Source organism: Chanos chanos, chromosome 4 (assembly GCF_902362185.1).
Source record: "Chanos chanos chromosome 4, fChaCha1.1, whole genome shotgun sequence".
Classification (NCBI taxonomy): Eukaryota; Metazoa; Chordata; class Actinopteri; order Gonorynchiformes; family Chanidae; genus Chanos; species Chanos chanos.
Genome location: NC_044498.1, coordinates 23,934,105 through 24,005,022, shown reverse-complemented (window position 1 = coordinate 24,005,022; position 70,918 = coordinate 23,934,105). Strand labels below are relative to the sequence as shown.

Genomic DNA, 70,918 nt, shown 5'->3' with positions numbered 1-70,918 from the left:
ATCAGATGACACCTGCCAACACTCTACTTCCTGCACACAACCTTCTCCCCCAAGCAAACCTTTCACAATGCCTCTCTATTCTCTTCTTCTGCTCTGGCTCCATTTCACTCGCCTTGCTCTTCCTTCTTAGCTTGCCAGACTCATCTCTTGCTGGCTAATGTGATTTGAATGAACGGACAGCTCTTGGGTCAGAGGAGATACAGTCAGTTACAAGACTTAGAGCCCTGGAGTTTTTTCCTCTGCTTCAAGGAAAGAGATCGCAGGGAGGAAGGCTTGTGCAGCAGACTCCCTGACAAGGTGTAGTTCAGTCAGTCCAAGTCTTTGAAGACTGGAACACAGGCACCAGATATATTACAGGTTTCAGTGACTTATTTGTGAAGTGACTGGTTTTGGAGATGAAAAAGTCTGAATGGCTGTCACAAATCCAGTTTGCCATCTGAGATAAAGCTTCTTAACACTGTAATTGCAGAGATTAAGCTTCCTCTGCGGGTCAAAAAAAAAATTCCATAACCATTACATGTAACATCATATTATATAAATGTACTGCAACTGGTCACGCCCTGTGTATGAATAAGCAGTAAAACTTTTTGTTGGGTTGTGTCTGGGTTCCTGCTTGTTCGACCTGAAGCGATCAGAACAAGTTGACGTAACGGCTTTTGAGATTTTTCTGTTCATCTTAATTCTGAGAGTGTCTCATACAGACTGACGTCCACTGGCTTTAATTAACTGTCTTTACAATTAGATGGATAGACAGAAAGAGAGAGAGCTTAAGAAGGGCGGGGTCATTCTATAATCCAGAGTTGTAGATATTAGGAGTATGAACTGATATGAATTTTGAGTGCAAAGCTGAAGCGTCTAAAGATCCGTCTGCACAAAAAGAATTTCCAAGCAGTGGGGTCACGGAAAGCAATATTCTGGAGATGCAAAACAATAATTTTTTCATACAAGATTCAGCCACCTAGGATGATTCAAAGAGAGCTGTGACAAAATGTACTGAGGTGATTAAGAAAATGAAGGTGTACATTTTTATGTGAATCCAATTTAGTTGCTGTCTCTGGCAGTCCACTCAGACATACCTGAGTTTGCTCACAGTAGGTTTTTTGTGCAATCTGACCGGTTGTTCATAAAGTTTTATTCTCATCCTGTTGTCATAAAAGAGGACGTTCTAGCAGAGTAAGGTCGTGTCCAGATGTCCTGTCCTGACCTCTCTGCCTGCAGTCAAATGGGAGGCCCATCTGAGCTCTCCAGACGCCCTAGTGTGAAATATTCTCTCTCCACCAGCTCTCAGCGGCATGGGCACAAGGTTTTCTCTCACATGGAAGTGATGGTCTTTCACTCTTCTTTTTTCATTGCCCCAGTTTCTCATAACTTCTCTTCCACCCACTCTCTTTCTCTCTCTCTTTCTCTCTCCCTCACCCCCATCTTCTTGTTTACGATTTTTTTTAAACCTCTTATTTAGAAATATGCTTTATTTTGATGTGTTTATTGTTATCACAGCTAAGTTTCTCTCTACGTTGTTATATTATCTGACTTTTTGCAGGCCTTCAGCCTACAGATTCTGTGGGTGTATTTGCATTCTGGACATTTAAATCACGTTGTATTTTAGAGGATTAAACCACCCTGTGTATCCATAGCGACTCTACACAAATACGTCAAAATATGAAGTTTTTTTTTTTTCCTGTGATCTTTCAGAGCTATTGTTCTGAATTGGAATGGAGGTGAATGGGTTTACTGAGTGATCGGTGCTATTTTTTGTAATGCAGTCCTGTGTGTCTATGTGAATTTAAGGAATATAGCAAAATGCGGGGGCAGTTCATAGTCTATGCGGGGATCTTAAACCATTCACTACAGAGGGAATTTAAAGCCCATCTCACAAAAAGCAGTCAGAATCTGTTTACACTTGGCATGCTCTGTTCTGAGCTTTTAATTATTTATTTATTTGGGGGGTTTTGTGAGTGTGTTTGCTATCTAGATTTCAGTTTGAGCATGTGTGACTGTGTTCCCTTAACCTTTCATTTCTTTATTTCTTAACCTGTTACAGTATCACCCTCCATGTCACTGCTACCAAATTCACATTTGCTCATATTGTTTAATTTTTTCAGTGCTACAATTTGTGATGTGTTCATTTTAGGGCTGTTAAACCAAGAACAACTTCACAATACATTATCCAGTTAAGGTATTGACAATAATTATTGAAAATGATTTGGCAGCTCTGTGCATTTACTAATGTTTTAGACACAGCAGAGAGGACCTCTATAGTGTATTTGGGCTCTGACTCTGTGCTTCATCATCAGGTCATTCCACACAGGATCAGCATTGTCTGTTATATTCTCTGATAGTACAGGGCTACAGGTGAAATGTAGTGGTTTAAATAGTCTGACATGTTGGTTCTGTATCTGACCTCCTGTTTCACGGCTCTACCTTGAGTGGACTTGTTTGTCTTCTTGGAAAACACAGGGCTGCCTAAAGTGAGACAAAATCATGAATTGATGCAATATTTGAGAAGATTACACTTGTACTTGGTCAGAGGTCAGAGTTCAGTCTGGTCAACTGAGCTATTGGTGACTGTAACGTCAGAGAACCAAACATTACCTTGAACTGAGTGAATGATTAGACTGACAACTGGAAGGAAAGAGGGAAACAGTTAAAAAAAACCTGACAACATCATGATGACTCTGCTAGTTAAAAAAAAAAAAGAAGAAAAAGTATGTTGATTCAGAACAAAAGTACAGTGCGGGGCAAATATTTTGAAATTAAATTTATTTTGGCTGAGGTTAAAGAATAAATTTTTGAGGTTTTTGGCCTGGTCAGTTGCTGCTCCAGCTGTAGAGCTGAGACAATGCTTAAATGGCTGATGGTACTTTACGTATTTAAAATAGATGAAAACTAAAAGTGTGCCAATAAGAAAAACAATAGCAGATAGCAAGCTTTCATGTGAGCCGAATGTTTGTATAATTGCCATGGTGACCAGAACCCAACAGAAAGACTAGGGGCATTGACAGACAGGAATTTCACTGTTCAAAATCACATTTGCCTAGAAGAAAAAGTACTCCGTTATGTAAGACAGACACAGACAAACACAGGGCCTCTGCATGCCCAGTCTCTCAGCATAAGGGTCTTTCAAGGTCACTAAAGGGTTCTTTTTCTGAACATCTTGTGAAATTCTTCACAAAAACCCCTCATTTTTTGGGTCACGTTGTTGTATTGGTTCTCCTGCTTGAAGGTCAGGAAGGTAGAGACGCAAGTGCGGAGACAAATTCCTCAGGAGTGCTGTGGTATTTCCACAGGTCAGAGGTTCCAGGTGTTTGCACTGGAAGGTAAACCGACTTAACTGGGAGCCACTCAAAGCCATGGACCATGGGTGATGGTCGTAGTCATCTTGTGCATTGTTGATTGTTAGTCTTTGTTTAGGCCGCAGACATAAACTTCAATGGCTTGTAACATAACATAATAACGATGTCGTTTAGAGCAACAAAAAAAAATTCTCTCTTTCTTTTTGAGTTTGTAGAGCACGTTCAAGTGCTTCCACTCTTACTTCAGAGCTTGGCACTGTGACTATGAGGTCTATTTTACATTCACATGTTTGTATGAATATCTTTGTTAGGCTACCATGCAGTGCCAATGCTCTGAAACTGGCACGATTCCTTTTCTTCCTTTACAGTCTTCTTTAATGAAAGAGATTCTCACTGGTGTATTAAGGTTGTCAGACACACTCCTACAGCAACTACTAACTGTCTGCTCTCTGTCTGTCCTGTCCTGGAACTGGAGAGACTGTGTGGGATAAGCACAGAGGAAAATCTGTTTGGATAATGATCTTGGCAAAGTCTTCTCTCTCTCTCTCTCTCTCTCTATCTCTCTCTCTTTTTTATTTATGGATGTGTGTGTGTGTGTGTGTGTCTGCGTGTGTGTATGTGTGCGTGTGCGTAGCTGGTATAGAGTTCCACACCACTAAACCATAAAGACATGGTTTAGTGTTGAGAGAGTCCAGTTGCTGAATTTTGACTGATTTTTGGACGCATTGAGGGACCAGTGGTCATTGTTAGTTTATGAGTCGAGCCGTCAGGGCTTTACAGCATATAATGTATATTTAATAATATGTGTTCCTCCAATAAGTGGAGTAAGGTACTTGGACCACAAGCATTTATGCAGTCTGACAGGGGGGAGAAGTGAAAGGCAGTCTGCTTCAGACTCCAACTCAGACTCCTCTCCTCTCCTCTCCTCTCCTCTCCTCTCCTCTCCTCTCCTCTCCTCTCCTCTCCTCTCCTCTCCTCTCCTCTCCTCTCCTCTCCTCTCCCCTCCCCTCCCTCTGTGAGAGTATTTTCTTGAGCTCTTACTGAAGCAGCTCTGAGAGTTCAGAGGTGGGTTAATCCGTCTTCTCTAGGTGTTGTGTTTCTCCTGTAAGAGGTGCGTGATGCAGTTTGGATGGAGGAAATGAAGAAGCATCATAAGTGTGAAGGCGCCAGGCTCATTTGCATACTGGAGCTTTAAGATGCACCTCATTAGCATTTTCATTTCGGTCTCCACACCGGCACCGCGGCTATGTCGCCGCTGTAACACTGGCATAAAAATCCCACCGTAAGCTGCCTGCATGTGATAAAAGTCATGAGAAGAGAGTGTGTTTAAAAAAATAAAGGAAAAAAAAATGAAGTTACGAAAGGCTCATTGCTGTCTGTGTATGTCAGCCAGAGATACAGAGACAAGGCTGTAGATAAGGTGGAGTGGGGGAGGGGCAGAAAAACTATAAATGTAGCATTTCCACATGCAGTTTGAGTTCAGTTACAACTTCAAAGGTAAGTTCCAGAGCAAACAGGATAAACACGCCATATCATTATAATGCGTAGATACATTTTAATGAGCTTTTCATTCAACACTTTAAAGCATAGCAAAGGCAATGGTAATTGTCTGTAGACACTTATTGTTAAATTTAAAAAGAACTATGGGCCTGTGACATCATAATGTTGTGATGTTTCATTACAAAACCATCACCATGGAAACTGATCAGACATAGTTGTTATTTAGTATCTCTTTGTGGGCATGCAGGCCTGATTTTTACGGGTGGCGTTGAAAGCCAAGGGTCATTTTTAAAACACCTTTTTGTCAGTGTGTACATATACAATGTAAGAGTGTGTACATGCACTGGGAAACTCTCCGTGTTCATTGTAACTCCAGTAGAGGAGAGCAGTGAGTGAGTGGGTTTTTCTTTTTTTTTTATCCCTGACATCATATGCTTTCCATCTGGCCTTTGTGAAAGTGTTTGCAAGTGTCTGATAATGAGTGAAAGACAAGACTACAGTCGTTTGAGGCTTGGCTCATGGTGTAACCTGATTCTGGGTCTCAGATCAACCAAAGGTTACAGCTGACTGGTCCCATGTGGTGGCCATACTCACGCTGACACACAGGGCAGATCTGGCCAGGCATGTGAGAGTAAAAACCTGGGTTTAGTCAGAGCCAATACCGACTGCTATCAGCTCATAAAAGCTTTGATCTCCTGATAAACATTAGACTTGGATTTTTCAGGTTTAATGCATTATTGCTTTGGTATAAACATGCACAGCCGCATCATAATATTTCACCATGAAAACCTCCATCCTGGCTGATGCAATTACTTTAGCATGTCTGTAAAAATGAAATAATGCCTGTTTGATAAGAGTCTCAGGCCTGTGTGGATGTGTCATATTTTCTTCTTCTAAAGAGGCTTTTGAAGTTTTATGAGGGCCTTGTGAAGAATAGTGCATTGGCCAGGAGTGTTACACATCAGTTTCAACACACTGCAGATCTATCCCAGACAAAAAAGAATCAGCCAGCACCAAAATGTAGGCAATTTATGCCTTCATGTTTTTATTACTGAATGACCCTAGACTCTTCTATTGTGGTACAATCACTCAGGTCCTGTAGGATCAGCTTAACACAGCACCAGATTAATTTTTTTCCTCTTGGTGAAGCTGTGACAAACAATGTACGTCAAACAAGTGTTGATGTTAAGTAACGTAATGAGTAGAACATGAAGTAGCTTGGTGTGTAAACAGGAACTCCTTGGTTCATTAGCCCAACCTTTAGCATTCCTGCCGACACCTCTCATCGGAGCGCTCCAGGTATGACTGCTGGAACGGCAATTCTCAACAGGCTTGGCGTAACACAACCATGTTTAACCATGTGTCTGTTTCACACTTTACATTTCAGTAGCTGACATAGTTGTCTCACATAACAGACATAGGATGAAGTGAACAGGAAAGGTGTCACATAAGCAGCTGACAAAGACACACACACACACACACACACACACACACACACATACATTGTCCCCATATCTAATGCAGAATGCAGGGTAGGCATGGAGTCCATGATTATGGTCTAAACAGGGTAACAGAGCAGAACTGTTGACAGAGCTGACTGAGTGAATTCTTGTGCCTCAGCAGTGATTATGAACTGCAATCCGCAGACATTGCTGTAGTAACTCTTCCACTCATTATACTGGCTAAAGTTACCTTACTGCATACTATGCAAGTAAATATCATACTTGTGTTTGTTGGCATGTTAGTGTGTGTGTGTTTGTGTGTGTCTGTGTGTGTGCATGTGTGTGTGTGTGTGTGTGTGTGTGTGTGATCTGAGAGACAGAAAGAGAGAGAGAGAGAGCAGTGAGCTATAATGTAAATATTTCATGGAAACCGGTCTGTGTGTGAGCACTTGGGAAAGTATAACTAAAATACAGGAACATTCTCTCCTGTCTCTGTATCTACCAAAAATCTTATTCAAATACTGTACCATAACTGTACTCTCTAAAGGTGTTCTCTCTCTCTCTCTCTCTCTCTGTCTCTCTCTCTCTCTGACTGTCTGACTCTCAGTAATCTTCAGTTTCAACATAGCATATCATCATTCTGTGTCTGTTGTGTCAGAGAGTAACACCTCAAATCCCTATGCTGAGGAGGAGAATAGCAGAGACCATACACCCTGTGTAGAGAACAACACAGTCTTCATATGGACTGTGTGGAGAACAACACAGTCTTCATACGCCCTGTGTGGAGAGAACAACACAGTCTTCATACGCCCTGTGTGGAGAGAGCCAGTCCTTTGGCCAACTGCCAGAGCTATCACTCACTGCCTTGACTCTGAGTCTTGCTCTAGTTAGCATGGCTCTCTGGGCGTGTTTGCCAAAGGTCAAGCCCAGGGGGTAAGTTTAAGATGGCTGGAGGAGGTTACAGGCCTCTTAGAAAGAGCCTCCACTTTCCTCTTTTTCTCCAACGCTTCTAGGATGCTTTTAAATGAAAAGAAGCAGAATGGAAGAGAGAAATGTGGAGGAAAATAAGAGATAATGAAGGAAATAAGAAATACTGAAACAGACCGACGACCTGTAATTGGTTTGGAAAAATAAATTGTTGATACATCACATTTTAAAAGAGCTCAACAAAAGAGTGAGCAAAAAAAGGAGAAAAAAAACATTGTATCATAACGGCCTGATAAATAAAAATAATTGTGTAATTCCATTCAAGATACTGAATGTCTATAGAAACCAACTTAAACTTCTCATTTCACCCCTGCATAAATAAAACATCTGTAGGACTGAATGAACGGAAGACAAATCCATCTCACATCCATCCGTCTCACTTCTGGGGGGATTAGACCATTATTACCTTCGAGAGAAACAACAATGTCTCTCTCAATTCTCAGGAAATTAGACAGTCTGTGAGCAGGAGAGTGAATGACTTTGTTCTTTTGCTTCCTTGTCCAGGCAAAAGTAGGAGAGCAGACACATTTAGAACACCACACAGGGACACAGGAGCATGGCTACCACGTCCTCTTCTCGTGACTCATGCGTTTTCAAAATCATTTACCCCAAACAAGATTTATTTCAAATAATAATAAATAATAAACCCTGTGTAAAGCAGAAGAACTCAGAGATGACAAAGGTTCTGACCAGCAAATTACATAACAGAAAAGTATGATATTGACAAAATACGTCCGAGACCAGACACAAAATGATTAGCATCTTGGAGTCATTTGCGAGGCTTGGATTTAACTGTTTAGAGGAAAAACGGTGTTCAAGCGATGGAGGAGGGACATAGCATCGGCACTTTTGGCCGTTTGGATTTGATTTGTGGGCAGTTTATGGATTTAGTCATAATATCTGACTCGGACGTGAAGTAACACAGTGCAAGGAGAGGACAAAGTGTGCTTTTAAGATGTGTGTCTGTTCAGACAGATATTTGCTCCTCTCCCGCACAGTAGGCCTGGATATGGCATTTAGACTGGGCTCTACACTTAATGGTTGTTTTCACTTACAAAATCAGCATCATGTGTTTTATTCCTTAGACATTTTATGAATAATCTTTCATCAGCCTATTAATACCACAGTTATAACCTTTTAAAATTTTTTCGATGCTGGTCCTCTAAAAAAACATGTCTCAGTGGAGGATATTACTTTCTGAACTGATGATCATAGGTCTGCAGGTCCTATTTGGTTATGACTGGCAACGCGTTGTATCTGCACACATACTAATATCACACTACAGTAAAAATATGTTTAAAATATGCAAGTAAATAATTGTCCCAACCCTCTCAGAGAAACTCTTTTTGACTCCTAATGTAGTGGCCAGTTACACACAAACAGAACTGGGTGTGTTAGGCTAATGCAAAACAAGTATCACATGAATATTTCACAGTCACTTCTTCTCAGTGTCAGTTATCCAGCCAACTAAAGTAAGTGGCTGAGAGAGCAATGTAGCAGAGCATCGAGAACTGTTGGAACGGAGCCAGTCTCAGAAATGCAACACATCCATATGAGTGTGGTGTACGAAAAAAAAAGCCAGAAAAAAGTTTGTATTGAACTGTAATCCTGAAGTCTAGGTGGAGACAGAGAGCAGAAGCAAGGGGTGGTATAGTGTACATTACAGATCTCTCGCTGGCATCAATCTTTTAATAAAGCTAACACTCAGATAACACACAGACAGGCAGAGCAGCAGAGGAGTGGGAGGAGTGGGTGTATGTGGGAAAGACAAGGGAAAGAGAAAGAAAGAGTGAGTATTCAGAATGAGTACTAAAACTAATGATTCCTTTTCTAAGTCCGACTGTCTCACTGTTAACGTTTCACCCTCTCGTTCAAGCTCCAACCATTCCACGCCAATGGATTCCAACAATCTCTTTGGCAAATGGTGGTTTCACAGTTGTGCATGTTAATGAAAGTTGTCTTTTCCAGAACTCTTATGCTCGCCGTTGCATTTTGAAACAAATCATTAAAAGTTCAAATCATTTGTTTTCCTGTTTCTCGGAGTGAAAAATGAGCCCGCTGCCTCTAGGAATCCACACAGACACTTTCCACTTCTTTACCGTGATAGATTAAATCACTCAGAAAAAAAGATAAATCCTTCCACAGAGACGAGTGTAGCTGTGTCAGTTACCACTGCGTGGGAGGTGTTGTGTTTGTTCTTCCCTCTCTCTCTCTCTCTCTCTCTCTCTCTCTCTCTCCCCCCTTTTCTAATCTATTTTTCCTAGCATAGCCTTAAAAGAAGTTCTTTGGTGTAGAGTATGAAGCTCCCTATTTTGGGTGACAGATTTGTCAGGACTGCTAAAAAGTTTTGCACAGTGTTCTTTGAGCAGACATAAAGACACATTGCCTTAATGTGACATAACAAGCTGCAAACTCTGCCTGGCTCTTTTTGACGATGGGGTTAAGCACACACACGATGGAACAAAGACTTCAGTGTTGCGAGAATTCTAAAGCTAAGTTAACCAATTGTTTGGTACTTTGGAAACATTACAAAGATCCAATCATTGCTGGTTCAGCTAATTAGGCTCAGTTCAAAGAACCAATCAGAACTGACAGGAGTCCTCATAATCACAACTGATCATCAGAACCAATTCAAATCCAAATCTAACTCATTTTTTTCCTTTTCATAAAGAGAATACTTCAGGGTTTGAACTTCGTAAGACATTAAAGTCTGAAGACTGACAAATCTTGACCAGAAAGAATCAAAATATCTTATATTGAATGATTAGCTTTAATCATTCTGATTATACTCCTCAGTCATCAAGTTCATTTTTGTTTGTTTGTTTCATCTCTGTTCTTCTTGTTGTTTACAAACAGATACTTTGAACAGAGTTAAGACAGTTATCATTATGGATACATATAGAGAGAACAGACCACAGAGTCTTCTCTCTGACTTGGTCCATTATAAATGAATTGTGGCTAATTGGTTTTACAGAGGTTCAGCTGGCAGGCTGCTCCAGGTCCTATCAAGTTAGAATTCTGCCCAGTCTGTGACTTTGTGTTCCTCTAAGAGACGAGGTTGGCACAAGAGAAAAATGGATGACTCAGGCGCAAGAGCCCTATGACTGAATTTCATCTCCACTGATTAATGGCATTCTCTTTCTCTCTCTCTGTGTGTGTGTGTGTGTGTTTTGACCTCTCTTAGTCCTAGAAATAGCACGGTATGTACTCTGTACACATGGTAACACCAGAGATGACATTGCATACTCTGAGGCAAGCTTTGGAAATGTCCAATCATATCTGGTTGAAACTGCTAACCACATCCTGGAGTTATGGTCAACCACAACCTCAGGAGATGGTATGCCATCAGCTGATGCTCTGTTCACTCGTATGTGTTTGTGTTTTGTATTTTGTGTTTTATGTTTGTGTGTTTGTGTGTGTGTGTGTGTGTGTGAATGAGAAAGGGAAAGAGACACAAAGAGAGAAATGATAGTGAATAGTGAACTGCGGCCTCATGGAACGCCTTCGTTGACACACTCAGGCTATGGAATGTGCTCCCTTCAGCATTTTGTGTTGTCAGAACGATAACTGACTGCGGTTTGTGTGTGTGTGTGTGCGCGCGCACGTGTGTGTGTGTGTTAATGTGTATGTGTGTGCGTGCCTGTGCATGTGTGTGTGTGTGAGACAGAGTATGTGTGCATGTATGTACGTTGGTGTGTTTGTGCGTAGTCAGGGGTATTACCATAACAACCACCATAAGGTCTCCATATGCATTAGAGCAGACAGTGGGGTGACTAAAATGTTCATAATACACAGACTACTCTATCTCTCTCTATACTCGAACAGCATGGATTTCCAATGAGCCCCATGAGGTCTTTTTTTCCCCTTTTTAATCTTGTCAAGTGTGTTTTGCTGAAGGAGATTATTTGACCTCATGCAAACATAAAGCCTCTTTTGATGCATTTTTGGTGAAGAAGATTATTTGACATCATTGGAAAAAACCTATTTATTGATTAAAAACAGCAGGGAATCTCAATTAGTGCTTACCCCAGATTGGTTAGCCCCACCCATGTACTGATACTGAGGTTTATTTTAAGTGTGACCTGCTGCACAAAAGACCAACAGAACAAGATAATACTGTTACTGTACAAACAGTTGTGTCATTATTTTTGCCTAAAACACAAAGATAAAGCCACATGCCCTGTGGTTCTGGGTGAGAGACTTACTCACTTACTGTCATATATCACTGTTTCTCCCTGTTCTCTAAGTAAGAGAGAATTAAAGAGAGAGAGAGAGAGAGAGAGAGAGTGACAGTGTGGCTGTGTCCTGACGTTCGCAGGGCAGTTAGTGGAGGACAGGCGTCCTCTGAGTGGTTTGACTTCAGTTTGCAGGGGAACAAATTAAAGAGGGGACATATCTTGTCACCTTTGACTGGGCTTGTAGCACTGCTCTCCAGCTCAGAAACCCCAAAAAGACAAACACCTAGACTGGGGGAACAAATCCACTCACAAACATTTAATCATAATGCATTTTTCTTTTTTATTAGAATGTGTTAAAGGTTTCAGTTGCAGCACAAAATATCTTGTGTTCTTTGAGACTACAATTCAGGAGACACAATATGAATTACTTGCCCAACATGGGAAACATGCAGCACTGAGAGTGAATAATAAAACATCATGGAGGCCCTTAATTGCTTTAAAAAGTAATGTTGTAGTGTGTTGCAAGTTTTGTGATGCATAATACATGAAGGCTTTATGTAGTGATAATGTTTTATCTCTCAGCATATGGGCAGAGAAGGTTTATGGGAATAAAAAAGAAAAAAGTTAGCATCTTGCTCACTTTTTGAGCAGGCTGACGTAAGCAATGACTAGGTTATGAGTAATTCTCCTCTATTTGAAGAGTAGCCAAAACAGTCATGACCCTTCCTATCCCCCAGTTTATTTATTAGATGCACTTTCACTGCTTGTCCTGAGTCCACATAAAGACAGCGGCAGTCCAGTTTAACTTTGTCATGAGTCCACATAAAGACAGCGGCAGTCCAGTTTAACTTTGTCATGAGTCCACATAAAGACAGCGGCAGTCCAGTTTAACTTTGTCATGAGTCCACATAAAGACAGCGGCAGTCCAGTTTAACTTTGTCATGAGTCCACATAAAGACAGCGGCAGTCCAGTTTAACTTTGTCATGAGTCCACATAAAGACAGCGGCAGTCCAGTTTAACTTTGTCATGAGTCCACATAAAGACAGTGGCAGTCCAGTTTAACTTTGCTGATCAAATAAAAAAAAAAAATCTGCATCAGAGTATTCTTATTGATTCAAACCCTTGAACAGTTTTCCTGAGCAGCGGCTTGATTACAGCTTTTTATATACATACATACATACATACATATATATATATATATATATATATATATATATATATATATATATATATATATATATGAAACTAATTTCATATTGTTGCTTTGAATTAATAGCTTACATAGAACCTGACTACATATAAAACATTGCAACATTAAAAAAAAACAAAAAACAGAGTTAGTCCTCTGTGTCCTTGTTGTTAGTGCGATGTGCTCTGTTGGTGTGTAGAGTAAATATAGTGGGTTTTGAGGGTAGCCTGCTCCTCCAGACTGAAGCACTGCTGACAGATAATGATAGACATTATCAGAGGCTGTGGAGAGGGAGGGCGAGACACAGCCATATGATTTTCTCCCTGGAGGGTCATGTGTGGAGTTCCCCGTAGTGAAACTACTCCACCCTGTACTGGAGTAGAAATACAGCAGCCTCCCTCAGGGTAGAGGGAGCGACTTAAACACTGCTCCACTGACGGGAAGATGAGAGGACTAGACGTGTTCACTGTGTTTGACTGCAGAGGGAGGCGGAGAGAGAGAGAGAGAGAGAGACAGACAGACAGACAGACAGAGACAGAAAGACAGAGACAGACAGTGTGGGGGATAGGGGAATGATCAAAGACACTGACTCCTCATTCTTCTCTCTTTAAAGAAAGGACAGTTGGTCTATAACAGTTCATAAGACCACTGGAGTAAAAGTCTATCCAACTTCCTGTGCCTGTGTACAGCATATGGCCACAACACATGAACACACACACACACACCCATGCACACACATGTGCACACAAGCACGCGCGCACAGCCAAACACACACTCACACACACACACATACACACACACACACACAAATGCTGTCAGTACTCACTCACTCAGCCTTCGGGTTGCTAGGCAACTGCATTTGGTCAGCCACCAGTGCCAGGGACTCCGATTTCTGCTCCATTGTGTGTGTGTGTGTGTGTTTGGGTGTGTTAGAGAGAGAAAGAGAGAGAGAGAGAGATTATGCATGTGTGAGTGTGTGACTCTCTCTCTCTGTGTGGAATTCTAACTGCAGTCAGTGTGTGCATTAATGAGGTGTATGCAGTGGTGGTATGTTAGCAGGTTAGCCTGTAGTCTGTATTGGTGAGAATAAGCAGAAGGCCATGCTGAGAGTGGCTAATGAGCTTGTCAATGGTTTCATTAGACACTGATGACATTTGCATTCTACATCAGCACAACAGGACAGAACAAACACAATGCCACTCCTTCTGTTCAATTAAAGAGAACACTATGGCTAACACGCTCCAGTGCAGGGAACTTAGAGAAATTTACATTCACTCACTAACTCACATGCACATGCACACGTACATGAACATGCACAGGCACACACATACAATGTGTAGTTGACGCTACATGGCCTATGTTGTTTGCTGTGTGTGTGTGTGTGTGTGTGCTCATAGTATTTCTGAATGTGCCAATTACACATCCTATTTTCCCTCCTCTGTCTGTCTGTAAAGTTACTAAATTGTTGAATTACGCTGCAGATCAAAAATCAGTGAAACCTTCCACCAGAGTACATCTTCAACCACACAGCAATGTTAATATTAAAATGATGCAAAAAGAAACTGTTGAAGGACTTGTCAACTGTCTTGTTTTGCTATTTTTCTCCTCGCAGAACCCATGACTCACTACATGTTCTGAAAGTACCACTCGGGACAGTCAGATTTTCCATTTCACCTCACCAAGAACCAGGTTCATATGATATGGGCATCCACTCATGCTGGAGTCATGCTGTATAACTCATTCACATTATAGATATTTTTATAATGGAGTCATAAAATCTTAAGAAACACCTTCATAATGTGATTTGTATAAAACATTTTTAGGAGGATTAACCAAAGATTATTTACACAGATATAGTAAATGTAGTGTGGATGTTAAAAAGGGTCAACCTGAAGTGTGAGTGAGAGTTCAGCCTCTGTCCTACCACACTATGGCCTGTTCAGACATCATCAAGACAATCATTCAAGTCCTTTCACCTTTTCTCCTCTGGGCACGCACCTTAGTGACCGACCAACCTCACTGCAATCCAGAGCACTGAATCTCATTTGATTGTTTTGCCAAATGCTATTAGATTCAAGGCCATATGCCAGATTGCCAATCAGCTAGAGTGTGTAAACCTTTTTACCCACTTCTGTGTTTTTGCATTTGGACCCACACACAATTCTGTGATATTCTGACAACATTCAGCCTCTCCTGAGTGTATAATTTGTACAAGAGCAATGTAGACATAGGATAGCAAAGGAAAACTGACATGGAAAACTGATGTTTTCTTAAGATCTGTGGGAAGCTACACTGGAGTATTTATGCTTACAGTCATGAAATCTAGCCTTTGTGTCAACAGCTCACCAGTTTGATAATCCTTTTCTTTCTTTCTTTCTTTCTTTCTTTCTTTCTTTCTTTCTTTCCTTTTTTTTTTTTAACTTTTGAGCAAGATTAGCTTACATATTAGCATCTTACTAGTAAATTTCTGTTTTGTGTTTGTCTGACACAGGATTGAAAAATATGTCATTTCCCTTACTTGTAATGTTTTTAAATGTTATTAGGACTAGAAGCAGGTAACATGTAACACTGAGTAACAATTCATCATGAGTTATTACTTTTTTTTTTTTTTTTGCACAGCCTGTTGTCAGTATCAGAAAAGACAAATAGATGTATTTAATGGGTGTCAGTGTCCATTCTGAAAGAGCCCCAACATAATTAGTTTTCTGTTTGTACATGTTAATTTATGCATGTATTGATGATATATAGTAGAAACTGGGATACTTATCTTGCAAATCAATAACTGAGAACACGCTGAGGAAAGGTAATGTTTTGATCAACGATATCTCTTTTGAGAACGATATTGAGTCTGTTGTTAATTTTGTCCATGAACAAAACATCATCAGAACTTAATCAATGCAGTCAGAGTCATACGTGAATTTATCTTGTATAAAACTAGGTCGACTATCAGTTCAATTATGAGAGTCTTGCATCATAGAAACTGGTGGCAATGTGTGTATAATAGTATCAGTGACATGTGTTGGTTGTGCAAACATATTATTAATCTAACTAAACCAATCTTTTCATAATTAGGAGAAACATTAAGGGTTTTGCCCAACTCCAAAAAAGCACCTCATCACAGTTAATCTGATTCGTATATAATCTTAGTCCATTCTGTTCTTTCCTCTGCCTGATTCCCCAGAAACTGATCCAGGTTTGACAAAGACTTCCCTGTCTCCCTGGCTCCTTACTCAGATTATGGTAACGGTCACATGACCTAAGTGCACAACCCTCTCTTCACTCACCTGGTTTCAGTGAAATTTAATACTGCTGTATCCATTTCTTTTGCCAGAGTCTATAAACTTTCAGCACAAATATTTATATATCTTTTGTTGGGAGAGAGAGAGAGATCAGGTGTTCTAATCCAAAGAACAACATTAGGAGTTAACATCTGAAACATTTCTGTAATTTCAGGCCCAGTCTTTCATGTCTACAGGAGTTTAGCTGTGGAGGTATACAGGAGCAGTCCAGCTGCTCTGTGTGGTTAAGCTGTGGACAGCCTTCCAGGTGGAGGGACACTGGGAAGAGGCCACTCTGCAGTGATCTCTCCCATCCTGAGCTCACCAGCCAAGGCTCTGTAAACACTCTAAATTGGGGATCAGAGCCTGGAGCCAGGGCTTGGATAAACAGACGGACTGTGAGAAAGTGGCCAGAGCTCATCTTGACCCGGTTACAGTGATATGATCTGGGACAGGTTAAACCTGGTTTCACCTTTGGAACAAGACATAACCTGATCCTCCCCAAAGTTACACACGTGTGTGCATACATGGTCATACAACATGCACTCGCACACATACAGACACATGCACACACACACTCAGATCTTTCCCATGGGTTTCTTCCTGATGATGTTGTGTGATATTTAGGCATTGTCATGGTTTTGATTCAAAAGCATTCCAAACTAATATACAATGTGTAGCAGTGTGGAGAAATTAAACACATGATGGAAATATTATTTTTAGGTTTACAAAAAATTTGAATGGTTCTAAAATATTTCCTTCTTGATGTTTTTTTAGGCATTTAAATCATAAATCAAGGTATAGTATATTTTATGGCTAGTCTCGATGAACTAGACAGTAAAGTCTGAAAGAAAAACAGCTTTTAGATATTATACAGAGTATATTTTGGTTCAGTTTTAAATTCCATTGGTATCTGTGGCTTTGCAGAAAAAAAAGCTTTTAAATTCTCTCTGAGTCTAAGTCTTCAATTACTCTTGTGTTTGGACTGACTGTGGAAAGATTGACTGACTGATTGACTGATTGATTGATTGTGGGCGTGGCATCTGTGTTTAAGGAGAGATGAAATAGCTGCATGGAAATGTCTATAATGTCCTGTTAGTGAGGTCAGATGTCGCTTCTGCTTTGATCTAGATGTAAAAAAAAATTAAAAGCAATAATCATAAACTTTCAACTAATTTAAGTTTAATTTCTGGTTTAATTGGGTTTTTAAAATATAACTATAACCCACTAGACTACAACGATAAAGACTCAAATAGCACTGTATGTTATATTAGAAGTTAGATACGCAGCTTCATGGTTCAAAATGTGTTCTGGAAAAAACACATTTGAAATTTGATTAGAAATTCTTTTTAGGGAACAATAGACTTGCCCATAAGAAGTTGCACAAACATTTCATCAGTGAGTTTCATCAGCGAGTCATTAGCTGACCAGTAGCTATGCTATACAGGAATCTAAATGAGAAGACGGTGGACATGAAAGTGATAGATGTTTGAGTTATCTCCCCTGCCAGCTCCACGGCTTTGATCCTATTCCTCTAATGCTCCCTATGTTTTCTTATGGCTTTTGATCTTCACTGGAGATGTCAATCTTTAGAATAACTCGGTATAAACATCCAACTAACCCGGTATATAGACAAACACACACACACATTGTTAGGATCCGGCTATTGATCCTCACAACTTTCAACATACACGCACACATACACATACACACACTCACACTCACACACACTCTTTCTAGAATAACTCTGTATAAACATCCAACTAACCCTGTATATAGACAAATACACACACAAACACATACATACACGCACACACATACGCATACATACACAGACTCAGACACACACATACAAACACACACACACACACACACACACACACACACACGCACACGCACACGCATACACGCACATACCTGTTTAAAAGAAACAGAAAATAAACATTTGAATTATAGGTCATGATTATGTGTAATCCAAGAAATAGCATTCTCTGGCAAATATCCAATATTTGTTATTTTTCATCAGAAGGTTTTTCTGTCGTTGATATAATTTTTCTAATTATACCATTTTTTTGTCATTGTGATTTTTCATTCTTTCTGGTGGTCTTGCAAGTTTTAAGATTCATCTGACAAGATCGTAGGTCCATCCCAGCAGTGGGATCCCAGGTCCCTCCCAAAAGTGCACTCGCAATTATAAAAACAGCTTTCTTCTACTGATCAAATGAGTCCAGGCCCCCTATGCCACAATGACCTACAGTCTGATTATTTCTCTTTCTCTCTGTCTCTCTCTCTCTCTCCTTCTGTCTCACACTCACTATCTCTGTGTGTCTGACACTCTCTCTCTGTCACTCTCTCTCACAGCCACGATTTCTCTCTCTCAGTCCCACCCCAGTCTCTCTCTCTCTCTCTCTCTCTCGCTCTCTCTCTCTCTCGCTCTCTCTGTTGGTCTTTCAGTCTGTTTCAGGTCCCAAATAAAATAATATACAACCCAAGAAGCATGGCAACTTTTATGGTGACCGCTTACGATGATCAAAGGAAGCACTGTGCTTCAGAGTTTCATATCTAGCTAAACAAAAGCCTCTGCAGCTGATCTGGGATCTGTCAGAATTAAAAGCATGTGCATTACAGCAGAAAAAAAGGGATTCCCTTTCTGCCCCATTCAAATACTGGTGATTATGAAGTGTCATCAAATAAAATGCTTTCCACAGAGGGTACTGAGTTGCAAAGTTAACTGTATAAACTAAATGTGCTATTTGATGTTGAGTCTTGTTTCAGGATCATTTGCACGTTTGAAAGTGAGGTAAACACTGTAATTTGACATGTGAGAATGCGGAGGCACATAAGAGTGTCATGTTTGGTGTTCACTGAAAACTAAAGTCGTGACATAGATGATGGAATATGTCCTGTAAATGTTAGAAAGATTCATTCTTGTGAACGTTCTGAGGAAACTTGCAGTCTCTATCTGTCTTGACCTTAACAATGGGACGATGCTAAGGGGAGTCCACCTACTCACACTCTGTAACTTCAACACACACACGAACACACACACACACACACACACACACACACACACACACACACACGTGTTGTTTGCACAGACACACACACATACACACACACACACACACACACACACACACACAGGTGACACTTATACGTAGCCTGTATTCTGAAGGTGAGAGATGAAAGAACAGAATCAATAAAACAGGCCTATAACAGAATAACTCCACATAGGGAATATTGCTGTAATTCATACCCCAGGTGTATCATGTGAAACACAAATACAAGCACTGTGCTTTTCACAGTAGCTATTCACTGTGACCCATTTTCCCTTCCTCTGTCTTCTATAATAACATTCTTCCTCCACCAGCCAGTCCATACATTAAGCTTATCAGCACAGACACACACACACTGCCTGTGTTTCCGTGTATGATATCACAGCACTGCTGAATGCTCTGTCCTTGTTCCAGGGCTGTTTATCCCTCCTGTGGGGACCTGAACACACTGGCTATAATACTCAACACACAGTTCCACTGAACACACAGCCAATGGGAAAAGCTAAAGGTTCAACTATTAACAGGAATCCCAGTTTGGGTGTCATATAAAGAAGAACAGGTTGGTTTTAACAAGGTTTTAATCCACAACGACCCGATAAGGGCGCGTGAATCATTGTGATGTTCTGTGGAATGTCATTGTGTTGTTTATGTTTGAAACCAAGCTGTGTGTGTTTGTGTTTGTTTGTGCGTGTATGTCTGTGTGTGAGACAAATCCCTGGCCTGGATGGAAGTCTCCAGGAAAGCATTTCCGACTCCACAGAAATATGCTCAAATTTACTCATCCTTTTTGTCTGAGGAGTGTCTGCCTGCACAAATGGCGCGTGCGTGTGTGTGTGTGTGTGTGTGTGTGTGTGTGTGTGTGCGCGTGCGCGTGCGTGTATGTATGGGAGAGAGAGAGAGAGAGACTGCGTATGGTGCATGTGTATATGTGTGTGTCCTTAGGGAACAGTATTCTTGCTTAACAAGCTTATACACACTAGTTGCAGACAGTAACTTTTCTTTTCTTGACCTAGATTTGAAAAACTGGAAAAGAAAAGAGAAATAAAAATGCCACTGTGTTGCTTGTGTCTGCATCCTTCTTTCTGCCTTGCTCTCATACTCTCTCTCTCTCTCTTTCTATCTCTGTCTCTAGCTCTCTCGTGTCTCTGGTGATCTGTCTGGATGGTAGCGGCTGATGTTTTGTTGTCTAGCCGAGGACGATGCACCGTGTTGTAATAATGAGCTGGCTGAGTAGACAGCTGATTTCAGCTTTCAGCATGAGTGTTTGATCATAGAAAATTCTCTTTCTGAAAGAAATGCAGAGCACAGATCAGTGCTGTGTGCCTCAGACAGGGGAATTACTGAGAAACCTGTCTACAATGAGAGCAAAAATCAAAAACATCTCATGTTGGAATTGGTGAGATGAATTGGAGTAAATCATGAACTGCAGTTGGGGTCAATGAAGAAGGAATCTAAAGTTAAGTGAGTGTCAGAGGAGTTTTGTGTCTGGCTTAAGATTCAAAAAAGCAGCTAAATCAGCTGTGCAGATCACAAAGTACCTGTATTTAGTATCCTTTAGAACCTGCAGATACAATTATTTTCAAGGAAGTAATGACAAAAATCCATTATCAATGCAAGGTGATAGGTTTGTGTATCTGTGACCTTGGAAGGAGTTAGACCACACACACACACAGACACACACACATGCACACACACACAGACACACATAACATCATAACACCATCATGGATAAAGACCAGTGGGTAAATATGCTATTATTCCATCCAGTAAATAAATAAATAAAAATACAAAATCATCGGTCATGTTGTAAAAGGAGTGTGTGTGTGTGTGTGTGTGTGTGTGTGTGTGTGTGTGTGTGTGGACTTTGGTAAGTACAAAAGTCCATTAAAGCCTTTTAGATTGAAATGAGTGGCAAGCGTTCCCTCTGGCATCTTTCTCCCTCATTACTTACAGAGGATCCACTTCACCATAGCTCTCAAAGACCTACTGAAAATGTTACTTCCCCTGAGACAATCTTTTCTTTTACCAGACAGCCACCAACCTTTAAGTAAACACATTCAATCCAGTCTTCAATATATTCTTTAGTTTCACTCAAATCTGTTCTCGATGCCCTCCCCAACATTTTGTTCCACAGAACCCCCAAAACATGACAACCAGATACAGTTTCATATTCAAACTTATCGTTTAAGCGTTGAGAGTGAATACTCATCTAAATATGTTTGCTAATCCTATTTATTTGGCATTAAGAAGCATGCTTGGAATGTAATAAGGCGCTATTTTAAACATCAAGTGTGCTGATTGTTGCTTTGGGGCTAATTGCTGCCAAAGCAGTTAGATTGCTTTGCTTAAAAGGCTCCACAGTCGGTTTATCCATTTCTTTTTCAACACATAATCATTCTTTCAGCGCTAGAATACACAGAGTTGAGCTGTGAGAGGAAACGCTATTTCAAACATATTTAGCGACATTTAGCTAATGTTAGTTTTAGAAACCTTGCTGTCACTGGAGAAGACAGTATGAATTCATGACAAGAGTTCATTTGCCGAGAGGAGACTAAAGATCACGCTCTGCAAGACGTCAAAGAAAAATACCATAACATCTGCCTCATCAATTGCATTTATTGTCTAAGACTGTCATGATGTTGAATGACCTAGGAGGTTGTTCACTAAAAAGTTCATTGGGAGTAGCCTCTACGGCTGCGACTGTCCTCCATTCCCGCCCTAGTGACAGTGTCTAGAATCAGTCACAGTTCTGCCCATAACTGTCTCCTCAAACTTGGCAGCAGCCTAATCCAACTCAACAGAGGCTGAACAATGTCTTTTAGAGATTGATGATTTGGATGACTGTTCGGGCTCTGTAGTACTACAGATCCCGTCTCACTTCTGAATCTAAGTGGTAGCCACTGTTGTGCTATATGAGTGTATATATAATATTAATTTATATTTAAATATAAAATAAAGTCAATCAGTCCAGTGATCCTTACATATAAGCTCAGTCAGTGCAGTAATATTTACATATCAAGTCAGTCAGTGCGGTGATATTTACATATAAAGTCAGTCAGTGCAGTGATATTTACATATACAGTCAGTCAGTGCAGTGATATTTACATATACAGTCAGTCAGTGCAGTGATATTTACATATAAAGTCAGTCAGTGCAGTGATATTTACATATACAGTCAGTCAGTGCAGTGATATTTACATATAAAGTCAGTCAGTGCAGTGATATTTACATATACAGTCAGTCAGTGCAGTGATATTTACATATACAGTCAGTCAGTGCAGTAATGTTTACATATAAAGTCAGTCAGTGCAGTCATATTTACATATACAGTCAGTGCAGTAATATTTCCATATAAAGTCAGTCAGCGCAGTCATATTTACATATAAAGTAAACTCAGTCAGTGCAGTAATATTTACATATAAAGTCAGTCAGTGCAGTCATATTTACATATAAAGTCAGTCAGCAAAGTGATTTTGGTTGAAAGCGTCATGACATACATATTAATTTAACTGGTGAACATGTCAAAGCAGTGGGCTCTACAGCATGGCTCTGAGCTGTATTTCAGCTATTCCTGATTCAGGACTTCAATCAAACTTGATCTTTTTTCTTCGTTCCCTCTCTCTCTCTCTCTCTCTCTCTCTCTCTCTCTCTCTCTCTCTGTTTTGGTGGGAATAACATATCAGTACTGAAGCGGTTGCTCTTTCCTAGGACAAGTTTCCTCTTAAAGGAAGCTCCTCTCAGGACGAAAGAGGGATTGAAAAAGTGAAGAGTGGAAATATCAAAGTAAAGGTGTGATGGAAAGCAGATGTGTGTGTGTGTGTGTGTGTGTGTGTGTGTGTGTGCGTGTATTTTTCTCTCATTTGTGTGTGAAGGGAACAAAGGGTGTTGGGGGCTGGTTTAAAGATGAAGAAAAGCAGGTTGAGTGTCTGAGGGGTGAAGCTACATCATGTCTTTCAGGGGGTCCAAACTCAGCACTGACAGAGATGTGTGGAGGTTTACCAAATATGGACACACTCACATATGACCAGAGGTATAAGTCAGAATAATGGTCCACATGGGGGCCTTGTGTTTAGCTTTACTTTAGTCTTTCAACTCAAACAAGCAAGTGGAAGCTTCAGGCCCTAAGTACCTATATCCCCAAAAGTGATGCCAAACAGAGAAAACAAATGTAATGTCTAAGACAAGGAGCGTGGTTGTGTTTTTAACAAAGTGCTAAGAGAGTTAAAAATAAACATTTTTATCCTTAATATTAAATGGGGCACATTTATGATTAGTTTGAAAGGTAGTCAACCTGACTGATAAACCAAATTATTTTAACAACACAAAACCACCCTGGTCTGTGAAATAAACTGGTGTCGAAATCGTCTCATGTGTCATAATCTACCTGTATATCAGTTTTAGCCTTGTTATAATTAATATTCAAATTAACTTAACCTTGTTTCTGTTAAATGATGGCTGTGTTCTTTTTAGCAAAATGGCCATAGCTCACAAACTCTGAATAAGAACTCCAGCTATGATCAGAGAATGACCCCCCCCCCCCCAGTACATTTCTGAACTCTGAAAATACATAAAAACAAAAATTTTCCACAGGAATTACTTTCCATACAGACAGTGAAGGCCTGATACAATTTTAAAATGAATGTCATGGCTTGAAAGGCCTTCCAGACTGTTCTAACACACACAGATCCGACTCAGTTGGCGCTTTGCCTGACTTAGCTGGTTCCCTCTTTATCAGTTCTTACAGGGCTTGCGTGTCTGAGGGAGAGTACTGAGTGTGGTTAAGATGGGACTCCCTGAGGCTGACCCAAATCACAGTCCACTCCTTCGGTCCTATGCTGTGAACTTCTCCTGCACTGTAGACTGAAAGAGCAGTGATTAAAATGTCCTAAATCCCTCTGGACAACCTCTTAACTTAAGTCTCTCTTACTTTACATGAAAGATGGTGTATTCTCTAGCTTTTAGCTGTCAAGTAGGCTTGGTGGAGAATACATGTTATGTTCTAACCACTGGGTTTTAGTGGCGGCTTTTAACCCTTTTCTTTTTCTTGCTTTGGTCCCTCAAATCCTCTGTAAAGACTGTGGGAGAGTGGATGGAAACCTACAGCATCAATCAAAACAGCAGCAGGAGCGCCCTCCTGTGGTAATGTTCCATTCAACACCTTTCTTTGAACAACACAGATAACTCTTTATCAACCTCAGAGACATCTTTGTAGATTCACTGTATACGTGTGTGTTCATGCATGCATGTTTGTAGGTCTGTGCATGTATATGAGTGTGTGTGTGTGTGTGTGCGCGCACGTGTGTGCGTGTCAGGGTGTGGATTACTAAATGGATGCTGTTAGGTTTTTAGAGAGAGGGGAGAGAGAGGAAGAGAGAGTGGCAAGATGGTAGATTGTTCCTGAGCATTCAGAGAAGGGAAAATCTAACAGCGAGGAGCTGTTGTGAATGTAGAGTTTTGTACATGATATGTGTGAATGACAGTGCTATTTTTCTCCTTACTATCATATGACTAAGAGCAGCACACAAGTTTTCCTGTGTTAGTTAACACATTAGTGAGGTATATAACTAGTCCACACACACACACACACACACACACACACACACACACACACACACACACACACACAAAGACTTTAATTTACAAAGCCCTAGCTGTGTTAAGTAGAAAACTGTTTTCCAAAACTTGCAAGTGTTGTTTGCACACCATGTTACTCTAAGATCCTGCCCCAGTGGACAGTTTTAACTGTAAACAGAATGTCCGATGTCTTATTACACTTGAGTGCTTCAGGGTGCAAAGCTAATCTGATAAGTCACACTTGTTACATCACCAAAACCATAAGGAGAAAACATGTATCTCTAAGAGGAACACAATGTCCTGGAATAACTTACACACAACACAGCATCACGCAGTGTCTAGCTTAGATAAGGTCTTTGAGAGAATTCAAATGATCTCTCATATCCATGTGCTGTATTCAGAGCTACATAATCATAGAATTCATTATCATTTGCTCAGTAAAATAAAGTTCTCTAACTGTATTCTAGTGCTGGGACAGCCAATCCAACTACATCATCTGCTCTATTCTATCCACACAAACCCTCACCAGAATAGAAAAAAATAAAAGAAAGAGAAAAAAAAAGAAAGGAGAAAGGACCCCAGGATGAAGTGTGCTTTTTGCTTTGTACTTTATCTCTGTCATTGTTTTTGGTTCAAACAAAGAGGATGTCTGTCTAACACCTTATGTATCAAACATTTCAAACATTATGACATTATGTGTGAAATGCTTAATAGAGGAGTTAAACGGCTTGTTATAAGTACACGTTACCTCCTTACAATGATTTGTCGATGCTCATATTCATCACACCCCTGAAATCTGCAACAATTTAGCATTTGACCTTCTAGCATATTGTTAACTCAGTAGAAATGTTATAAGAAAGTTCTATATTCTTTTGACAAGGAATAATAACAAACCCCCGAAGTACTAGTCAAACGGTGTTCACCTGTTTTTGTTAATCAAGCTGAATTTTTTGTTAGTATAAATATCACTGCCTTGTTAGTATAAATATCACTGCCTTTCCTTTGTCCTGTTGAGAATATTACCTTGGTGTATCCCTGTGACACATTCAGTATCCTGCCCTAGTCCTGTTCTGTGTTCCAGTAAATTCCCGATTATCTGTGCATCATGCACCCAGACTCTTGCCCAGTTCATGACAATGTGTGTGTGTGTGTGTGTGTGTGTGCATTTGTGATTGCTAATATATATTTATATCTGTCTATCTATCCATCTATCCATCTATCTATCTATCTATCTATCTATCTATCTATCTATCTATCTATCTAAAGTGAAGGACTACTCTTCCATACAGATCAAATATAAATTTGATATAAAATTAGCCGGTGATCTGGAGTCAGGCTTCTCCTCTCCTATAGCTTTCCTGACATACCAATGGTGATCGAGCCTAAAAAATGGCACCTATATAAAATATTGCAAAGCAAAAGAGAGATATGACAATAAAAGCAATGTTGTTTTCTAAGGTTAGTGGGCAATATAACTAGTAGACAATTTGTAGGGGGATGAGGGGGGATGCCATCCCCCTTGTCAGCAAAATGACCAAAATGCATCCCCCTTGTTAACCTGCCGTCCCCCTATATACTCTATAGAGTAGTGTTAGTGACCATTGGGCCAGTGACCATTACCCCCTGTTAAAAAACAACAAATGGCATACTGACTATAACAGTTTGCAATGCTCATGTGATCTGTTGTACTTTTGATTAACCTGAAGCTTGAGGACTGAGAGAAAGCATTCCTGTATAAATTAGACTAACATAACAGCATTAAGGAAAATCATAAAAGGTCAAAGCAATCCTGTGATAGATGATTGCTTTAAAAACACTGGGTGAATATTGGCTCACTGTAAAGATGATTTTGCAAGTGAAAATATAGATTACAGGGCATCCCTGATTGCAGTAAGGCAAAACAAATATAGCCCATATGTTAATGGTACTAATAAAAACATAGTTTAGTGAGATATCTGTAATTCTTATTTTCTCTCTCTCTCTCTCTCTCTCTCTCTCTAGTTGTTCTGTAAATGTAACTGATCTAAAATATATTTGATATATTTGGATTTTAAGACGAAAAAAAATTTAAAGGAGAAATTTGTGCATGTTTATTGTTACTGAGGACGCGCACTTAAGTTTCATTAATTTGTTTAGCAATTTGTATTTGATCACTTGTTTAAGCATTGCCGTTTGGATAGATTGTGAAAAGTGCTCTAGAGAAAGTTTATTTGAAAAGTTCGTGGATTTTGAATGAGGACACTGCCACTCAGTGGTTTGAGGTGTTAGTGCATTCACAAACAACTTCGCTCTCGCTGATGAAGGCAGATAGTCAACGCTCCAGTAAAGAATCAACAATTTATTGAAAAGAAAGAAACGTAAAATAAGGTAAGCAAGAGATCCACACATTCATCACCCTAATAGCACTAGTAGGCTATCATATTCGGGGCGACCATTGACGTTTAAAAAGTTTTAAAGGTCACACATTTAGCAAGTCGATTTCACGTGATATTATATCCAGTTTCAAAACATCTCAAATTAATTTTAAGACTCAGCACACATTATTATAATGTCCACAGCGTGCACAGCTCAAACAACAAATGCCGTCATAATGCACTACCTGAGCCATAGACCTTTAGGCCTGTATTAGTACCGTAACCCCTGAAAATGACGCGCCAGCGTCATTATTAATGCATACACTGCACGCTCGAAGTAGTTAAAATAACTAGGAAAAAATATTCCGGGATATAAAATAAATATTCCGGGAAATAATATTCCGGGACATAAAATTTACATTTCTTTGAAAACGAGTTTTGTTACTGCCTTAAGATATCGTTTTCATTTATTGTTCCTACTTATTATGTGTTTTTCCTCGGTTCTTTTCCTCGGTTCAGGCTGCACCCCACTGTGTATAACTCTAAAATACCGTATGTCGTATTGCACAGACATACCTTTCTTAACCTGTGTCACTTGTAACAACCCAGTTGACCAAGTGGTGTGACCACATCGTCATCTCGTGCAACACACTACATAGTTATTCATTAATTTCTGCTTGTTCGACAGAATCTGCAATTCACCTATAAAAACAGTGAAGACACAGAGAAAGACAGAGAGAACGGGGGAGAGAGAGTGAGAAACTGTCGTCTTCTCTGCAGGGCAGGAAAGGAAGCGCTGTACCACTTTAATCGCGGGTTGTTAAATCTTTAGTTTCCTAGAGGAACGGAAAGAAACAGGGTCCATAACAGATCCATCTGTAAACTTCTCTGAAACTCTAGGAAATGGCTGAAGTGGTGGAGAGCGAAGGTTTGATTTTCTATGTGAACGGGAAAAAGGTAAAACCTGCCTACATCCTACTTTGTCACTGCAGTGTAACATACATGTACACATATGATTCGGAGACAGTTTGCAGTTTTTGCAGGTGCAAAATTTTACCCTAAAATTTCACATTTAATCCGCAGTTCACGGTTCATAATATTATTTTTCATAAAGTTGTGTGTGACGACTGCAGTGAGTTGTTGTCGTTTGTGACTAAATCGTCCATTCCTTTCGACGTAGACCGATATAGACGTGTAGTAGCATTTATTTTGTCTGCTTTTCAACAGGTGATGGAACAAAATGTTGACCCGGAGACAATGCTTCTTTCATATCTACGGGGAAAGTGTATCCTCTGTCAAGTTCTTGACGAGTGACAACTAAAAATCCAGATAAAAGTTTATAGATATACTACTTGTTTATGCACTGTGAATGAACACTTGTCGGCATCGTCTACGTTGTTTCATAGCATACAATAGTCAGTGAAAAGTCAAGTCAATGTTTAGCTAACACTTGTTCTACTTCTTACTGTTTTTGTCCCTCAGCTTGTTTTATGGGTTCAACTCGGGTCATTGTGGCAGCCCAGCTGTCATTCAGCGAAATCAGCTCAGCTACAGTGCATGAAGTTTTACCCCTGATCAAATCCGATTCAGGCACACATTTGACAAATTACTCTGAATTAATGCAGGTGTAAAGGCTTTCAGCCATGTAATCGTCAGGTTTCTGTACTGTTGTCGAGACGACTTTGACTGATATTAACTGACAAAAGGAGCAGCTACTGTATGTGGAGACTTGCAGTTTTGCACTTGTGCCTTGAGAACCAGTTGAAATATTTAACTATTTACTGAGGTTTTCCCTTAAATTTACAGAGATATAATAACATCTTAGAGATAGTGTATTAAAGTTTATGGTCCCTTGGCTTGACACTTGTTCATTCACAGCCAGTTGATATTTTTCACTGTTTTTCACACTGATAGTTCTATGTAATCTGAACTCAAAACACATTTGTTTTATATGCTCTGCCAAAAGTATTGCTTATCCTCGGATTCCAAAAGTTGTTCTGCTTTCCATTCACTTTCCTGATCTGTTTGTCAACAATTCGTGATGCATTCCATGTGTAAACCAAGAGTCCTTCAAAACAAGGCAGCAGATTCAAAATGGAGTGTTCACATGAAGTGTTGTAGGGGATTGCTTCACAAGGAGACAAAACAGAGTTCTGAAACAAGGGTAGAAACTTGTGTTTTGCCTGCACACTCATGCATATATGTGTTTGGGGATTATGGTGTCCTTAACTGCCCATGCTTCCAGTGAGACTGACTGGGACTAAGTATGGCTGTGGAGGAGGAGGATGTGGAGCCTGCACAGTCATGGTGTCCAGATACCAACCTCACACCAAGGCCATTATGTATCCTTGCGCTTTATTGTCATAATAGACTAGAGCTGTGCAAACTAGTGCAAAAGAGTAAACTTCTAGCTTCTAGCTCTTGTTATTTTACTTGTTTCTGTAAACACAAACAGACCTGTAGCACCAGCTTTGTAACTTGAATTTATCGTGCTCCCTTTATTAAAAGAATGGTAGCAAGTTTTTCGACAGTCACTCCCTCTCTGAAAAGGGTTTCCCTTCTTTTCCAGCTAAGCTCAGAATTTCACTCAGATCTGGTGGTCTTTTGATGGTACTCCTGAGTTGAAACAGTGGTTTAAACAATAAGACTGTTTAAAACTAGGATAGTCTAAAATGGGAGGGTTGTTTTTCTAGGATTGCTAAGAGATTCTGATGTGAAACACATGGATTTGTCCACCGTAGTATCTTCAGTTTGCCTTTACTGACAATGCAGCCACTTCTCTGCCAACGCTTGCTTGCTGCCTGTATGTCAGCTGCATGGTGCTGCCATCACTACCGTGGAGGGTATCGGCAACACTAAGACCAGACTGCACCCTGTGCAGGTACCTTAAATACACATTATGCCATGACACATACACTAGAAGGATTTTTCTCTGACTTCAGATTCACACATAATGAATTTCATGACTAAATTCACCCCTTTTTCTGTGACCTCAAATTACTTTGTCTCCCAAAGGGTTTTTGCAGTTGATGTCTGTGAAAAATGCATACTTCTCTGTGCATTTGGCTACTTTCACCTAAAGCAGAGATCCTGGGAGCTGTAGTTAGTTTATACACCTATAAATACTCCCAATCTAGCTCTGAATGATACTCAACACTGACAAAGGTGTTGGACCATAGCATAAAGTTTTATCAGGAAAAATTTCATATCTACAATATCATCATCATCTTTATGGAATTTAACAGTTTCAGTGAGCTGTTTGTGTCGTATGGGGTCTTTCATGAAATGTACTCATTATTTGAATGTGTTTGGTGTTTATCTGTTTGTGTATGTTCTCAGGAGCGTATAGCAAAGGCGCATGGTTCTCAGTGTGGTTTCTGTACTCCGGGCATGGTTATGTCAATGTACACACTGCTGAGAAACCAGCCTCAACCCACCATGGAGGACATTATGGACAACCTCGCAGGTCTTTTTCTCAAAACAAACACACACACAAACACACACACGCACGCATTCTGATTTACACAATTATGTTTATGGATTTATAGGCAACCTCTGTAGATGCACTGGCTATCGTCCTATTGTTGATGGTTACAAGACCTTCTGTGAGGTAAGGGCTATCACTCAATCTGAGTTGTTGTTTTGTATAACACTTTCATAGGTGTCTTATGACCCCAGATAACATACTGTTTTGAGATAGAGCAGTTTGTCAATGGACATTTATGGTACCTTTTATGATCAGACCTCGTCTAATGAGTCTACTCTTTAACCCATCATCAGAGTATGACTCAGCAGCGCATGTTGCTTTCCAAACCATTCAGGAAAAGCTTTTCTTCTTTTTTTCTCTCCTCCTTTTCTAACTCCTCCTCAATTTTCACAGTTTGTTATGCATTCCTGTACTTGTCAGACCATAAACTTAGCTTTAAGACCCACCCCAAGAATGTTGGGAAAAATCTACAAGCATTTTTTTTAAAAGAAACTCATTCTTTGTGCCCTTTGTGTTCTTTGGGTGCTTCTTCACATGTAATTTATGTGAAGAGGCATTCAAAAGCATGTCAAAACTCAATTTGTGGTCACATCTGATCTTTTTAGTGATAATCCATCACATGTATTGTAATTACATTGTTTTCCAAGTCCCTGCAATATTACTGAGGTTAATTTGAGAGATTCCTAGCAGTCTCTATCTGTCCAGCTCAGCATCCCAATATGTTTCCGATGGAGTTTCAACACATTCATTCTGCAGTACAGCCATCAGCTTATGTAAAAGTTCACCTACATATGCTATTCATTTCTTTAGAGTGAAAACTGTTGCCAAGTGAATGGGAGTTGTTGCCAAGTCAATGGGACTGTCTCTATAGGAAACAGATCACTGGAGAATGTAAGTGCATATGTGCGCATATGCAGTATCTATCTAATATACAGTTATCAGATGTGTTTATTGCCTTGACCTCTTTAGCACAGACTTTTGATCACGTCGCCAGAGGCTGTAAATGTTTAATACTACGCAAAGACAAAAGAACTCTTTAAAGTTTTGCACTGTCATGACTGTTTGTACTTTAGTTCAACCAGTATTGATATCAGATTCTCACTCTCGTTCTCACTCTTCCTCTCTGCCACTCTCTCTCTCTCTCTCTCTCTTTGCTTCACTCTCTAATGCTCATTCTCTCTCTCTCTCACTCTCTCTCTCTCTCTCTCTCTCTCTCTCTGTCTCACTCTCCCTCTTTCTCTCTCCCTCTCTCTCTCTCTCTCTCTCTCTCATGCTCGCGCTCTGTCTGTCATAGGGTCACTCAGACCATCTGGAGCTGTTCAGTAAAGAGGAATTTCTCCCTCTGGACCCAACCCAAGAGCTCATTTTCCCTCCAGAGCTTATTGTAAGGCTGAGCACTCTTCATGAACATCAGATCAATGTGCTTCAGTGTGAAATATTCAGAGATGAAATTTTCCAAGAGTCTGAGTGATACAGTACCAATCTCTTTCTCTCTCTCTCTCCCTCTCTCTCTCTCTCTCTCTCTCTCTCTCTCTCTCTCTCTCTCTCTCTCTCTCTCTCTCTCTGTAGCTGATGGCAGAGTCTCAGGTTCAGCGGTCTCAGGTGTTCTGTGGGGAGAGAATGACCTGGATCTCCCCTGTGTCTCTGGAGGAGCTCATTCAGCTAAAGCACAAACATCCTCAAGCCCCCATTGCCATTGGCAACACTAATATCGGTCGGTATTGTTTACCCACGGATCAATGTTTTCTGTCTTAGTCCAATACACTCTTGTTCAGAAAGAAACAATGGCAGATAACTATTGGATCCTCTTATCCTTCCATAACTATCAATGCATGTGTTTTATTGCATTTAAATGAATCCTGATTGAGATCAGATCCGTTTATTAGTTTGTCAGTCACTCACTAACAACTTATATTCTTTTTCTTCCCGTCAGGTTTGGATATCAAGTTCAAAGGTGTCGTTCATCCGGTAATAATCTCCCCTACCGGTGTGTCAGAGCTGTTTGAGGTTAAGGAAACACCAGAAGGTTTGTATCCATTGGTGTGTCAGTCAACTATAAGCTACACTATACAAAAAGTAGTAACTTCACACCATACATGCCTAAGACAGTGTGTTTGGTGTGTTTGGTGTGTGTGTGTGTGTTTGTGATTAACAGGCGTGAGAATAGGAGCAGGCTGCAGTATCACTGCAGTGAAGGATCTGATGGAGCGACTGGTGAGAGATTGTCCAGCAGAACACACAGAGACATTCAGGGCCCTTCTGCAGCAGCTGCGAAATCTTGGAGGCCAGCAGATTCGCAATGTAGCCGTGAGTCCACCCTTTTACTAACACACAGCTGTTCTCTTTCTGTCCAGCTAATTCCCTCACTGCACTCTGTGTGTGTGTGTGTGTGTTTGTGTGTTGGTACTCATAATTTTTTAACTTAGGAGGACATTTTGCTGAAAGTGCACTATTCTGCTTGGGATTCCTTGTCAAACTGGGGTCAAAATCATAGTCCACACTAGTAAAAACCATTGCAGAGGTGTTTTTTTTTTTAACAAAACATATTTTTGTCATTGGTTAAACTAAAGTGTGAAGAATAATTTTGGGTGTGTTTGTGTATATATGCATGGTTAAATATATATGTTTGTGTGTGTGTGTAGTCCATAGGAGGTAACATTGTCAGTGCCTATCCAAACTCTGACCTGAACCCTGTTCTGGCTGCTGGGAGATGCATGCTTCAGGTTGTGTCAGAAGGTCAGTCTCATTCAAGTCACCTGACCTCTCAGGTCACTCGCTCATGTCTCTCGGTTCTCCTCGTCTTTATGATAGGATTTTAACTGGACTCTGCCTTGAGACATTTCCTAGTGGCTATTTGCATTACACTGTTTGTGTTTATCAGTGTGGATACTGTGTCAGCTGACAGGCATTTTTATACATCAACAGGAGGTAGACACGAGATTCCTCTGAATCAGGATTTCTTTGTCGGGTTTGGAAAGACAGCTCTGAAACCGGACGAGATTCTGCTCTCTATCTTTATCCCCATTTCACGAAAGGTAAAAAAACAAACAAACAAAAAACAGATGTGACGATTGATTAAATTTAAGGATGTGAACAGTAATGTTAACTTTGAAGAAGAAACATTTATTCCAAAGACAAAGGTCCCAAGACAGTCCAAAGATACTTTTGCTCATTGCATTATTTTAACTGCACCTGTACGGTTCAGTTGAGACTGGATCAGAGAGGACAGGTTTACCAGAACTTTACAGCTTTCCTCTGGTCTAAAGGCATAAAATTAAGTTATTAATTGATTTTACAGAATGGAAATACCCTGGTTTATGACACTGTTTTGTGCCAAAATCTCACAATAGCTTTCATTAACAGTCCTCCTATATCGACTGAAAAATTGCCCAGAAAAGCAGAACGTATTAGAAGATCTAACAGCGTCATCAGTTACTCATTTCAGCTCCATTTTGTTATGATAAAGAATGCTTGTCTCTGTGTTGAGCTGAGTTTTGTCCCCACAGTGGGAGGTTGTGAGGGCTTTTCGGCACGCCCCTCGTAAAGAGAACGCTCTGGCCACGGTCAATGCGGGGATGAGGGTGATGTTCTCTGAGGGCTCCACTCAAGTGAAGGAGCTCAGCATCTATTACGGTGGTGTAGGTCCTTCCACCGTCTGTGCTAGCAAGACATGTCAGCAGCTCATTGGCAGGTACCATACCCCCTCTCAATTAATTATGTGTATGTGTGTGTATATATATATATATATATATACACACACACACACACACACACACACACATATATATAACTCCATTGAGGTCAGTACAGAACACATTTACAACTTTTATTTCATGGCTCTGTCTTCCTTTCATTTTCAAGCAGAGTTCCTGAGTTCAACATTATGTTTTATTGTGAAACGTGTAGATGTGCTAAGAATATACCTTGTTGACTGTGGTCTAAATCCTTCATTTTTAACATCTAAAGGGGAGTTACTAGACATCCCTGTCATTAAAACATTGTTATGACTCTTTATAAGCGTATGTAATATCTTTTATAAACCAGTCCAAACATTAGATACCTTCTACTGCACCATGTACTCAGACAATTACATTCTCATGTTGTGTGTCTTTTTACATGAGTGTCAAATGTAACATAATTAATATGTAATGTGCATTACTTATTAATAATTAATCAATACTATCCATTAACAAATAGCAGTTAAGCTTAGTAACTAAATGAATTAATAATTAATAAATACCAGTTTTTACTTAGTAAATACTTAATACTTTGTATATAAGGTTATCACATTAGGACTGAATACAGTAAATGTGAGTGTTAATGCCTGTCCTTTCTCTCTGCTCTCCATGGTCCAGACACTGGGATGACGACACACTGAGTGGAGCGTACAGGACTCTGGTTGATGAGATATCTCTGGCGCCCTCGGCCCCTGGTGGGAAAGTGACCTTCCGCAGGTCTTTGACTCTCAGTCTGCTATTTAAGTTCCACCTCCACGTACTGCAGTACCTCAGGGCCATGGTGAGCACAGCACTTAAACTGCTCTACTGTCCACCCAAAGCAATGGTGTCCCTTCTTCTACTGGTCCTAAAGGGCTGGTGTTTCTCCAGGTCTTTTAGACTAACGAGTGAAGTATTGAGGTTTTGAAAACCCTGTTAAAGTGGTCTCATACTGCTTTGGTTCCTCAATCGCTGTCATGCAATGATCTAACATGATAGCAGAACCGGAACAAGCTAGCCTACCTTCTGAGAAGGAGATGATGATTAGAACACATGCTTCATATTTTTGATAATATCATTTAACTGTGTAGCTTATCATTTAAATAATAATTCCTTATAATTCCTGTTTGAGAATAACCTGATCTGTGCTTTTTGAATTCACTCTTGTTCATATTTTGTCACAGAATGTGATACAGGAGGGCCTGCCGATGAAGACGGCTAGCGCTCTGCAGCCTCTGCCGAGAAAAATCCAGCCCAGTTCCCAGGAATTCCAGGTCAAATCTGACAGATTTACATAACACAGCCCAGGAACTGCAGGAACTGGTCTGACTGTTTGCCTGGTGAATTAATGTGGAATATTTTGGCAGTGTGTGTGTGCGTGTGTGCATCTCTGTGTATGTATTGAACTACTTGTGTGTGTATGTGTGTATGTGTGTTTGTGTGTGTGTGTGTGTGTGTGTGTTTTCAGGCCGTGCCGGCGGATCAGCCAGGTCATGATCCCGTGGGCAGACCTCTGATGCATCACAACGCGCTGAGTCATGCTTCTGGTGAAGCCGTGTACTGCGATGACATCCCCAAAAGCGATGGAGAACTCTTCCTAGTGCTGGTCACCAGCTCCAAAGCCCACGCCAAGATCACGTAAGGAAACTTCAGGATTAGACAGCCCTAAATCTGTGTCCGGTGGAAGTGCTTTGTACTGAGACATGCTGATTTAAGCCTATTTGCCATGGTCCTTTGGATGCTTTGGACAAAAGCATCTGCAAAATGATTAAATGTAAATGCAAGTGATGGTAATACAACAGGAAAGTACATTCCATGTCTTTATGAATCTCCCTATTGATCTGTTGTTTTTACTTTTTTTTAAATAACTAAAAAATAATAAGTAATGCTAAGAATGAATGCTCTGTTAAAAAGTTGAAGTATGCTGGTCAATCTATGCTTTTTTGTCTGTTTAGTGAAATTTCCTGACATTTCGATTTTGTTCTTTCTAACAAATTTTCCATTATCCGTGCCCTTGGAAAGGATAATTGGTCCATTCAAAAGCACGTTATCGTGGCGTGTCCATTTATTTGGGACACACGCTCACAATTACCAAACTCCCCCTGTCCTGCTCCACAAAACCCTTCTTCACTGTTGTATTGAAAATGTATGATTTACAGAGGGTCACAGCTTTACTGTGTTAAAATAATTTTAAAAAAGCCTGATAGTAATAGTTAGTATTTGTAAATGTAACCTGACTGAGTTGTTGGCCTTACTCTGACAGTAACATTGATGTGAGTGAAGCTCTGAAGATTCCCGGGGTTGTGGATGTGATCACACACAAAGACATTCCTGGAAAAAAATGCAGGACCTTCAGTGGTTATGATGAGGAACTACTGGCAGACAGTGAGGTAACGTCTCTCCTTCCAGCCAATGCCACATGTCAATGCAATCAGTGGTATTCTGTCTGGACTGGCAAAGCCAGATACAATACAGAGTGCACATTAATTTGAATGTGCTTTTATTACAGTATATTTTCTACTTGAGATCTAAAAAAAATGCAAGGTTCAAGATACATTCATTCATGATACAGCAGTACCTAACACAATATAGTCTTGAATTGTGCTTATGGCTCTGTCAGCCTGGTTTTCGTATGCTTGTGACAGAATGTAATATGAATACTTTAGTATAACCCTACCTTCAGTGTTGTAAAACATGTAGATGTAACTCCAATTGTGTTTTAGACGTTTAATTTTTACTTATTCACTGAATGTATATGTAGCTGTATTGAGCTGGGGCTGGTGTGTATTGTTGTTCAGAGTTTTTCAGTGTGAGTTTTTCTGTGTGTGTGTGTTCCTCCGTTTCCCAGGTAACCTGTGTGGGGCAGATGATTTGTGGTGTGGTCGCAGACACTAAAGCGCATGCCAAACGCGGCGCGGCTGCGATAAAGGTCACCTACGAAGACCTGGCTGATGGCATCTTCACGGTGGAGGTCTGAGGAACAGCTTAGCCATGGCTTTATCAGTCATCTCTTTACTCTAACAAACTGTCCTCGCTCCCATCGTCCCCATCCTGCTTTCACCATGTGATCTTGCTTTAGTTATGGAGCCATCACCAATCAACCATGTGTTTGTCTCTGTGCTTCCAGGAAGCCATTGAAAAAAGCTCTTACTTTGAGCCTAGACGGGTCCTTGGGAGAGGAGATGTGACCACAGCTTTTGAATCTGTCGACCACGTACACGAGGGTGAGCATGTTTATCTGTGCAGACCTGTGTGTTTACTTATGGAACAGCCAGTACAGTATGAGTCGCAGGCTCGTTCTCCAAGTTTCATTTGTCTAATTTGAAGCCAGGTAACTCAAGAGCTTCATCACTCCATTGTAGCCACTATAACAGGCTTATAAGTTGTGTATGACAATACACATGAACAGGCATGAGTGAACAGGTCTGACTGACTGGTATCATTGCAGTGACATTAAAATGAGAATTCATATATCCTACACCCCAATCATGCACATGTTTATTTTCTTATTGTGTACCTTTTGGGGTTAGTTGAATTTCTGTATTATGTGAATCTGCCAGGAGAGCTCAGGATTGGGGGACAGGAACATTTCTACATGGAGACACAAACCATGCTGGTCATTCCTGTGGGAGAACAGAAGGAGATGAAGGTCTATCTGTCCTGTCAGCACCCATCTTTTGCACAGGTAAACCAGTATACCTCTCCCAGTGAAGCCCAGCCTGGCTTTGGGTAGACCCAATACAATATATACTGTCTTGATTTGTCATACACTGATTAGTCTTCTTGTCATCTTGTCATTTTGAACACACGCACACAAACATATACACATGTATATATACATATACATATATATATATATATATATATATATATATATATATATATATATATATATATATATATATATATGTGTGTGTGTGTGTGTGTGTGTGTGTGTGTGTGTGTGTGTTTGTGTGTGTATGTATATGTATATATGTGTGTGTGTGTGTGTGTATGTATGTGTGTATATATATATATATATATATATATATATATATATATATATATATATATATATGTATATAGACTGCATTGCTGTCTGTGCTGTAGGAGTCCATTGCTGAGACGCTGAACATCCCATCCAATCGTGTGTCGTGCCATGTAAAGAGGATTGGTGGAGCTTTTGGCGGGAAAGTGACTAAAACCACTGTCCTGGCTTCCATAACTGCTGTAGCTGCGTGGAAGTGAGTCAGAGAGATCACAAACTTCTGTGAGCTTCCACAAACAGCAGCTGTGTCCAAAATACATCCCTATTCCTTCATTTACACTGGCCTACATAAGTGTTTTTCTTTTGTCTTCACCTGATTGGTTGTTAGTTTGTTTTCCTTTGCTGAACTTCCGTGTTGGGTGGTGGGTGGGGATGGTTTCTGTATTGGCAGGTCAAAGAGTTTAGAGGTCTCCACAGAGTAGGCACAGGGATGATCTGAGCATTTGCGTAGCTGTTATCACAGATTATATGATTTTGTTTGACTTTGTAAACACGGGTCCCACGCAAGAGTTTGTTTACACACACACACACACACACACACACACACACACACACACACACACACACACACACACACACACATATATACATATATATATATATACTGCATTGCTGACAGCAGCTCTGAGATGTTTACAGTTATGAGTCATGGTAACAGGAGGGATTAGGTCTACTAGTAGTATGTGTGTGTGTGTGTGTGTGTGTGTGTGTGTAAAAAAAACCCAAAACAGTAGTTAAAAATGAGTGGACAAATACTGTAGTGAAACATGATGATTACACTATAGTTTGCATGTACATTACTGTAAGTGAATGTCAAAGAAAGTGTTTTAAAACACAATTAGATTTGTCAGTTTCGCTGCGTAAGAAGTCAGGTCCCATTATGTTAATATATGATAATAATGTTATTGAACCACTCTTCTTGAGAATTGCTGTTAGGAAACTAATGAGGCAGTCATTTCTGGTTTAATGGTAGAACCTGCTATAATAACCATATAACCAACAGCTATGAAACACTGGTAACTGTGATCTACCATTTGCCACCTGCAGGACTGAGAGGGCAGTGCGCCTGGTTCTGGAGAGAGGCGAGGACATGTTGATCAGCGGAGCCCGCCACCCAGTGATGGCAAAGTATAAGGTGAACTTTCATAAACATAGTACAGCCACCACTCACATATGATTGTTAAGCTGGATCGCTGCATTACCACCATGTACTCTACAATGAAATATGCATGAATTTGTACATTTTTTTTTATTCTAATTATTTACATTTCTATAATGGACAGTGGTTGTCAAAGTGATTATTTGTTGTATTTAGGTTGTTTTTGGTAAGACATGATGCTTGGTCTTGTTTCCTGAGTTTATGTGTTTGCAGAGGTTTGTTATGTAATGAAACAGTCAGCGTGTGTGTGTGTGTGTGTTTGTATGTTTTCAGGTTGGCTTTAATAATGATGGTAGGATACTTGCTGCAGATCTGCAGTTCTACGCTAATGCGGGAAACACAGCTGATGAATCTGTCCTGGTGAGTCCATGTAGAGCTGCTAGCACAGTGTGTTCTCATATAGAACTCTTTCTTATATAAATCCTAGACTATTGTCTTAAAAACAGGATATCTTGTCTTATTTATGTGCTGTTCCTTCTTCATGTATTTGGCCTATTATTATTATTATTATTATTATTATTATTATTATTATTATTATTACTGTTTCACTCTACTTTATTATTGTTGGAGCTGCACCCATGTATATGTAGACAAACAGAGTCTGTCTTGTTTCAAAGATTGGAAAGATCAGCTGTCATATTGTCGTGATCCTCAGACATTTTATGTGTTCTCATCTATTAGGGGTGTTATGGTACACAGACCTTAGGGTTCAGAATGTATCATGTGACTGTGGTTTATGTTCAGTATGTTTTTGGCACAAGGCTGGAACAAAGGGAATTCCAAATCATTTAAATTTGCTGATTTTGCCCAAAGGGGAATCATCTGTTGAGAAGTTGAAAATAAGCATTGTTGGGCATTTGGGTTGGTTGGTAAAATAATCAAAAGGTGTAGAAATGGTTTTTGGTTATAATCTTCTTTATTGAGGCTCAGTGATGGTGCAAACGAAGAAGAAGAGGAGAGGAGCCGCTCCTTGCACACCAGATGTTGCTATGCCTGGGCCTTGATGTTACTGACTAAAGAAAACAATTTCTCGTGCAAAGATATAGCCATGCCACCCAAGGCCTTTTGACTTTGGCTGTCATAGATAACAAGCACCTCAGACTCACAACAGAGACTGGAGTGAGTGCACTCTGCTTAACCCTCCAGTTCATGTCCATTAGTGTGAATTAGTATTTAGTTCTGTGAATGGGAGAATGTGGAAACATATGGATATGAGCATACAGGGATGTGTACGTGCCGTACGTGCATGTACGTATGCGAGCATGTGTGCGTGAGGATATGTGTGTGTCTCCTCTGATCTTAATACCACAGAAAATATTCAGCTAGGCCCCACAGCATGCAGTGTGTTAGCTTGTGAAATAACAACTTCTGTGTGTTTTTAAGATAGTCAGGGATTGGAATAATAATGCAATTGGTATTTTGCCATACATGATTTTTCATGTGATATTTATATCAGAAGAGCTGTTTCAGAGTTTTAAAGCTCAGAATTTTATAAATCCCATGTACCCCAATGGAAAATTGTTCCGTGCCTAATACATGACTAACTCTGATACCTGTACCAAACAGTTTGGAAAGAATGCATGTACTTGTATAGCTTTACCATCGACAGCTATTGGTTATATTTTTCCCTCTGGACCTGCATATCACTCTGGTGGTTTTCACATCTTCAGGTTGCTGAGAAGATAATTATCCATCTGGATAATGCCTATAACATTCCCCACTTACGAGGCCGCACCGCTGCTTGCAAGACCAACCTGCCCTCTAACACGGCCTTCCGGGGGTTCGGAGTGCCACAGGGCTTGTGGACTTTAGAGGGCATGATCACTGATGTGGCCATGAAGTTGGGCCGCTTGCCTGAGGAGGTTAGCCGTTGACCGCAACATCTTAATTGTTTGTTTGTTTGTTTTGTTGTTTGTTTTTGTTTTCTCACTGATGCATATATTCACATTTGGATGTCTTTGGCATTATACCTCATGTGAGGTGAGCTTTGTTTGAGGCTTGGCTGGAGAGAATAACTAAAGATCTGATGTCGTTAAATGGTCTAAATAAATACACAGGTAGTGATAGACTGGTCATTCATACAGAGCCCAGTATTGCCCTCTGTCTCAATGCAGTTTGAAAATGAACATTATTCATGATTCTTGTAATGGAACTCATTCATGCCCCATTATATATATATATATCACGCTTTGTTGTTACTTTTCTTGCTCTTGAGAAGTGCATAGATGAATTTCACAAAGCAGAATGAATGAGTCAGGGTGCATTTTGTGCTGCTTTTACAGATCCGTGAGATAAACCTGTATAAGGGGGTGAGTCTGACACACTATAAGATGGAGTTTGATGCTGAAAACCTCACTCGCTGTTGGAACGAATGCAAAGAGAGATCTGAGTATGAGAGACGTCGCCAAGACATCGCCCAGTTCAACCAGCAAAACCAGTGGAGGAAGAGAGGCATTGCCATTATACCCATTAAATATGGCATTGGATTTGCAGAAGCGTTTCTCAATCAGGTTAATCATCTACACAGATAATATTCACCATGTCTCATTTATCTGTATGTTCAGTATATGTATTTCAATACATCATTCCTGTGTGTGTGTGTGTGTGTCTGTCTGTCTGTCTGTCTGTATCTGTGTGTATGTGTGTGTGTGTGTGTGTGCACTTAAAGGCTGCAGCTCTGGTACACATCTATAAGGACGGTTCAGTTCTTGTGAGTCATGGAGGTATCGAGATGGGCCAGGGAGTGCACACTAAGATCCAGCAGGTACTTCCTCTTTTTCACTTCCTCTTTTTCACAGTGCTCCTTTGGACCATCCTCACTGGAACCATAAGACCCCCTCTGTCTGTGTACAGCATTACTTCTCCCTTCTTAAGCCTCCACAATACTCCTTTGTTTTCTCTTGTGTTGTTCAGGGCAGTGTGTTCACAGAGAGAGTGAAATTTGACTGGGCGTCTAAAGCTCTCTCTCTCTCTCTCCTCTGTGACTTCTCTAGGTGGCGAGTCGAGAGCTAAACATCCCCATCTCTCGGATCCATGTGACGGAGACCAGCACCTCTTCTGTTCCCAACACCTGCCCCTCTGCTGCCTCCTTTGGCACCGATGCCAATGGGATGGCAGTCAAGGTACATGCCAATCTAAGCTCTAACAGGGCAAAAACTGTCATCACAACCATTTATGGCTGTAGTCTTCCCTCTTGCCGTGCTCCCAGAATGAAGTCTTGTGACATTTAGAGTAGCGTGCTTAACTGCTTTACGTATTAGAGTGCTGATTGCACAGCGGGTTTGGTTGATATTTATAGACACTATTCTGTTGATTTTGTTGATTTTTTTGTTGTTTATCTGTTTATTTCTATCTTGCAGAATGCTTGTGAAATTCTGTTCAAAAGACTGGAGCCAATCAGGAAGAAGAACCCCAATGGAACCTGGGAGAGCTGGGTAAACAGAGCTCATATAAATGAATTAGTGTTCATTGCTTAAATGAACAGTGTCCAGTAATTAAGTTGATGTGTAAGAAATGAAATAATTATAAACATTTAAAAATATGTGTTTACTCTAAGTTAGATGCTCTAGCATTCTCAGTTGTTTGTCTTTTTTTCCTCTTTTTGTTACCCATAGATTTCTGCTGCATTCCTTGAGAGGATCAGTCTGTCTGCCACTGGATTTTACAGGTGAAGAGCACTGCTTCTGAGATTTGAGACCTGATCTTTAGTGTGATGATTTACTAAATCTGTTTGAGATTTTTTTTGGTCTTAAAGACATGTTATTGAGGCTTTGTGTGTTGTTTAGGGGTCACGACCTGTTCATTGACTGGGAAAAACAGGAGGGGCAGCCATATGCCTATTTCACCTACGCTGTGTGCTGTAGTGAAGTGGAAGTTGACTGTCTAACTGGAGAATACAGGGTAATACTGATTTCACTTGCCATAATCATTGAGAATCCTGAATAGTCAAACAAGGTGCATGAAATGCTGTTAAAATACAATATATGAAAATATAAATGTTACGTTGGATAAAAATGGATAAGCTCAGAAATGTATCATATAGTTGAATGAGGCTCGTGTAATTATGAGTAACTGTTGATGCTTCTAATGTGTTTCATTGGTCAGACGGTTAGGACAGACATTGTGGCAGATATTGGCCGAAGTATAAACCCATCTGTCGACATTGGCCAGGTCAGTCTCCCTTTTCCCTGCAATACCACACATCAGCCACACCCACACCCACACCCAGACACCATTACTGAAACCACAACTGCATACAGTCACACAGTAATGTGAAAATGGAGCTGAGAGGACAGACCCAACAGTTTGCACATTTTAGTTCAGTGTGTATGCATTAATGTAAGCTGTTTAAACCGCAGTACTAGAGAAATTGCCTCTGAACCAGCACTATACTAGTGTTCAGGAATAAACCCAGAGCTAAAAACCAGCTGCTACAGCTAACCAAACTGAAAAGGCAATGTTTGTCAGGCAAAAACAAGCCAGGTGCACCACAGCCATTCAGATAACACACACCTCGGTCTTAAAGAAAGACAAAAAAGAGAACATACTAGCTGTTATCTAATGTAAACACGGTTTGTGGTGGAGGTTGTGCCTAAGTGGGTTAAGTGTGCTGTGCGTGTGTTTAAAGGGGAATCTATTGTGCGTGCCTGTGTGCGTGCATGCGTGTGTGTGTGTATGTCTTGTGTATGTGTGTATTTCAGATCGAGGGAGCCTTTGTGCAGGGCATGGGTCTGTATACGACAGAGGAGCTGAAGTTCTCTCCGTCTGGTGTGCTGTACACTCGTGGCCCGGGACAGTATAAGATCCCTGGCATCTGTGACATCCCTCTGAAGTTTAACGTCTACCTGCTGTCTGGCTCCAACAACCCCCATGCCATCTACTCCTCCAAGGTCAGCTACACCCTCTTTAACAGAAAATGACTATTTTAAATCTAATTTGTTGAGATCATGAGCACTAAAGGAAGGTTAGGCTTGGAGCATACTACTTCAAGAAACCGATATTGTACTGTACTCAGGAGGTAATCTGGGAAAATAATATAGCTTCTGTTTTATTTCTGTGTAATTGTACATTCTCTCAGGTTGTATGTAAAATACCATCACACGCTCCCTCTCTGTTTGTGACATCAGTGTTGTTTGCCTGTGTTTTATTCTCGCAGGGTCTGGGTGAACCCGTTGTGTTTCTGGGTAGCTCTGTGTTCTATGCCATTAAAGACGCGGTGACTGCAGCACGGAAAGATGCGGGTCTGAGTGGGCCGTTTACTCTAAACAGCCCTGCCACCCCTGAGAGGACCTGCCTAGCCTGCTCCTCACGCTTCACAAGAATGGTACGAGACACAAAGCAAGAGCCGTTAATGCTACTGTCGCTAAAAATAACACTAAATGTCATCATCCTCATCACTCTCAACATTACCGTAATGCAGTTTATTTCAAATTAATTTTATGAAAGCAGAAACATCTGTTAGGGGTATTCATCACAGTGCAGAGAAAAACTGAGAATATTACTAACCCAATATGAGGATGACTGCAAAAAATGTAAGAGGGCTGAACTGATGATATTGTGAAGAGATATATGATTTCAGTCTGGTGTGCTGTGTGAATCAGCAAACATACCAGCAAACATAGCATTGTGGTTCTTGCAACACTGAAGTTTCCAAAATGAACATATTAAATATTAAGAACATAGAACCAATTAAATGTTTCATACCTACCTGCTAAAACTAGTTACATAGTTTAATTATAGTTTTATAAATAAACCACACCCTTTGACTTTAGTATTTTCTGTTTCAGGTAAAACAGTGCTTTTAATGAAAAATTGTCTCATTTGTGTTGTGTTTTTTTTTTTTTTAAGATTCCAGAAAGCCAGCCCGGAACTTTCCAGCCATGGGCTCTGGATATCTAAGCAGTGCCTGTATTTGTATGTATGGTAAAGCATCCTTGGCGATCCAGAGATAATTATGACTGCCTTTCTGAACGCCCTCTGTTGACCCAGAATAACCTGCTTAAACATGGCTCTTGATCGTAGTGCAGCTCAGTCAAATCAATCTCAGTGTTTGTCTTTTCAAAATGAATTTGCATGATCTTAAGTGATTACGTGAACGTACCACGACTGCATGACCGTGAAATTACTGTAAGACGTATGAATTCTTTTGGAGTAATAATGATTATGTGTCTTAAATGTCAGAGATGTTTTAGAGCATGTAAGAGATGTTTGGAGAATGTAAGGGGTGTTTTTGTACTGTTCGCTTACTGTGGTATATTTGAATTACAAAGCATTACAATGATCACACTATCAGTTTGCATTCTGTATGAAAAACTCACTAAATTCTGTCATTCCAAACAGTAGTCACACTACTAACAATGTGAAAATGATATTCTGTCTGTATTGATAATAAATCATAAAATAAAGCATTTTGAAATAAAAAAGCAAAGTGTGAGCTACAGGGCAAGTGGGGGTGTCATTGCTCTTGGTGTATTTCAACTCCTCATGAAAACGTCTTATCCATGTAAACATCAGTGTAATAACAAAAAAATGAAAGCTGTTAAATTTCATTGTCACCTTCAGTTGAACTTGCTCCATCTTTATTGTTGAAACAGCCTTCAAGATAAAATCGAAAACAACTCAGTCATTAAATTACACTGAAGTCAAATAGAGCTAACTGGATAAAACTGAGTGATTGGTGAGGTCTTGTTATTGCAAAGACACTTGAAAGAACCAGAACAACTGTAATAATCACATAAGTATCAGAGTAAATCATAAATGTCAGAATCAGAAGAACAGGGATCCAAAGGTGACATCATAACTACTTTAAGATCCTCTCCTGATTGGCTCACACATTGATGGTCCATGGAATACAGGGTCCTTTTTCAGCTGATGTTGCCTTTGAAAAAAGATGCCATTCGTTTACACACGCATAATTTGATTTAAATTGCTGTATATTAGCACACAACAGCAGAAAAAAATGGTTTCAGTTTACATATGATATAAGGTAAATCTGATTTCTGAATGTAATGTTATCAGGTGCTTTTAAGGTACTTAACATTATTAGAAAATGATTGGCATGTGGCCAGTAATGAGTTGACCAACTAAATTACATCTCATAATCCATTTATAATCTAGTTGGTACTGCAGTGAGGTTTATTTAGTTTGTTACCATGCTGGTGAAGCGGTCCTGGCAGGCCATGCGGATTTTCTCCGCCGTGGCGGGGGAGGAGAGTGGGAAACTGTTGCTCTGCCCTCTTTCTCTCCGCGCTGCTGCAATGGCCTCTTTAATGGCAAAAAATAAGGTACAGCCAAAGAAAACTGGAGGCTCACCAATACCCTATCAAAAAACCCCCATAAATAACTCAAATCAGTACTCATCTATCAACACCACAGCTGTTATATTACAAAACATACAGAGATGTCCAATTATGGTCGATTAAAGACTTCCCTGTAAGCTTAACTTCAACAAAAAACATTCAAATGCTACTGAGCCACATTACCAAGGCCTGGTCTTGACAGGGGGGCCAAATTCTTTGAGACATGACAGTCTGTGGAGTGTTAAGAAGATCTTGCCTTTGAGGAGTAGATGGCGTGTGGATTGCGTGCATTGGCGAGTAAATGCACGTTTAACTGGGGAGGGACATCGCAGAGAGCCGGAACCTTGTACTGAGATGGCCCACGCGTCAGAAGAACTCCATCCGGAGAAAACTGCAGCTCCTCAATGGTGTAAAGTCCAATCCCCTGGACAAAGCCTCCCTCTATCTGCATTCACAACTGTGGTTACTATGGAAACTTCCTCATAGTGTTCAAAAATACAAACTTCTGAATACAGGTGGCATCTTATGCCCTCTTCTGTAAACTGTACTTAAACTGGTATTTAATGTTCATTACCTCAGGGGTTGAGCAACATTTGGGTTTTTGGATAAAGTTAAAACTAAACAAACTTTTGTAACATTTTACTGATAATTATGCATGTAATTACAACATTCCTAACACATATCTGGGTGTGTGTTTACCTGTCCTATGTCCAGTGCAGGATTAAGGCTTCTACCAACATCCATAACAATGTCAGTTCTAATGTTCTGTAAAAAAATTATGTAGTTAATAAACTTGTTTTATTCAGTCAATCCTATAAGAACTGCAGAGTGCAAGCAACCAAATGCTGAGGCATGCACAAATCAAAGAATTTATCAAACAAACTATTAATTTAGTTCTGTGTGATCAGTTCAGGTTAGTTTTTGTTTGTGCGTTTGTTTTCAGTTACGTCAACAAGATAGAGTGACTGGCAGATGAACATCTGTCTGTTTGGTTGCAGATCTTATATGTATTACTTTATGGTCCCCAGTTAGACAGTCGATCTCCACTTCTGAACAGCATGCACCATAGGTAAAGTAATAGTAGGCTGGCCCCTCACTCTTCTCCCAATCCACGCTGGTGTGGGGACCCCTGACATATGGATTAAATGACAACTCTATCTCAATCAAATTCTTTTTCAGACCAGATCTATTACATATGCTGTTTTTTTTTTACTGTTTTTTTAGAGAAGGAATGAATAGACATACATGAAGAAACCTGTTGCAGACAAGCTGATCTTTTGGCAATATGCTTCAACCACCTGTTGAAGAGATATGATAGTAGCAGTGTGAGAGAAATACTTGAATACACCTGACATGACATCTCTGTCAGATGATTTGTGTTTTGAATCCAAAAGGTAGGCTGTACACTCACCAGCTCAGGCCAGGTGTATTTTGGATGTTTCTCAATGAGAGGCTCCAGACGACTCCTGAGCTTCTCACTAGCGTTCTGAAGTCAGATGAGAATGTTCAAGTCAGATTACAATACTCAGTGACAGATTACAGTGTTCAGTGCTGGAATAATGCTCAGGGTTAGATTAAATACATTGAAAACACTACAGAACACACTCAGTATTACAGCAGTGTCTCTTAATCCTCTTTCAAGTAACCTTCAGACATCAGTCATCTTGCCCTAAGCTCTGGTGCTCTTTATTTATATTGTCAGGTAATCCTTAATTTTTTTGCCATTTTATCCTCTTTTCATCCCAGTTTAGCAGTGGCCAGTCCCCTTGTATTTCTGGTCCCCGTCACTTCCACAGCTCCCATGCTGGCTAGAGAGGATGGCTAGACTACCACATACCTCCACCAATACATGCAGATGCACTGATTACTGTTTTTCACCAGACTGCGGAGGACTTTCCTCAGAGGCCATAATGTGTATGGAGCTTCAAACTCCCCACCGCTAATGCAGTGCTCCCAACTGACCACAGGAAGTCACCACTGCAGTGACAGAGAGATGATCCCTCATTGGTTTCCCACCCCTGAACACGCCTGTTGTGTTTGTGTGGGTGTGGGAATCGGGTCTCTACAATGGTGGGCTAGTGTCTTCCTCCACTGTGCCACCCAAGTGCTCAGACATGATCAAAAGAATTATGAGAGCTAGTTTGTCAGGGAGAGTCAATTGAAAGAAGAACTGCTTAGGCTTCACAAGGAGTAGGCTTGGGAAATTGGGTGCTATATGGGTGCTATATGTTTATGTGTCAGTTAACATTGTTCTTGTTAGGTACCTTCACAGCCATGCCCACAGCGTCTGTGCCAAAAGATGCCGCAGATGGGGCTGCGTTGGGCACATTTCCTGTGCACGTCTCCTTAATGTGGATTAAAGACATGGGGACCTTCAGAATACGGCTGACAATCTGGGAAAGAGCAATATTACATCAGATTACAATGTTTGACAGTGCCTTTCAGCATGAGATTCACTCAAAGGCCTAAATGTCTCTCTGTAAAGAGTATTCTACAGGTCAGCCATGACAATGCTTCATCAGTCACTCAGACTGCCACATATCAAATAGAATAGAATAGAATAGAATAGAATAGAATAGAATAGAATAGAATGTAGAGTAGGAATTCTGACCTGTATGGCTTTGGTGTTAATCCCTTGTCCCATCTCTGTCCCTCCATGAGACACCAGAATTGATCCATCTTTATAGATGTTGACCAATGCCGCACCCTGCCCAGGAGAGGTGGAGCTTAATTCAGGTTATCCAAAACCACACTGAAATCACATTGTAGATGCTGGAGATATATTTTGTTCTACATATCAAAATTACTGAGTGTTTTAAAGATGGAGACAATGCACCCTGTTTGTCTATGTACATTAAAGATTCAGGATGTTTTCAATGGATAATCGTGTCAAGGACAATGTGTTACTACACAGAAAGGAAAGAGAATGTGAGAACGACAAAATCCAGAATGTATATCTTTGTGTTTTCAAATTAGCATAAGTATGGACTGAATGATGGACATATCATTCAGGGTAAAAAAATATCTTCAATTTAAAATAAAATAAAATAAAATAAAATAAAATAAAATAAAATAAAAATGATAACACAACTTTTCTTTCAATCTTTCCTCTTTCCTTTTTATTTGTTGTTTCATTTCTTTTACCTACCTCAAACCAAACTTTTTGCTCAACATGTCAAGACCCTAACCCTAACCCATTCAGTAGAACATTCAGTGAATTTTATGTATACTGTGGGGTTAAAATTATTCATAAAATTTAAAAAACAAAGGCAGGTCTTACTGCATTTATACTGTATATTTGTGCTTTAGTCTATAGCTCACCTGGTTATAGAAACCCTTGGAGAAACCAATGCCAAATTTGAGAGGAACAGCTGCGATGCCTCTCTTCTTCCAGTGGTTCAGGGAGTTGAATTCCTCGATGGCAGAAAGACGCTTGCGATACTCAGACTTCTCGAGACATTCCTCCCAGCAGCATATCATGTTGCGTGGGGAAAAGACCTGCTTGTGGTGGGTGTACGACTCCTCATCTCTGTACATGTTAATGGCCCTGACCTGTAAGAGAGTGTTGGAGTATATTATGAAACACATCTGATGTTTGGATTCAACATTAGCACGACACCAGGAAAATTCATCACTTTCACTGTGATGGCACAGAAAAAAAAACAAAACAAAAACAACTGCTCAAACGTTCAGATTGCCTTAAAGTGACACAACTCATCAAACTGTATCTTAAAATGACTCGTTTATCATCCAATTCCACCGTCTTAATGGACGACGCTTGGGGGGCTCGCCCACACTTCAACACCTCCGAGATGTGTCATGGCACACTGATAGCGCTCCCAAGAAATCTGATCATAATTTATTGATTTAGATTTTTAGAGTTTTAAGTAATGATGGAATATTAGTGGTTTACGAGACAGGGCTAGATTTGACTATGGGCCAATAAGAGTGTGGATTTGGTTGTGTACCAGTAAAAACTGTCCATAAAGTTCTGTTATGTAGGTGCGCCACATGGTAAGGCTCTGCTCTGTATCTCTTACTAATGCCTGTGCAGAAGTGCTGTTTGTTTGGGACTCTGTGATTTTGGGAAATCAGTCAAGAGTTGGTCGCGGGACTGTCTGTTGTGTGATATACACTTCCTTTAAGGACATGCGTATTTGTGGTTTTCAGTTGTTGTATTTATACATTCCATTTACTGTGGCAACCCCATTAAACATTGTAGCTCCGAAAAAGCACCGGCAGGTAAAAGCACCTGGTGTCTTACCTTTTCTGCAGGTAGATCACACTTGACTGCCACCTCATGAAGTACACTTTCTATGATGGTCAGACCCTGTGGCCCACCAAAGCCTCGGAACGCTGTGTATGAGGGTAGGTGGGTCTTACACACAAAGCCCCGCCCACGCAGGTGAGGGATCCTATAGCCGTTGTCCATGTGGAGCAAAGCTTTTTCCATGATCTATATACACAACATTAAAACCAGAGATCTCAGTATAGTAAGTGTATCATTCTGTGATTTGTTTGATTAAACATAAAAAATGTACAAGGCCTGTTTTTGTAGACTTTCTGGTTGTGTTTTGTTTTTATGAACATTGGTTACATTCATTTTCCGACTTACAAATGTGGACTCATCCAGGGTGCATCCTCCATTGCTGTAGTATGTAATGTCAGCCGCTAGAACTGTGCCGTCATCCATAAACCCAACCTGTGAAAGAGAGCACAGGTTGTCACACAGCACAAACACAACACAAACCACTGTTCTCTGGACAATTCCCTCTGAAATCATACAGAAAGGTGGCTCAGATTACACTTACATAGACTGACACAAATAAGGTAATAATCATCTCATGTATCTTTATTCTGTAAACACATCATTTCGTTTGTGAAAAATGAACCTAATTTACTGCACTGAAAATGGACATTTTGATCACGTAGGAATCACAGAATACTCAGTTAAAATAATTTCCAACATCCAGTTTGTCCCAGATTCTGCGGTGACTGGAATAATGAGGGCACTCTGTTTGCCCTAGAGTGTGATATGAGAAGGAGTGACCCTTTTAAAAAGAAGGAGAGAAGGAGTGACCCTTTTGAAAAGAAGGAGAGAAGGAGTGACCCTTTTGAAAAGATCTCATTATGCAGAATGCTGACCCACCTTGTATTTCCCCAGAAATGGGTGTCGGCCCCCAGTGATTAACATGTCATCTCCACGCTCTAAAACACACCTCACTGCCCGGCCTGTCCTACAGCAGAGAAGGACAGTTCATATGTGTGTGTGTCTGTGCATACGCCTCAGGAAAAGCAAAAGAGTAAATGATTTCACCTCACTTATATTTCAAATGCAATATAATGTAATCACGAGTTATCAGAATTGATAGTCTTGAAAAAAAGCAGTCTTGCAGTGCTTTAGTAATAGTTCGTAAAGAAAGTGAGTCATTTGGAGAGAATTTGGAAAAATGTACACCTTAAAAGGTATGCAACGCTATCGGCTTATCAGAAACCATAACGAAATTTTTATAAAGGCTTATGACTGTAAGCAACACATGCTGAGTTTTCTTCGCCGAGGCAATGAACTTTTTGATGTGAGAAACATAGGTCATTTATTATTTCCCTTTTTAGGAGAGTTCATTTGGCAGTCCAACATATATCCCTAATTCACATAAAATAATTTCTCAAAGGAAAAACAACACTGATGTCTGTACTTGTGTGCGGCCGTGGCAGTGATAGCAGACAGAGTGGCAATCTTCATGACCTTTCCTCCAAACCCTCCACCCAGCCGCTTCACGTGGCACGTGATCTTATTGGAGGGCACTCCTAGAGTGATACCCACAACCTCCTGTGGCCGAGACAGTGAAAAACACACTCGCTGAGTTTAATACAGTCACAAGGCAGCAAATCTGCTTCTGTCAGCCAAATGGTTTTGATAAGCACTGTTTAAAAACAGGAATAATTTGGCTCATGAACATATTTGTAAAATCCTTCAGTTAAGTCAAGCTGACGTTAGATTGCACTTTCGGATCTGCCCTTCCAACTTTATCTTTACCTGGACTTTTAAGCCTGTCATTCTGCCCAACTGAATATCTCTTACAAAAATGACCTCAGATCCATACCTGATCCTCTACAACTTTTCAGAATATTTTCTGTATATTGGCATGTCAAGGTGAAAACCTACAGCTGAATTGCTGTATATTAGAGTCTTTCCTGACCTGAGTATATGCAGCATGCTGACTGGCCACATACAGATCCATCTCCCCAGACTCCCCCTTGGGCACAGCGATCAGGCCTTGAGTTTCCATGTAGAAATGTTCCTGGCCTCCCATATACATCTCCCCTGTTCCCAAAGACAGGCCCTTGATTAATCTGTTCCACAGATTTACACATCTTTGTCTTAGTCAGCGTCGGGTATGTTGTGTGAGAATTGGTTTAGCTTACCTTCCAGGATGTTCTCTGCTTTTCCAAACCCTTCTTCCACGTTTCCTCTTTCAAGCCTCCTTATGGGATGGAAAAAGGACTGATGTTCAATTGCCTCCTAAGAAAAAAAAATACACCATGACAAGCGAGATTAAGATCTCATACCCTTTTCAGTTTTGATTTAAAATGGAAATAAATAGCAAACAATACCTGTATTGTTAAAAGGACTGGGAGCAGGTCCTCATAGGTGACCTGAACCTTGTCTGCTGCTCTCTTTGCCTGTTCTCTTGTCTCTGCCACTATAGCTCCTATAATCTGCCCAACACAGATCACCTGCCCATAAAAGACAGCAGCCGTTCAAACTAACAAGCCCAGACACTCATTCAAACGAATAGTAAATAAAAGGATTAGTAAAATGCAAAACAAGGGCATGCATCAGAATCAATGAGGATGGCTAACTTAATGATTTAAAGTGTGTTTTGAAGGGGCCGCTGTGTAGTGGATGAGAAAATGCAAAAAGCTGATACCGATACCTCCTGTTCAGCAAACAGCTCCTCAGGATTATTGAACCAGAGTCTACGGTTCTGACCCGGGACGTCTCCTGCAGAGATGAACGTGACCACTCCAGGCATTGTCAGGGCTACTGATGCATCTATTGCGCTGGTGTGTGTTTCAAACAAGGATAAACAACACATTACAAAGAAATACAGGCTAAAAAATTTAGTGAAGTGATTCAATGTAAGATTCAGAAATCTGATCTTTATGTATTATTTGACTGTATTATTTGTTATGAATGGACATCTGACTCAAAAATAAGATTTTATCCTTTGTCTACGTCAACAAATTAGCTTTTATTTCAAAGCACACATCACACAACTTTATAAATAAGCACTATTGGATGCTTATTCACACGTAAAATTCACACCTAAAATGCAAATACTTATGAATCATGAAAGTGCTGACAGTGAAAGTGTTAACAGATGTCTTTTCCAAGATCAGAATTCAGTTTGCAGCTTACATGATCTTGGCATGTGCTCTGGTGCTGGTTACCATGGATACAAAAAGCTCTCCTTTGACTGGGGGAATATCATCGTAGTACTGAGCCTCTCCAGTGGCCTGCTGGTATGCGGCCCGATGCATACTGGGACGGCCCACGGGGTCCATGGAGGACTGGATCTCTGGCACAAGCTATCAGACATGACATGCAGTCAATGGAAGGGTTGGCCGGTTAAAAATGACCAAACTCTTTTAAAAAATCCACACAAGACTTTGACTTTCAGTGCACTCACCTGGAAGGAGTGCTTGCCTTGTGGAACTTCATTTTTAAAGGGTTTCAGTGCACTTAGATACTCCAAAGGTACATCGCAGACATCCACCCCCTACAAAGATATATGAAGAAGCTCACTGGATTTAATTATTATAACTTAGTTTGTTCCTAAGTACAACATTATCATAAGAAATACAAATCTTGTAACTGATTGATCCTAAACAAGCGTTTAATCTCTTATGATTCTTTTGAATGAATCAGCAATGACGGGCTTGGAATGGTTTCTTTTCTTCATTTCTGTTTTGGTAAGACCAGTTTAGTAGCATGTCCTTCTAAACCGCAAATATTCTACTGTTATTTTAGCTCTGAGAGAGTTTATAGTGTCTCACAAACTGTAAGATTAGCGTGTTTATCGTGTCTGTAGTCTTGACTAGAGATTTCCCAGCAGGTCCCAGTCAGCAAAAGATAGTCTTTTCCATTAATCTCTCAAGCTGTTAGCTTTTCAGATCACAAACATCCGTCTCATCCAGAGCTACTTTTAACCATGACAATATCCATTGAGACAAACACACGTTTTCCTGTGACACAGTGCAAAACTGAAAGTAACATACCCTGCTTTTCAGCTCTAGTAGCACTTGCATGTAGAACTTGTAGAAGAAGCTGAGGGCAAGAGTGTTCCGGAAGGACACTCTTCCTCCATGGGCAGAGGAGCACAAACCGACCTCCTCCTGCAGTAGCCGACATGCATCAGATAAGAGCTTCTCTTCCCAGGAACTGTATAAAAACCAAGAGCTCACTCAGACATGCACACTGAATCAAGACCAAAAAAAGACAGATGAGTGGAAATGAATTTTTGGTAACATTGGTGTTTTGAATTCATTAACAGTCATGCATCATTAATATGTTGTGTAACACATAAACTCCATTGAGATAATGTTGGAGGATCTTTTCCAGACTGCTCACTATTGCTAGCAGTGCCAGGCCATGAATCCACGTGTCCACGTGAATTTAATGTTAATGTAACTATCTCCATAAGCCTGTCCAAGTCTTTAAAGCATAGTCAGAGACAGCCATACCGTCCTACAAGTTCCTTGCATGTTCGCCCGGCTTTGACCAACGTGGGTCCCAGCCCTCCATAAAACACATCTATCTCCTCCACCACAGCGGTGTCCTCCTTGAAGGCCACCCTCATGCCTGCATTCACCATGGAGAAGGCAAATTCTCTGCGCTGGGCCTGCCGGAATGCTGACACAAACTCCCACTAGGAGCAAAAAATCAAAATTCAATTCCATGTTACCAGTGTTAAGGTCTAAGGCACAGGCATTCCCACTGATTAGTTTCATTTTCTCTGATTGTTTTTGGCAGTTTACAGAACAATAAGCTGTGAATATGAGCCACAATTAGAAGATAAAAGCTAAAATGGAGTCTCACTGGTTTGGAAAGTGGGATGTGAATAGACAGCAGAATCTCACTGGGCTGGAGCACAGTTTTACCAAAGCCAGTAAAGAATTCTTCATTCAAAATCACTTCTCTCGTTCCACCTGTAAAAAAACAAAAAAACAAATGAAAAAAATCCACAAGTACTCCCTACCTGTTCAAAAGTCACCAAATAAATTATCACTAGAACTGTTAAACTGTTAATGAATTAATATGCAGATAATTAAAAAAAAATCGGATTGGTGGTACCTTTGGAGATGACTTGCAGCTTGCACTCAGCTGCGGCTAGGATACTGCTCAGGTCATATTTGGGGTTAGCACTCAGGACATTGCCCCCTATTGTCTGTTGATATCATCATAAAATTATTTATCACAAAGTGGGTTCCATGCAAGAACATTTTCTTATCTTAATTTTCTTGTTTTCTTCTTTTTTTTTCAATGAGTTGACCTTGTATGAGTTTGCCAGGTAAGGTTCAGCAAACATTTGTAACGAAACATGCAAATGTGTGTCAAACTCTCTTAAATCACTGGTACCAGCCATTTAGGATGTCTCTGGATGACTCCTAACTCCTTCCTTTAAAAAGTAAACACAGAGAATCTAGAACTCATCTAGAATATTTCTGATACGTGATCCATTTACACACTTAATCAGAATAGTTTATGAATGAGAAAGTATTTTCACCATCCCGGCATCACACTCACTGCCATGTTGCGTATTTGCTTCCCTGCCAAGCAGAGCAGGGGCTGAAGAAGGGCCTGGTACACTCTGGTCTTGTTTGGGTCCAACTCACTAACTGCAGTCTGCAAGACTTCCTTCAGTGTAGACAGACTGCATGCTGACCCCACTGTCACCCCTACACACGGCAGAGGAGTTCAGACTCAGCATGTCCTGTCTCCATATTACATTACATTACTTTAAAAGCCAGGGTACACAGCGTCTTAATATACTGCATTAATTTATCAGGAGAGTTACTGTCAATGGGTACAACCCTTGTTTACAAGTGATCATAGGTGATACAGGCCCATTGTATTGCTAAAAGCCATTTGAGGTTTGATTCAGGAAGATTACTCTCCAGAAAGTATAGCACATCACTCACATTAAAACCTTGTCATGAGGTTAAGCATTCTTATATAAGGCCATAGCAAACCAAAGTTAAGAACGTAATGTTACATGCTACTCAAATACAAAAACAAATTGTGGAATTTCACTGATTTACCATTATTTCCCCATTTTATTGTTCTCAGTTCAGAGATCCTCCCACCATAGATGATCAGGGGGTGAAGAACTCCCTTCACAATCATCTTGGGACCTGCAGCAATCAGTGTCTAGTTATTTTGACTTAGGGGAAAACAGATTACTCATAGTTACTCATTAAAGGTCCATGGCTTGTCTACATTGTGCCTCATCTTTGAGTCCAGGTTCTGTATTTAATTTTTTTTATTTATAAATATATATATATAAAAGGATCAAACCTATAGTGCTGACCTATATCTGTGTTTCCCACCATCAAAGGGGCATCTGGATATTCAGCTTTTAACTTCACAAGGTCCTTCAGATCTGCTGGGGAAATCCACTTAACTCTGTTTCCTTGGAAGCACAGCCGACCATCTCCTTGCTTTCTTGCCATGAGCTGAAGAGCAGCATTTATATATATGCATATATGAATATATATGTATATATGAATATAAAACGTAATTAATTTATTTTTTATTTGTTTATTAAAATTATTCTTAAAATGACTCTTATTCTTGACTAACGGTGAGTTGTGGTGGGAAGATGAGGTCCTGAGAGGAGTCGAGGGGCAGGGCATCATCCATGTTAAACAGCTCCTCAGACATCTGTAACATTCAAATTAAGACCAAATTCAAAGTCCACATCTGAAGCTTTGGCAAAAATACAGATCACATGTATATAACTGCTTTGCTGCAAGGGTCAACCTGGGTAATTTCCAATAAATTAGGTAAAAACAGGTTTTAACTCACATCATTACGGACTGTGTTGATGTTTTCCATGCAGCAAGTCCTTCCACTTTCCCCATTCTGACAGCAGGCTGATGCCTGGTTATGTGTCAAGCATAAATGAAGTTAGCAAAGCAGGATATTACAACAATATGCTTGTCTCCTCTAGCTACACAAAACAAATATCTCTAATTTAGCTAATTAAGGCCTGAGAGGGGAAAAAAAATCATTGATAAATCTAATTCAAAGACATCAAGCCACTTACTTCACAGAATGTCTTGAAGCCATCAATGATTGGGCGGTACCCAGTGCAACGGCAGAGATTGCCTTAAAGGGTCACAAAATTACAAAAAACAAAAGAAGAAAAGAAAAGAAAAAGAAGAGGGAAAAGTTTTTGAGGCATTTCACTTAAGATCAGTTTCATACCTGCTTTTAGGTAATTGGATTTTCTATGTCGATGTCATTTTGTTTTGAGAGTTAGACACAGAGCAGATATTTATTCATTAAACATAACAGTTATGTCCTAATTTGTAAGAGCACTCTTTCCTGTCCTGCTGTTTAAGGAAATCCAGCAGTGTTACCACCAAGAGCCTCTCTGATGTCCTCCATGGTGGGTTGAGGCTGGTTTCTCAGCAATGTGTACATGGACATAACCATGCCCGGAGTACAGAAACCACACTGAGAACCATGGGCCTTTGCTATACGCTCCTGAGAACATACACAAACAGAAAAGCAGATACACAACTAGAGCTAGAGGTGAAAAACCACAGAGAGACACTGGTCTTCACTCTTGAACAAGAAACATGAACACACAACAAAAGTATACGTAACTACCATGTGACATTTAGTGACAATCTCTCCTGTGAAAGGCTTCTTACCAAACACCGTCGACCAATACTACTAGTTCAACACTGGGTCAGAATGCATGTTATTACTCTTGGTCATGTTGGAGAGGTGGCAGTAGTTGAAATACTACTGGTTATAGTTTCAGGGTACTAGTCCATATGGATAATTCAACCAGGTATTTACTGAAAGGTGTAAATTCTTAGAGTTTGTAGTGCTGATATAACATCTCATAGACAAAGCTGTGATAAATACACAGTTAAAAGTTTTAAATGAAAAACAGATAAAACACAAACAAAATCTCTATGACTGGGACACAGCACATAATGAATAACCATAAGCTCTAAGATGCTGAAAGACTTATGCAGTGTGCAGTCGCGATGCAAGGTGGCCAGAAACAGACGGGCAAAACAATAACAGGAACAATAACAGTTTCTGTCTGGAGTCGCAGCAGATTTCGCTGGATGGTGATTGAGATCAGTGCGGGATCAGACACTTTGATCCTACACTGATCACTTTGGGTGCAGTTAATTTTGGTCCGATATACAACATAGTATTTTGACACGTCTTGGTATTTTAACCTTTACAGATGATCGGCTTCAGATATGTCTTGGGCCAACGTGTGAAGACTCAAGACTGGGCACTTCCCTTTTTATTGCTAATAAGCTGTCGAGCAATCGCAATGTTTCTCGCCAGTTGTAGGTGAAGCAATACTTACGTATCCTACATCACTCTTCGAGTACTCTTAAGTGACCCTTTCTTGTGTAACTAAAGGCCAACATTGTTCGTCGAGTTTACATTAACAAAGCACTAATGATCACTTTAAGACTGGTTCAAAGCAGTGGAGAATAATGGAATACAAACAATATGACCAATCCTGCTGTTGTTAGGAAAGAACATACTCACCTGAACTGGGTGGAGTTTGGTCTTGGTACTACCAATACCCTCCACGGTCACTATAGCTTGGCCGTGCAGAGAGCAAATGGGGAGAAGACAAGCATTCACAGAGTAGTGTCTGATATGATAAGGAGTTAAGTATGTTCAACATTTAATGAAACTTGCGTTCAGTGGCATTATTATTAATACTCTTTTCATGCTCCTTCATGTACGGACATCTAGTTTCAGAAAATGACTGGATATGAATCAAAACTAAGACTTGCCAAAGAAGAGTAGCATGATACCACGAGTATTTTCCTGCTGTGGCAAACTAACTATAATGCATTTTGAAAGAAAAGAGTGAGGATACAGCACAGCGTCACATAAGGGCTCGTATCTGGACAGCATCACCGTGCAAGCGCCACAGCCTCCACTTCCACAGCCATATTTAGTCCCCATCAACCCAACTGCAAACCAAGAATTCAGGTAAGAAATGGAGGCATAGCACTACACAGACATAGCAGGACTTCATTAGATAAGCTAAAACACAAGTCAGTGAAATTAAATTAAACAAACTGAAGAAAAAACAACATACACTCAGGCTCGTGTTATCACTGTACTTTTATAGCATCTGCTTAGAGTGTTTCTGTTTCTGTGTGAAAATTCTATTACATAAAGAAACCAAAAATAGCAATAGTAATTTGCATTGTTCATTTGTGTAGCACGTATCGGGAAGACAATACCTCTTCTGCGGAGGTAGCCCAAAAGCATTTCCTCTGGATCTGCATTCCTCTCCACTATCTGAAATACAATCTCACTTATATTTGTGGACATTTAACATGTGAAGACTACACTGTGGCTTTGCTGCCACATGCCCTTTTTCTTAACCCTGTATCTTTTAAAAAAAACACAATAATGTCTATGATGAATAACTGAGGCATTCCATGTCATATTACTTTCTTTATTGCCTGTATCATCTAACAATGTACAGCATCGTATGGGCAGGTCATGACATCCTGGTCCCATCATATGACTAGTGAGAAAAAAGAAGGCAACTAAATGGGCACATCAGGAAAAGCAAAATTCATGTCGCTGTGCATATCTGTTCTCTGGGGTAGTTAATCAATTTCATGAGTCTGAAAGAAATTTGATGTGGCAGGCTGCTGACAGTCATGTGTGAAACCCACTAGTTTTAGTTAAGGTAATCACCATGAACGTGAATAAGGCACATGGCATATGCACTTAAATTAAACTTCCACACTTAAATAATTTTTAATAAACCCACGTTGGAAAAATAGGGGAACACATGCTTAATAATTGTTTCCAAGACTTTACTGATATTGTTAGTTGGAAAAACAATTATTCTTCAGTGATATATATAACACAATGAGTCGAAATTTACAGATCAGCAATATTAAAAATTAAGGCATTGCATAAGGAGTTGCACTGACTCAACCTGCAAAGATGTCAATGCATTCCTCTGTGTACAGTGAAAAGCCAAAACAACAAAATCAACCAAATAAATCATATAATAAAGGTGTTTCAGAGGAACAAAACAAAGACAAAACTATTAAATTATCTATGATAAACAAGAACATAGAAATAGCAAAAAAGAAAAAAAAAACTTACCTTTTTGCCGTTGACATAGAAAATTAGCTCACTGCATAGAGATGGAGAAGACATGGTGGACAAAATCTGACCAGTCGTATGAAACAATCTTAAAGTTAGCATTGTATTTAACTGTCATGGCTATGCAAAACAGTTTTTTTCCCGTCTGAAAAAAGTTGGACCCCGGCAAATAAGGCAGTGTATGGGGGTTTTCAAAGACTGACATATTTTGCAATTTTGTCTTTAAATGGGAGGAAAATAGTAAATATATACACAAGACTTAAGCGTAGGATATATTTCTCTTTTCTTTGATGGCTATTGAACAGTGTGGTTTAATTTATATGGATAAACTAAAAACCCTATTCTCAAAAATGCAGTGGTCCACATTTTTATGCCCGTTGCGCAAGCGCAGTTGGGCTCGCATCTGGGAGGGTTTTTTTGTTGGGTTGGGAATAGCCATTGTGTTGCTTTGTTCATAGGTTCTAAAGCCGTTTTTTATCAGCATTAATTTAGGTAAGTCCCATTTTGAAACTTCGATCCGATTATTATATTGAAAATAACATTTCAACAATATCGCCTCGCTGTCTTAATTGATTACACTCAACGTGTCGTGATGTAAATGCGAACTTGCCCAGCTAGCGGCGCTTCGTTTTGGGGGCTAGGTGGTTAACGGGCTAGCCGTTTTATATGTAAGAAATGCTTCTCTTTAAGAACACACATCTGTCACGGATGCCCATCGCCAGACCTCACTGTGACATTTTCTTAATGTACAGGTTCGGTTTTCTTTGAAGTATCGTGTTAGAGTGACTGTTACGGAAAGCTAGCCACGTAGTCATGTAGTAGGCCTCTAGCTCATCGCTAGACCACTTCCAACGTGTCCGGTTTCTAGGATGCCGGTGTCCTAAATTAATCAACCCATATGGGCTTCATCGGATTGATAACCATAGTTATACCGTTCTTTAATGGCCTCACTTTCTGCTGTTGCAGATAAATTGCGAAATGCTAATTTCTAGTGATCGTGGTAACTTAAGTGCAGCGTTAACTTCATAATTGGCAGCTTGCTAGTGTCACAATATGGAGGTTGTGTGGATGGCGTTCAGGTTATCGTACTCAGATGGTGGTTAGCCAGTTAGCAGCTAATGCGTGTTCCCAGTCGCTTCTACATTTCCGGGTTTTCGGCGACGGGCACGAGGTTGAGTCTGTAATCCGTAATTTGCATTTGCGTATTGTACTTTAGTGTCATATTGCAGGATGTGATCTTTTAAGTTCGAGGCTCTTTCAGTTTGATTAAGAGATCCATTTTATGCTGATAATGCTCTAACGAAATGGCAGATTGGCGAGGGGGGGGGGGTGGCTGTTTTTACCAATTAGCTGCAGAAATTTGTACTTGAAACATGTTTATTTTTCTGTTTTTAACAGGTGTCTTTTATGAATAATCAAAAGCAGCAAAAGCCAACGCTTACCGGCCAGCGTTTTAAAACTCGGAAAAGAGGTAAGCAGTTATTAGCGGTTATACAGTTTTCGCTGTTATTCCGTCGGATCAGAATATAACAATGTGCGTTTAATTATTTCAACAGATGAAAAGGAGAGATTTGACCCTTCTCAGTTTCAAGAAAGTATTGTACAAGGCTTGAATCAAAGTGGCACTGATTTGGAAGCTGTCGCTAAGTTCCTTGATGCCTCTGGTGCCAAACTCGACTACCGCCGGTATGCAGAGACACTCTTCGACATCCTGGTGGCCGGCGGAATGCTGGGTAGGCGCGGCTTTTAATAACGAACAATGTTATAATGATAATATATGATTACGTCTGCCAGTCACTGTGTATTCCTGTCTCTCGCAGGAATGAAACAGTTTAAATGTGTGGTTAAAAATACGATTCTCGCTTGTGAAAAACTGAATATTTATATGTCCGCCCCGCGTGTGTTGTGTTTTAGCCCCAGGCGGGACGCTGTCTGATGACATGACCCGTACTGAGTATTGTCTCTTCACCGCCAACGAAGACCTGGAGACAATGCAAGCTTATGCTCAGGTACCTACATTCCTTCATGTAGTCTCCCAGACAAGGGTCCACACATGTGTCAACACTGAATGAAGACATGTCTTACATCTGTGATCTTTTTTTGTTTGTTTGTTTTAAATACAGGTTTTTAACAAGCTGATCAGGCGTTACAAGTACCTGGAGAAAGGGTTTGAGGAGGAGATCAAGAAGGTAAACTACACCTGTGCACCAGTGTAGAAATGAATAACTCTTCAGTTAGAGGGATTTCTCAAAAACAAAAAATATGCACCCTTTTTCTCATTTTTCAGCTCATATGCATTTAAGGATTGCTCCACGTAAGCCAGATAAAGTGACACATTCAAGCACATAGTTGTTGTAAAAGTGTGTTAATTAGTAGTTACATGGAAGCATGTAATACGGTGATTATATATGGATACTGGACACAAACCTTAAAACTTTATCTTTTTGGTAGTTGTAGCAGAAAAGTCGTAAACTTTGAAATGGTTAGTGTTATTCATTCTTTCTGTCTCTCTCTTTCTCTCTCCCTCAAATATGTCTGCAGTTGCTGCTGTTTTTAAAAGGCTTCACAGAGTCTGAGCGTAACAAACTGGCCATGCTGACTGGCATTCTCCTGGCCAACGGCAACATCTCAGCTTCCATCCTGAGCAGCCTTTTCAACGAGAACCTCGTCAAAGAAGGTAACTCGCTCATCTCTCAAAGTCAGACACGCTGATAGGCCAAGAATGATTGATGCATTTAGTTTCCTGTGAACAGCTGAGGTGAACGTCCACATAAAGATCACAATACTTTTTTTTTTCTTGCTGCGAATAAATATTTTCATATATTTATGAATCGACATTATGGCAGTGTTAAGTGATAACTGGATTCGTGTGATTTTTTGGAACCGTTTGCTCTTATCCTAGGCGTGTCTGCTGCTTTTGCTGTGAAACTTTTCAAATCCTGGATCAATGAGAAAGACATCAATTCAGTGGCTGCCAGCCTGCGTAAAGTAGGCATGGACAACAGACTGATGGTAAATACACACTCAGTTCAGTCAAATCAAAACAAGTGTTATGTGTCTTCCCCTCATTCTCAGATCCTGTAGTTTCAGGCATGCCAAATAAGCTCAGGTCAAGTGCTGAGGACAGTTCTGTCAATGACCAAAGTATTGTTTTGATGATAGTTTTGTATTGGCCAGCTGGCTTATTCATAAAAGTGATTAAATCTGTTGTTGAAAAACTTTAGAATTACTGTGGGAGTAAATCAAATGTGGTGTTAATCTGTGGGTATAAGTGATATAGGTTGTGCTGCGTGATTCCTCGTAGTGTTCATGTGTATTGAAATCAGGCAAGGCAGTATTATATAACTTATTTGTTATTCCTAGTTATCAGGTTCATCCTGTTTGCTCCGTGAAATGTTTATTTAGCGATAGAAATGAGGGAAGGAGGTTGAACTGCTTAAACTTCTAAAATACATAGGGCACTCCCCTCTCATTGTGAAACCATGGCTCCTCATGTTATCTCTGGGCTGTTGTAGGAGCTCTTCCCAGCCAACAAGCGCAGCTGCGAACACTTCTCCAAGTATTTCACCGACGCAGGGCTGAAGGAGCTGTCTGACTTTGCCCGCAACCAGCAGTCAATCGGAGCCCGCAAGGAGCTGCAGAAGGAGCTGCAGGAGCAGATGTCCCGCGGCGACCCCTTCAAAGATGTGAGCCACCAAACCTGTCATAGTTCTTATCCCCCACCTCACACTCTAGTCAGTGTCATCTCTGCTCGACCCAGTCACATGTGGCTTGATCGTTAATGCTGGGTGTGTGTGGGTGTGCCATCTCTTTTGCCATGGTCAGATCATTGCCTATGTGCGAGAGGAGATGAAGAAGACGAACATTTCGGAGCAGACGATGATAGGGATAGTGTGGACCAGTGTGATGAGCTCTATTGAGTGGAACAAGAAAGAGGAGCTCGTCACCGAACAAGCCATCAAACACTTGAAGGTGAGAGAGGCTTCAGAATGAACTGGGTTGAAAATAGGATTGCAGTTTATGTCCGTGTATCAGAACCAGTTTGATTGGTTGATATTAGAGCACTGAGAAATTTGCCTTATTGATTAAAATACCACTTTTTGCTTTGATCTTATATGAGCAAGGGAAAATGTCTGGTTTCGACAAAAAAAAAATACAGTAATTTAGTTTCAGATGGTCATTTTCCATTTTTCACCTCCTTCTCATCTGTAGCAATACAGTCCCCTCCTGAAGGCGTTCACCTCCCAGGGCCTGTCAGAGCTGACGCTCCTGCTGAAGATCCAGGAGTACTGCTACGATAACATCCACTTCATGAAAGCTTTCCAGAAAATTGTTGTTCTCCTCTACAAAGGTGCGTCCTGGTCTGACCTTAAGTCTCTGTCAGCAGTCACAATGACGATGACAATGGTAATGATGATGACGGTTATGATCTGTATGTCTGTTTCCATAGCGGACGTTTTGAGCGAAGAGGCCATTCTGAAGTGGTACTCGGAAGCTCACATGGCCAAAGGGAAGAGTGTTTTCCTTGAACAGATGAAGAAATTTGTGGAGTGGCTGAAGAACGCTGAGGAGGGTAAGTTAGTTCTCAGAATGTTTTTAGGGAGAGGCTAATTATGATAATGTTTTTGAAGTTGGCTTCATATAATTTGATGGACAATTAATGTTTTATTGAAAGAACAGGCGCTGTATTTACACAGCAAGGCAATGAAAAAAATATCTTAGTTCTGAAAGTCTATGGGCCAAAATCTCTCATGTGACATGTTTAAAGGTCAAGCATGAAGGTTAATTGTTATGTCACGGGACATTTGCTGGACACGGTTGATGGTGTCTTGTGACGTTGATCGATTTTTGCTTAGAGAAAAAGTCCTGTCTTTTTTAGTTAAGCTGCACGTTTAAAAGAAAAAAAGAAAAAGAAAGAAGTGGTCACAAGGTCAGAGAGCTCTTTTGTATTTGCCTGACACATTTGAGACAGTTGAGAGGCCAGTGCAGTGGCCCATGTTAATGTGCTGTTTAATGTTGACCCGTTGAATTTGTGTTTGTTTTTCTAGAATCCGAGTCTGAGGAAGAGGAGGGAGACTAAAGACCTGATGTTTGACCTAACGTGCAGAAGCCGCCACGGGAGCAGTAGAATGTTTTCTTATTAAAAAACAAGTGCTTGTCTATCTAAGTTCTCTATCTTTTTTTGTTTTGTTTTTTTTTTTTTTCTTTTGGATTCTACCTCCTGTTTTTTCAACCATAACATCTAGATGTCATTTAAGGGCTTTGTATAACCAATGGTTAATTTTAACAGATTTTTCTATTTAATCTTACGGTTTACACTCAAAATAGCACAAAGTTATGACTTGTCAACCTTTGTAATTATTCATCCATGGAGCTATATTACATGTTGACACATTTGGAAACCTTATAAATTTGACTTATTAGTATTATTATTACAATTATTGTTGCAATTATGACATGATTTTCATTTGAAAATGTTACATTCCATTCAATTACATGTGGCATTGCCGCTGCCTCGTTGCTGAAAAAAGAAATTGATCTCTTTCTGTCTGTTAATACTGCCCTCATGCCCTTGTTAGGCTCCTTCAAATTCTTTTTCTCCATTTGTGAAGTAATTGCCAAAGGTCCCAGTCCTGCTCCCATGGTAACGACCAACCAGCCCTAGGTTAGCTCTCACTGTAGTCAACTGTACAGAGTCGAGTTTTAGTCACCCTCAAAAGACCCCTTAAGCACTTGACATCACATTTCCAAGATCTGTCGCCACCTTCTCAACTGATATGTCACCAATTTCTTTAATCTGAGAAACTAATTGACTTTTTTATGAAATAAAACTTACAAGAATTCCAAGCTGCTGGGAGTGTGCTGTTTATTTGTTCTGTTATGTTGGAAAAAAAGAAAAGTGAGAATTTACAGTTCATGTAAATGTTACCACTTTGAAATGAAAAGTTGTATCTGCTTTCGTACAACCCCTGAGCCAAAAGTTCATAGAGACTTTCAAGTTCTCTTAAACTGACTGGGTTGAGTTGACAGCAGTTTTTAGGTGTCAGAGGCATAGCAAACCATGGAATGGAAGTCCAGCGCTTTGACTTGGTCACTTTCACACCTGTGAATCTGAAGCGAAGTGATTTGGATGTGTGCTCAGGGTTGACGTGAAATGCTCAGTTGATTCTTTGCTCCAGGGGATGAGGTTTTGCCCACTGAAGCGAGTTTTCTCCATGGATAGGCCTTTATCTTACCCCTTTGGAACCACACTGACAAGGACCTTGTAGTCATGGTAACTTCACTGACAAGAATTCCTTCACACTGGACAGATGTCTTGTGAAAGGTCTGTGTGGTTCCAGATTGTTCTCAATCTTAAAAATGGGTATCGGTGTGCTCCTTGGAACTCGCCTCTTCAGATCAAAATCTTTTCACAGTTCTGTCTCAGAGTTCTGTGTATGGCTTCTTTATGGTAGAGATTTACTCTGACATGTTGTTGACTGTGAAAACTCATACAAGCCTATTTCTTCTAAAGTCAAATCAGTCAGCGAAACTGATAACAAGTGGGCTTTGGGCTTTCTGAGTTTAAACATATCTCATGAGATTTTACTTTGTATTATCAATTACTTGCAAATACAACTTAGAGAAATTTAATTTTACTTTTCCCCCCATCAGGAAGTGTTTTGTGTTGCCAAGTTAAAAGAAAATCGAATGTTTTTCAAACTGGAAAAATCAAAATAAAGGAATATTTTTTTCTGGAGGAACTGCTGGTGTAACTAACCACTGGTATAAGGAAAATAAAAAATAATATAGGATATCTGAGAGACTTACGGTGCAATAAATGTTAAATGACTTAAGAGTCTGTGCACATAAACAATATTATTGCGTGGACTTTGCTTGAGGACAATCTCCGTTTACGTTGTAGAACATTCACTAGATGGCGCCTCAGTTTAAGTCAAATTGGTCCAGCTTCACCACGGTAATAATCCAAAAACAAAACTGCTTCTGTGCTCCAGTTGAGCCTTCAGGGTTTACCTTGCGATACATTTTGCAACTTCTTTTTAGAGATCATGCATGGTTAAACACATATATTTTGTTAAATGAGATCTTTGTAACCTGTACCTGAGCTTCAAACAGACACAAACAACACACATTCAGAGTCCATACTCATCATTTTAAAAAATAATTTAATTATAATGAATAAATATTATAAGAAGAGTACAGACATATTCAACTTTTTCTCTTTTTTGTACAAAAATACATGATTACGCAGTAACAGCATCCTTACTAGGTGCTATGTGCAAAGGACACAGTTCCATTATGGACACAGGCGATTCAAGTATGTCTTTAACAATCCCCCGTATTCGTATAATATTTAGAGGTAGGCCGTATTTCATGAGTTAGAGATACCGATAAAACATTTCGGGAGATTCACTGAGGGACAGGCCAACTGATTACATCTTTCAGTAGGTGTGCAATATTTCACAAACGCTAGTTTGACCCAAAATGACATCTGATATCTGTTTACAGTAGGTTTTTAGTCTTTCGATGGTTATTTAACTTTAGCTTTCTTAAAAAGAAATGTTTATACACTTGTGGCACATGCTATATGCATGTTGAAAATAATAGTGGTACTTTAATGGGGTTTCATCGTTTTTATCAAATAATAAAGTTTTCCTCAAAACACCGAGAAGCCCAATATTATTGAGTGAATTAATTTCAGTGTTTGCCCACATACAGTACTCGAGAAAATAAAAGTGACCTCATGAGGTGAAATTAGTTTAATATATTTACTTTATGTTAAAATGTCGCTGAACCAACAGCTTGTGCAATAAATGCAAGTAAACATGATTTGATACGACACAAAAGTAGGCTACATTAAGCAATGACATGGTGAACTATTAGATACTGGTAAATATTAATAGTGTCTTGAAAATTCATGTCTTCCGTACTTTCCAAACCTGACCTGCAAAATCGATTTTGTCTTTAGATTCATACGAAGTTTGTTGTGCTCGTTTAGTGTCGATCCTGTAGAGGCTCACTCAAACCTGTAGCTCAGGAAATCACTTTCAGCATTCCTATACTTGTATTGTCCTCACAAGAGCTTCTGTCGGCCTGTTTATAAACCAGTCACCCTCATCTCTTTAGCGTCTCCCTCGATAACCAAATGATTTATAAATGTCTCGCGGGACTAGGAGCTGTCTGTATTTGCCAACACTATTGCTAAATTCAGCAGTCCCAATCTCTGTTCTCAAACCAGTCTCAATTTCATCTACCTTTGATCAGCCTTCAAGTGATTTACTACTGATTCATTATGCCATTTTGCGGCAGAGGGAAAGAGTGGCGATTATAAGATGTTTACAGTGACTCAACGTTGCGTACTGGTCACGCGGCTGGCAGCGGATAAGTGACGGGTACGTAGGGTCGCGCCAGTTCTGTACTGACAGCAACCGCTGCAGCCGCGGGGCTTTGGTTACGACCATGTGACAGTCGAGAGACATGCTTTTTTTAAGGAAAGGGACGCGAAGGATTACTGTTTCTGCGACCAAAATAGACGCTTGCCAGGTGCAGCTTCACAAATCGACTCCAGTTACATTTCACCAAAACACGGCGGATAAGATAGGCTACATATAAACATACACGTTGTAAACGGGAAAAAGTGCATTTCAGTGTTTGTGCATTTCCTCCTGTCCTCAGGGATTTAAAAAAAACCCTGCTATACACATTTTCTGAATTTTGTTTCTGTACAAGATTGGTTTCTTTACATGTAAACATTCAGCGGGAGATGCATGGGAGCAACCCAGCCTTGACAGTGCCCATGTCAAATATGTGAATGCTTTTCCCCCTCTCTCAGCTGTGGAAGTAGAGAAAAATCAGTTACCACAGGCACACAACACCAATTCTTTCACATTTCACATGACAAGGACAAAATATGACCTAGAAAGCATTGCTCGGTATTTGGAAAAGATTTTTTGTGACAATATATTGAGTAGTAAAAGGACAGGAGTAAATGTAAAAAGTTGGAATTTTAATAGTTTACAGTACTTATTTTTTCCTCTTAAATCTGTGTGTTATTTCTGTATCAGTTTGTCCTTATGTTTCCATATAAACCATGTTCGTCAGTCAGACAAACTATGTTTAGTCTGCAAGTTTAGTGATATGTTAAAGCACAGAGCTAAAATAAAGGACTTAGAGGCACTAACCATTTTCCTCTGGTTGCTTAGACAGAAGGTGCAGATGGGTTTGAGTGTGGGGCTGGAGCTGATGTTGGAACTGCTCTGTAGGATGGTCTGGTACTTCAGACAGGGCTGACCATCCAGACAGTCATCCCCGAGTAGCAGCACGTTGGCCAGGTGAGAGATGTAGCTGGAAGCCAGACGCAGCGTCTCGATCTTGGACAGCTTACGGTCGGCCGGTTCGGTGGGTATGAGAGTCCTGAGCGCGGTGAAGGCCGTGTTCACGCTGTGCGTGCGGTCTCGTTCCCGCGCGTTTGCTGCCTGACGCTGTTTACTTATACCCGCCAGTCTACGTCCGCCACACCGCTTCATCCCCTCTCGACCCCCGCGGGGACTCCCGTCGCCCGTCGACTTGTCCGAACTGTCGCTGCCGCTGTCCAGCTCATCGGGGTCGGAGTTCAAGATGCCCCTTTCGCTGCTGGTGGACTTCATGGTGCAGAGAGGAGTGCGAGTGAGGATTGTGGGTAAGCCTTGGGGAGAGAGCTCACTGCCCATCGCTTTATGCAGAGTGAAAATAGACGGCGGGACCAGCTGCCTCCCGATCCGGTGACCCGGACACTGCCTCGTCCCCCCCTGGCACTTCAGCATACCATTTCTTGAGTGACTGATCCAATCCTTTCTGGGTCGCCAGCATGTGAGCTCTGGAAAAGGGAAGACAGGTGGAGCCTGGGATCCACCTGTTGCAGTTTTTGGGAGAGAGAGAGGGAGAGAGGTGTGTATATAAATATATGCATAGGGACACCCGCCC

At 40.3% G+C, this 70,918-nt stretch overlaps 4 protein-coding genes across 6 annotated transcripts; 2 read left to right on the top strand and 2 right to left on the bottom strand.

The window, feature by feature from the left end:
- The first annotated feature begins 27,568 nt into the window (after window positions 1–27,568).
- On the top strand, window positions 27,569–45,687 carry aox6 (aldehyde oxidase 6). 3 transcript variants are annotated; one of them, XM_030772548.1, is made up of 35 exons: window positions 27,569–27,809; window positions 28,080–28,137; window positions 29,098–29,194; window positions 29,625–29,733; window positions 30,192–30,318; window positions 30,401–30,462; window positions 31,150–31,200; window positions 31,634–31,723; window positions 31,909–32,053; window positions 32,273–32,365; window positions 32,495–32,646; window positions 32,982–33,075; window positions 33,265–33,374; window positions 33,846–34,030; window positions 34,695–34,857; window positions 35,240–35,329; window positions 35,524–35,693; window positions 36,319–36,445; window positions 36,904–37,026; window positions 37,183–37,279; window positions 37,616–37,740; window positions 38,145–38,278; window positions 39,130–39,217; window positions 39,515–39,601; window positions 40,912–41,110; window positions 41,495–41,751; window positions 41,910–42,005; window positions 42,235–42,363; window positions 42,601–42,675; window positions 42,856–42,908; window positions 43,027–43,141; window positions 43,346–43,411; window positions 43,942–44,130; window positions 44,397–44,564; window positions 45,089–45,687. In XM_030772548.1, exons 1-35 carry the CDS (start codon window positions 27,756–27,758, stop codon window positions 45,137–45,139), a joined length of 4,029 nt encoding a protein of 1,342 aa, XP_030628408.1. In that variant the 5' UTR covers window positions 27,569–27,755; the 3' UTR covers window positions 45,140–45,687. The 3 variants fall into 3 exon arrangements, with proteins under 3 accessions (XP_030628408.1, XP_030628409.1, XP_030628407.1); XM_030772549.1 differs by having other exon boundaries at window positions 40,912–41,103; window positions 41,524–41,751; window positions 45,089–45,686; XM_030772547.1 differs by having other exon boundaries at window positions 31,150–31,230; window positions 40,912–41,103; window positions 41,524–41,751; window positions 45,089–45,686.
- Window positions 45,688–46,057: 370 nt separating this feature from the next.
- aox5 (aldehyde oxidase 5) lies at window positions 46,058–61,009 on the bottom strand. Its single transcript, XM_030771353.1, has 35 exons — window positions 60,956–61,009; window positions 60,070–60,127; window positions 59,697–59,793; window positions 59,357–59,465; window positions 58,189–58,315; window positions 57,873–57,934; window positions 57,632–57,706; window positions 57,407–57,487; window positions 57,135–57,279; window positions 56,866–56,958; window positions 56,351–56,502; window positions 55,898–55,991; window positions 55,643–55,752; window positions 55,288–55,472; window positions 54,823–54,985; window positions 54,234–54,323; window positions 53,963–54,132; window positions 53,478–53,604; window positions 53,155–53,277; window positions 52,966–53,062; window positions 52,740–52,864; window positions 52,236–52,369; window positions 51,689–51,776; window positions 51,155–51,241; window positions 50,804–50,995; window positions 49,861–50,091; window positions 49,151–49,246; window positions 48,804–48,932; window positions 47,951–48,025; window positions 47,785–47,837; window positions 47,554–47,668; window positions 47,239–47,304; window positions 46,796–46,984; window positions 46,392–46,559; window positions 46,058–46,118 (listed from the first exon to the last, which is right to left on the bottom strand). The coding sequence occupies exons 1-35, from the start codon at window positions 61,007–61,009 to the stop codon at window positions 46,068–46,070; spliced, it is 4,011 nt and encodes a 1,336-aa protein (XP_030627213.1). The 3' UTR covers window positions 46,058–46,067.
- A 355-nt stretch (window positions 61,010–61,364) lies between these two features.
- bzw1a (basic leucine zipper and W2 domains 1a) lies at window positions 61,365–66,802 on the top strand. The gene is made up of 12 exons (XM_030771825.1): window positions 61,365–61,447; window positions 62,354–62,426; window positions 62,512–62,688; window positions 62,870–62,964; window positions 63,079–63,144; window positions 63,497–63,632; window positions 63,858–63,967; window positions 64,471–64,641; window positions 64,781–64,927; window positions 65,168–65,306; window positions 65,406–65,528; window positions 66,004–66,802. Exons 2-12 carry the CDS (start codon window positions 62,363–62,365, stop codon window positions 66,033–66,035), a joined length of 1,260 nt encoding a protein of 419 aa, XP_030627685.1. The 5' UTR covers window positions 61,365–61,447; window positions 62,354–62,362; the 3' UTR covers window positions 66,036–66,802.
- Window positions 66,803–69,755: 2,953 nt separating this feature from the next.
- LOC115810266 (transcription factor 15) lies at window positions 69,756–70,665 on the bottom strand. Its single transcript, XM_030772192.1, has 2 exons — window positions 70,138–70,665; window positions 69,756–69,788 (listed from the first exon to the last, which is right to left on the bottom strand). The coding sequence occupies exons 1-2, from the start codon at window positions 70,663–70,665 to the stop codon at window positions 69,756–69,758; spliced, it is 561 nt and encodes a 186-aa protein (XP_030628052.1).
- Between the last annotated feature and the right edge of the window lie 253 nt (window positions 70,666–70,918).

What these genes read in the sequence shown, in the direction of transcription:
- aox6 (XM_030772548.1), top strand. Translation starts at nt 27,756, where the DNA reads ATGGCTGAAGTGGTGGAGAGCGAAGGTTTGATTTTCTATGTGAACGGG. An exon ending in GCTTCAGGTTGTGTCAGAAG is followed by an intron (nt 33,076 to 33,264) that starts GTCAGTCTCATT and finishes ATACATCAACAG; the next exon opens with GAGGTAGACACGAGATTCCT. An exon ending in TGCACACTAAGATCCAGCAG is followed by an intron (nt 42,006 to 42,234) that starts GTACTTCCTCTT and finishes TGACTTCTCTAG; the next exon opens with GTGGCGAGTCGAGAGCTAAA.
- aox5 (XM_030771353.1), bottom strand. Translation starts at nt 61,009, where the DNA reads ATGTCTTCTCCATCTCTATGCAGTGAGCTAATTTTCTATGTCAACGGC. An exon ending in CATCAGAGAGGCTCTTGGTG is followed by an intron (nt 57,935 to 58,188) that starts GTAACACTGCTG and finishes TGACCCTTTAAG; the next exon opens with GCAATCTCTGCCGTTGCACT. An exon ending in AATACACCTGGCCTGAGCTG is followed by an intron (nt 47,838 to 47,950) that starts GTGAGTGTACAG and finishes TCTCTTCAACAG; the next exon opens with GTGGTTGAAGCATATTGCCA.
- bzw1a (XM_030771825.1), top strand. Translation starts at nt 62,363, where the DNA reads ATGAATAATCAAAAGCAGCAAAAGCCAACGCTTACCGGCCAGCGTTTT. An exon ending in GCATGGACAACAGACTGATG is followed by an intron (nt 63,968 to 64,470) that starts GTAAATACACAC and finishes GGGCTGTTGTAG; the next exon opens with GAGCTCTTCCCAGCCAACAA. An exon ending in AAGCCATCAAACACTTGAAG is followed by an intron (nt 64,928 to 65,167) that starts GTGAGAGAGGCT and finishes TCTCATCTGTAG; the next exon opens with CAATACAGTCCCCTCCTGAA.
- LOC115810266 (XM_030772192.1), bottom strand. Translation starts at nt 70,665, where the DNA reads ATGGGCAGTGAGCTCTCTCCCCAAGGCTTACCCACAATCCTCACTCGC. An exon ending in TAAGCAACCAGAGGAAAATG is followed by an intron (nt 69,789 to 70,137) that starts GTTAGTGCCTCT and finishes CTACTTCCACAG; the next exon opens with CTGAGAGAGGGGGAAAAGCA.